Source organism: Panthera pardus, unplaced genomic scaffold, assembly GCF_024362965.1.
Source record: "Panthera pardus isolate Hobbes unplaced genomic scaffold, ASM2436296v1 HiC_scaffold_27, whole genome shotgun sequence".
NCBI classification, from domain to species: domain Eukaryota; kingdom Metazoa; phylum Chordata; class Mammalia; order Carnivora; family Felidae; genus Panthera; species Panthera pardus.
The window spans coordinates 76,002,020-76,065,019 of record NW_026526843.1 but is presented as its reverse complement, the minus strand read 5'-3'; the positions used below and the strand labels follow the sequence as shown (position 1 = coordinate 76,065,019).

Genomic DNA, 63,000 nt, shown 5'->3' with positions numbered 1-63,000 from the left:
GCTTTATATAATGAGTTTCAATCATTTAAGACTCCATTTAATATACGATGGAACATATTATTATTTTTTTTTTTAATTTATTTTTGGGACAGAGAGAGACAGAGCATGAACGGGGGAGGGGCAGAGAGAGAGGGAGACACAGAATCGGAAACAGGCTCCAGGCTCTGAGCTGTCAGCACAGAGCCTGACGCGGGGCTCGAACCCACGGACTGTGAGATCGTGACCTGGCTGACGTCGGACGCTTAACCGACTGCGCCACCCAGGTGCCCCACGATGGAACATATTATTTACGTTAACTGGAGGAAGGTGTCCATGAAGTCCCATTTTGCCAAGACAATTTGTAAGTAACAAAGACTCAATTTAATATTATTACTCACTGAGGCAGGGTATCCATGACAACTATGGGATATTTTAGAGCAATGAGTACTATGGCAATGGGGAATTTACACAAGTCTATAGCTACTGTGGTTAAAATGTGGCATACCTGTATGTCCTCTGTTATATGTTCAGGAATTTCCCAAAGATTACAGGGACTATTTTGTTTATCTTTAGCTGGATCTTGAGGTGTAACTGTCATCCGAGCCTCAGTATTAATCAGTAATCAGCCATCAGTATTAATTTATATCATAAAGATTTGCCATTTGATGCATTTTCAACAATATTTATGGTTAATTTAGAACCTATATTGTTCAAAGTGTATTTGTAGATTAGAAACTATATTGTACAGTATTTGAATTGGTGAAAAAGGCAACATCTCTTTATCTTTTCTCAGCTTTATTGAGGTATAATTGGTATATAAAAAAACATGCATATTTAATGTATACAATTTCATTAGTGTGGACATCTGCATATATTGGTGATGCCATCACCACAATCAAGGCAATAAGTATTCTATCATTTCCAAAAGTTTCCTTGTGTCGCTTTGCTTCCACCCCCCACACCCTGTAAGGAAACTTAACATGAGGTCTACTCTCTTAAGGAATTTTAAGTGTTTAATACCATATTATTATCTATAGGTGCTGTGTTGAACAGATCTCTACAGCTTATTCATCTTGTTCAACTAGCTATTCACATTGAATAACAACTCCCCATTTTCCCATCACCCATTCTCTGACAACCACCTATCTATTTTCTGCTTCCGTAAGTTTAACTTAAGGAAGGTACCGCATTTAAGTCAAATCATGTAGTGTTTGCCCTTCTGTGACTGAATTGCTTTACTTTGCATAATGTCTTCCAGGTCCATCTGCGCTGTTGCAAATGGTAGGATTTCCTTTTTCTTTACACCTGATTATATGTATACATAAATCTACATAATCTTCATCCATTAATATGTCATAGACATTTGGGTTGTTCCCATTGCATCACTAATCATTGGGGAAATGCAAATCAAATCCACAATGATATATCATCTCAGACCTGTTAAGATTGCTGTCATCAAAAGACAAGAGGTAAGTATTGGCAAGGTTGTGGAGAAAAGGGAACATCTGCTCACTGTTTGTGTGAAGGTAAATTGGTACAGCCACTATGGAAAACAGTATGGAGGTTCCTTAAAAAAATAAAATAAAATAAAAATAGAAAAAAACATATGATGAATCATTCCCAATTCTGAATATTCATCCAAAAGAATTAAAATCAGAACCTTCAATAGATCTGTGAGTCATCATATTTATTGCATTAGTTATAATATTTATTTTACTTTTCAGCATATAAAGTCTTCCAGTGAATTTAAGGTTTCATTTATTAAGGTTTCATTTATTTTTGCTCTAGTCTTATTATTTCCCTTCTTCTGCTGACTTTATTCTTTGTTTTTTTGTTGTGTTTCTACCCCTTTAAATGTAGGATTAGGGTTTTTTTTATTTGGGAGGGTTTTTTTTTTTTTTGCTTCCTTTGATAATCTGTATTGCCACATTCTTCCCTCTTATTTTTTCTTTTCTTCAAGTATTTATAAAAATTAAATTCCAGTTAGTTAACATACAGTGTATTATCAGTTTCAAGTGTAAAATTTAGTTATTATCACTTTCATACAGCACAGAATCCATTTACCCCTCTTTTTTCTTTTCCCCCTGTATCCATGTGTTTTGTTTCTTAAATTCTTTCTTTGACTTATCTATTTCACTTACCATTATACTCTGTAGCTCCATATGTGTCATTGCAACTGATAAGATTTCATTTTTTTATGGCTGAGTAATATTTTATTGGATGTATGTATCACATCTTTATTCATTCATCAGTCGACAGACACTTGGGCTGTTTCCATAATTTAGCTATTGGAGATAAGCTGCTATAAACATTAGGGTTCATGTATCCCTTTGAATCAGTATTTTTGTATTATTTGTGTAAATACCTAGTATTGCAATTTCAGGATAGGAGAGTAAGTTTAACTTTTTGAGAAACCTCAATACTTTTGTCCAGAGTGGCTCTACCAGTTTGCACTCCTGCCAACATTGCAAGAGGGCTACCTTTTCTCTACATCCTCGCCAATACCTGTTGTTACCTTTGTTGTTGATTTTAGCCATCTGGAAGATGTGAGGTGACATCTCTTTGTAGTTTTGGTTTGCATTTCCCTGATGACCAGTGATGCTGAACATCTTTTCACATGTTTGTTACCCATCTGGATATCTTCTTTTGAAAAGTGTCTATTCATGTCTTCTGCCCTTCTTTAAATTGGATTGTCCAGTTTTGGGGTGTCGAGTTTTATAAGTTCTTTTTATGTTATGGATACTAGCTTCTTGTTAGATATGTCCTTTGAAAATATTTTCTCCATTCAATATGTTGCCTTCTGTTTTGCTGATTGTTACTTGGTCATGCAGAAGCTTTTTATTTTGTTGAAGTCCCAATAGGTTACTTTTGCTTTCGTTTACTTTGTCTCAGGGGACATGTCTAGAAAGAAGTTGCTACTGCCGATATCAAACAGGTTACTGTCTGTGTTCTCCTTTAGGAGTTTGATTGTTTCCTGTCTCACATTTAGGTCTTTCATCCATTTAAAATTATTTTTATGGTTTAAGAAAGTGGTCAACTTACCTTCTTTTTCACTTTGCTGTCCAGTTCTAGAAATTTAAAATAAAGTCTTGGAAAATATTCAGCCCTAAGAACTCTGAAAACTCCAACATATTCTTAGCAATGTGAACATAATGGGCAGAGAGCAAATTGGCAACATAAGAAGTTCCTGAATTTCTGTCCTGTGCAGACTCACTAAATATACAGCTACACAAAATAAATTAATTCTTAGGCAAATCTAGAATGTAGCTAACTGATTCCTACACACTGGGCAACTGAGAAAACATTTATATAAAATAAGTGTGAATGGATGAGAAACAATCTTTCAGTAAACTACACCCCAGAAAAAACACCTTAAAACTGGGAGACAAACTTAACTCCATTTCTTCCTGATGAATAAAGGGTTTTGACCATACATTTAGCAATCCAAATTTTATGGCTGTCATCTAAAGAATATGCTTTCAAGTCATCTAAAATCTGATGTCCAAGTCATCTAAAGTCTGAAATCCAATGGGGCTCAGAATCTTTGGTCCCCTAGGACAACACTAAATAAAGATGCAGTTTTTAAATGGTATGAACAGTTCCCATTGTTATTCCCTGAGGATCAGTGTAGATGAAGCAGAGATAAATACCCACTATCCAGTTTTTTTTTTCCTGGATGGAGTTATTCTACATATTTTCATAGCACTGAGTCAAAATTTGGATTCTAATAAGACTGCATCTGGGAGCTGGCTGTGAGTATTCTGGAAGCCTGAAAAAAAATTGTGAGCACATGCTCTGCCATCTTCTTCTGGCTTGTTTCACCAATAAATCCAAGTTTCCATATTTTTCTTGATAGAAGTTTGCACACATATTTAATGCCCCATTTTTTATGGTTTCCACCCAGGTGACTGACTTCCAAGACAGTTGTCTCTAAAAGGTAATTAGGATTAGCATTTGTGAGTTCCCCAGGACCACATTAAACTCAGAGACCATTATAAAGAAAAGTGTAAACAAATCCACAGCTTTCCCCCTGGGCTCAGACCAGAGAAAATAGTGAAAAACACAAGATTCCAAGTTTATCCTTGGAAGAAATTTGACTGCATAATTTCATAGGGTCAGGCTTTTAATTAGCCTGTATTTTGAAGTTTATGGGACACATGATTATAATTATCTGAGAGTGAAAATGGACATGTGGGACTTCTGCATCTTCTCTTCTCAGCTTGCTTAGCAATAAAATCAGGTATCCAGTTTCTCCATGAGAGATGTTTCTCCACACTCCAGAGCCTCACCTTCCATGGCCACCACATGAAGGACTGGCTCCTAAATCACAAAGCTCTGTGAGGTAATGGGACTTGGCATTCACAAGTCCGTTATGAACACAGATAGGAAAGAGGCAATTCAATAGAAGTATACAAACACTCACAGAAATTATTCCATCATTGAATATTCTTTCCTCAGCAGAGAGTGAGTATTCAAAACACCAAGTTCACAGGTTCACTTTGACAGGCACCTTGATATGTTAGACATATCTAACATTCTTTCTAGCTGCTATCTGAAGGTTTGTCTTCTAACTGGCCTGCATCATGGAGCAGAAGAGGCATGCAATTACTAGTATTTCAGGAGCCTAAATGGGCATGTGGAAATTTTTAATACTTTTGGGCGTCAAAGGGTCTTGCTGGCACATTGTCATATCTTCAGAGACACTAAAAGCAAAGACAGTGGTTTGGACAGCATAAAAGTCTGAGAAGCAATCAAAACTCAGTCTAAGCTGATTGGCAAATTTCATTTCCTATATGAGGCCAGTATGTCAAGACTGGGAAAGATAGCTTTTTTATTTAATGTGCAGAAACCGACACAGAAGGTCAGGGAAATGAAGAAAGAGATGAATGCATTCCAAACAAAAGAACAAGATAAATTACCAGGAATCAACCCTAAAGAAATAGTAGTATGATTTTCCCAACAATAATTCAAAGTGATTATCATAAATGTGCTCCCAGAAAACAAAAGAACAATACATGGAAAAAGTGATAATTTTGACAAAAAGATAAAAAATATTAAAAAGTACCAAACAGAATTCATAGAGTTGAAAATACAATAACTGAACTGTTAAAAAAAATCAATAGGTTGGTGTGTTCAACAGCAGGCTTGATCAAGTGGAAGAAAAGATGAGAACTAAAATATTGATCAGTCAAAATCACCCAATCAGAAAAATAAATGAAAAAGAGTGAAGAGAACTTCTGGGACTTAAGGGCCACCATCACATTTACCAATATACACAGTAAGGGAGACTGTGAAGAAGAGGGAGAAAGGGGGCAGTAAGGTTATTCAAAGAAATGATATCTGAAGAATGTCTAAACCTGGGGAAAAAACAGACATCCAGATCTAGGATGTGCAAAAATCAGCAAATCAGATGACTTCAAAGAGATCCATGTCAACACATTATAATCAAATTGCCAGAAGGTACAAAGGAAGAATCTTGAAAGCAGCAAGAGAAAGGGGACTTGTTACATACATTGGAGCTGACATTAATTACCAGATTTTTCACCAGAAAACTTGCAGCCCAAGAGTAAGTTGGATAATATATTTAAAGTACTGAAAGAAGAAAAATTCCAAGGATATTTTACCTGGAAAAGTGTCCTTAGGAATTAAAGGAGAGGGGCACCTGTGTAGCTCAGACTGTTTAGTGTCTGACTCTTTAATTTTGGCTCAGGCCATGATCCTGTGGCTCATGAGATTGAGCCCCACATCGGGCTCTGCACTGACGCTGCCGAACCTTCTTAGGGCTCTCTATCTCCCTTTCTGCCTCTCCCTCTCTCACAATAAGATAAATTTAAAAACTTTAAAAATATTTTTAAAATAGATATGTTTGTTTTTCAATTTTTTTATTGTTTATTTGAGAGAGGGAGAGAGAGAAAGACTGAGAGCAAGCAGGGAAGGGGCAGAGAGAGAGGGAGACGTAGAATCAGAAGCAGGCTCCAAGCTCTGAGCACTCGGGACAGAGCCCAATGCAGGGATTGAACTCACAGACCGTGGAATCATGACCTGAGCTGTAGTCAGCTGCCCAACCAACTGAGCTATCCAGGCGCCCCAAGAGATATAAGTTTTTACATACAAAACTGAATGAGTTTCTCACCACTAGATAGGCCTTAAAAGAAATGTTAAAGAGTCATTCAAGCTGAAATTAAATGATGATAATGACATTAAAATAAAAATAAATAAATTAGGGGCGCCTGGGTGGCTCAGTCCGTTGAGCGTCCGACTTCAGCTCAGGTCACGATCTCACGGTTCGTGAGTTCGAACCCCACGTCGGGCTCTGGGCTGATGGCTCAGAGCCTGGAGCCTGCTCCCGATTCTGTGTCTCCCTCTCTCTCTGCCCCTCCCCCATTCATCCTCTGTCTCTCTCTGTCTCAAAAATAAATAAACATTAAAAAAAAAATTTAAAAAAAATAAATAAATTATAAAATGCACTAATAAAGGTAAATATATTGTCAACCTCAGAATACGCAAATATTGTTATGGTGGTGTGCAAATTACTGATAATTCTAGCATACAGGTTAAAAAGGCAAATGTGTTAAAACAACCATAGCTACAATACTTTTTTAATGGAAACACAATATAAAAAGATATTAATTGTGACATCAAAAACAAAATGTGGGGCTGGAAGGGGTGAAAATATAGCGGTTTTGTATGTAATTGAAGTTAAGGTGGTATAAGCATATAGATTGTGACCACTATAAGATGAATTATGTCAGCCTCATGGTAGGTACAAAACAAAAGCTTATATAGACAAAAGATAAAGAAAAACAAATCAAAGCAGAAAATTGTCAAAACAGAAGAGAGTAAAACAGGAAGAAAAAAACCAAAAACCTACAAAGCACATAGAAATAAAAAAAGAACAAAAATGGCAAAATAAAGCAGTTACCCATCAATAATCAAATTAACTATAAATGTAAATAAACTAAATTATGCAATCAAAACCACCAATAATCAAATTAGCTATAAGTGTAAATGAATTAAATTATCTAATCAGAAAACAGTGTGGCTGAATAAATAAAAAAAATATATAAAACTCAAATGTATGCCATCTATAAGAATCTCACATAAGCTTTAAGGGAAATTATACACTGAAGGTATAAGGATAGAAAACAAATATTCCACACACAGTGAAAACAAAAGACAACAGAGGTGGTGATACTTATGGCAGAAAAAAATAGGCTTTACATTAAAATAAGTAACAAGAGGGGCTACTGGGTAGAGCCCAACTCTTCATTTCAGCTCAGGTCATGATCCCAGAGTTGTGGGATCAAACCCTGAATCAGGCACCACACTGAGCATGGGACCTGGTTGTGATTCTCTCTCTCTCCCTCTACCCCTCTCCCCTGCTTATGCTCTCTCTCTGTCTAAGGTAAAAAAAAATACAATACAATAAATAACAAGAGACAAAGAAGGTTATTATATAATGATAATGTGGACAATATATAAGAGAATTTAGCAATTGTGAATATTCATGTGCACCAAATTGGAGGACCTAAAATTATAAAGCAAATATCAACACATATAAACAGATATAAAGAGAGAAGTAGACACCAATACAACAATACTAGGAACTTTCAATAATCCATTTTCAATAACTGATAGCTCATCTAGGGAAAAAAATCAATAAGGACATGTTGTACATGAATTATACATTATATGTAACAGACCTAACATTCATATATGGAAAATTCCATCCAAAAACATAATACACACTATTCTTGAGTGCACATGGAACCTTCTCTAGGAGGGATAAAATGACACGCCAAAAGATACCTTAACAAATTGGGGTTTTTTAGAGCAATTTTCTTCTTTATTTTCAATATTAGTAAGTTTTTATTTAAACTCCAGTTTGTTAACACACAGTGTAATATTAGCTTCAAGTGTACAATTTAGTGAGTCAACACTTACATACAACACCCTGCGCTCAATACAAGTGCTCTCCTTAATCCCCATCACCTATTTAACTCCTCTCCCCACCTGCATTCATTCTGGTAACCATCAGTTTGTTCTCTACAGTTAGGAGGCTATTTCTTGGTTTGACTCTCTTTTTCCCTGTGCTAATTTGTTTTTCTTCTTTTTCTTTTACATTTATTTATTTAAATTCAAGTTAGTTAACATACAATATAATATTGGTTAATGGAGTAGAACACATTGATTCATCACTTACATATAATATCCAGTGCTCATCCCAACAAGTGCCCTCCTTAATGCCCATCACCCATTTGGCTCATCCCCCAGCCCACTTTCTCTCCAGCAACTCTCAGTTTGTTCTCTGTATTTTAAAGTCTCTTATGGTTTGCCTCCCTCTCTCATTTTTCCTTCCCTTTGCCAATGTTCATCTGCTGTGTTTCTTAAATTCCACGTAAGAGTGAAATCATACATTTGTTCCAAAATCAACAAAAATAAAAGCTATTTTTGAAAAAAATCGACAAAATTTTAGCGAGACTAAAAAAAAGAGACCAAATCAAATAAAATCAGCAGGCATTACAACTCATATCACAAAGATACAAAGGATCATAAGAAACTACTATGAAGATCAACAATTTGAATGACTTGGAGGAAATTGTTAAATTTCTAAAAACATACAACCTACCAGGAATAAATCATAAAAAATAGAATACCTGAACAGACCAATAATGTCTAAGTAGATTGAATCAATAATCAAAAACCTACAAACAAAGCAAAATCCAGGACAAAAAAGCTTCTGAATGAATTCTACTATACATTCAAAGTAGTAATACTAATCCTTCCCAAATTTTTTTTAAATTTTTTTTTAACGTTTATTTATTTTTGAGACAGAGTGAGACAGAGCATGAACGGGGGAGGGGCAGAGAGAGAGGGAGACACAGAATCAGAAGCAGGCTCCAGGCTCTGAGCCATCAGCCCAGAGCCCGACGCGGGGCTCGAACTCACGGACCGTGAGATCGTGACCTGGGCCGAAGTCGGACGTCTAACCGACTGAGCCACCCAGGCGCCCCAATCCTTCCCAAATTTTTGCACAAACAAGAGAAAAAAGTTTCAAATGCATTTAATGAGGTCAACATTACAGTGATACCAAAGCTAGACAGGGAAACAATAAGAAAATAAACTTAAAAGGTCAATATCCTGATGAACACAGATCCAAATATCCTTATCAAAATAGCAGTAAACTGATTTCAATAAAAACACATTAATAGGATCATACATTATGATCAAGTGAGATTTTTTTCTTGCAATACAATGATAATTCAGCATATACAAATCAACATGTTTGTCTACCATATTAACAGAATGAAGAATATAAATCACATGACCATCTCAGTAGATAAGAAAATTCATTCTACATCTTTTCATGATAAAAACTCAACAAAGTACCTATAAAAAGAATGAACCTCAATGTCTTCCTCCTTCATAACTGAGGGATGACTGAACAGCTTCTACACAACAAAAGATAGAAAGACTACAACAGAACAGCAATGGAACAGAGACATGGTATCATGGGGGAAATGCCATTCTTGACACTATATTCTACAGTAGGGAGGGTTAGTACTGACAGACCATGAGCAAATTCATCTGACTGGGGCATAGAAAAATAGCTGTTTAGTAGGTAACTAGAACATAAAATAACAAGCCCTATAGCACTGTCTGTGCTAGGGGAGCTGTTGAAACTTTCTCTAGGGTGGAGTGGCTGGTAAGCACCACTATTAATTTTTCCTCTTCACCCTAGTAGCACAGATTGGATCAGAGTCCAGATTCCATAACTGATCAGCTAACTCAGTGAGTCCCAGGTCCATCACCCATTACAACACCAGACACCAGGAGGCATTGAAAAAAATCTAAGAACTAAAAGAGCAACTAGAATATAAAATATCCAACCTTAGAACAATGCCAAATGGCTGGGAAGCTCCTAGAACAATCTCCAGGTTGTAGGCACTGGAAAGTACCACAGTTTATGTTCCCCCTCCATTTTGATAGTGTAGACTAGAGCAGGGTACTGGCACCATAACCAGCCTGACATATCAGTAAGTCCCTAGCCCACATAAGTCATGGGTTACTGGAGCATACTCTGCATGGAGCAATTCGGGTTCCCTGGCCAGCACCTGTCTCAGTTCTAGCAGCTTTGCTAAATTATCCCCTGTGTGAATTAAGTGCCCTGAGACTCCCAAGCTTACACCCATTTCACTCCAGCCACAGTGTCCTCTGCACAAAGAGCTCCAGGAAGCCACACCTACACACATTTCAGCTATAGCTGTCCTTCCAAGGTGTCCTTTGTGTGGAGAGACTGGGGACTTCTCTGGCCCAGGCTACTTTAGCCTGGCCATTCCACCAGGGAGAACACAGCATGAAATGCCCAAGAACCCCAGTCCAAGTCATGGTCATAAAGTTTCTAACCAGACTGGAGAGATGAGTGGATGAATTCCAAAATTAAACGAAGATGTAGGAAAATATTTTTTGTAAAGAGTTGGATAATAAAATAGGTGAAAAACACACTGGGGGAATTAATACCATATTAAATTGTGCAAAAGAATGGATCAGTAATCTGCACAAAAAAAAGGGTAATGGAAGGATGCCAGCTGAACAGTAAAAAGGAAAAAAAAAATAAAAAGAGAATAGGTCAAAGGATCTCTTTTATAACATCAAACAAACAAATTCACATTATAGGGGCAGCAGAAGAAGAGAGAGAAAGGGGTAGAAAACTTATTTGAAGAAATAAACTTCCCCTAACTTTTGGAAGGAAACAGAAATCCAGGTTCAGGAAACACACAGAGTTCCAAACAAGATGAACCCAAAGAGGCCCACACCACATCACATGTTAACTAAAATCTCAAAGGTTAAAAATAAAGACAGAATTTGAAACAAAAAGACAAAATCAACTAGTGACACACAAGGTTAACCCCATAAGGTTATCAGTTAATTTTTATAGCAGAAACTTTGCAGGTCAGAAAGAAGTGGCTTGATATATTCAAAGAACTGAAAGGATAAACCTACACACAAGAACACTTTATCCAGTAAGGTTACTATTCAGAATGAAAGAGGGATAAAGGGTTTCCTAGACACAAAAATGTTAAAGGAGCTAAAGAGTTCCTATTAGAAATGGTAAAGGGTAAAGAAATAGTAAAGTTTAAGTGTGTGGGGAGGGGGAGGGGGAAGGCCATGATTGTAAGTAAGGAATTTATGTATTTATTTATTTTAATTATTTTAATTTTTTTAATGTTTATTTATTTTTGATAAAGGGAGAGAGAGAGAGAGTGTGAGCCGGGGAGGGGCAGGGAGAGACACACACAGAATCCAAAGCAGGCTCCAGGCTCTGAGCTGTCAGAACCAGATGCAGGGCTTGAACCTGCAAACTGTGAGATCGTGACCTAAGCTGAAGTCAGACGCTTAACTGACTGAGTCACCCAGGTGCCCCTTAAAAATTTTTAAACATTTATTTTGAGAGACAAAGAGAGACAAAGAATGAGTGGGGGAGGAGCAGAAAGAGGGGGAGACACAGAATCCAAAACATGCTCTAGGCTCTGAACTATTAGCACAGAGCCCAACGCAGGGCTTGAACTCACAAACTGTGAGATCATGACCTGAGCTGAAGTCAGATGCTCAATTGAGTCACCCAGGCATCCCATAAGTAAGGAAATTATGAAATGAAAACATTTCATGAGTGAAAGCAAACATACTGTCAAGTTAATAAAGCAATTACATGTAAAGCTAGTATTCAGGTTAAAAGATGCACAGAGTAAAATCAATAATATTGAAAAAATTGTTAAGGTGACAAGATGTAAAATATGACAACATATACATAAAACATGGACTTAGGAGAAAACTGAAGTATCTGTAGAATGTATTTGAACTTGAATGAGCATCAACTTAATACAAACATACAAACTGCTGTATATAGCATTATATATAAACTTCATGGTAATCACAAACCAAAAACCTGTAATAGATACACAAAAATATTTTTTAAGCCAAGCTTATCATTTCTTGACCTTTTGGCCAAGTGTAAAAAATGTAAGTTTAACACTACAGAAAGTCATCAACCACAAGGAAAGAGAGCAAGAGTAGGAAAAAAATGAACAGAGAACTACAAAAACAACTGAAAAACAATTAACAAACTGGCAATAAGTTCACAACTATCAATAATTACATTAAGTGTAAATGGTACAAAATCTCCAATAAAAAGACACAGGGTAACTAAAGGGATAAAAAAACCAACACCCATCTATATGCTGCCTACAAAAGATTCATTTCAGACCTCAGGACACATATGGACTGAAAATAAAAGGATGGAAAAGGTTAATCCATATAAATGGAAGTGAAAATAAAGCCTAGGTAGCAATACTTATATCAGAAGAAGTAGACTTTAAGACAACGACTATAGCAAAGTACAAGAAGGACATTACATAATGATAAAGGGATCAATTCAACAAGAGGATATGGCAATTGTAAATATCTATGAACCCAACATAGGAACACATACACACAAAAAGCAAATATTTATTGACACAAAAGGAGAAATTGACAGTAATGCAATAGTGGAGGACTTTAACACCATGCTTGCATCAATAGATAGATCATATGGACAGAAAATAAGTAAAGAAACCATGGCTTTGAATGACACCAAGCAGAAAGACCTACCAGATATATACAGAACATTTACTTCAAGAACAGAACACACATTGTTTTCAAGTGCACATGGAAAACTATCCAGAATAAGTCATATGTTAAGCCTTAAAATAAATATTAATAAACATAAGATTGAAATCATACCATGCATCTCTTCTAACCAAAATGATATGACACTAGAAATTAATTATGGAGAAGAAACTGAAAACAAAGACAAGTAGAGATAAAACGACATGTTCCTAAACAACCAATAGGTAAATTAAAAAATCAATGAGAAAACTTAAAAAATATGGACGCAAAAAGAAATGAAAGCACATAAATCCAAAATAAATTGGACACAGCAAAAGCAATCAAAAAAGGGAATTTTAGGGGGTGACTTGGTGGCTCAATCAGTTAAGCATCTGGCTCTTGACTTTGGCTCAGGCCATGATCTCACGGTTTTTTGGACTGGAGCCTGCTTTGGATTCTCTCTCTCTGCACCCCCATCTCCTCCCCGGCTCATGTACTCTGTCTCTTTCTGTCTCAAAATAAATAAATAAACTTTTTTTTAAAGCATGAAGTTTAGAGCAAAACAGGACAATCAAGAAACAAGAAAAATCTCGAATAAACAACTTAACTTTACACCAAAAGGAAATAGAAAAAGAACAACAAAGCCCAAAGCTCCAAGAAGAAAATAATAAAGATTAGACTAGACATAAATGAAATAGACTAAAAAAAGGAAAAGATTAATAAAATCAACAACTAGAACTTTGAAGAGATTAAAAGAAAATCAACCTTTAGCCATACTGATCAAGAAAAAAAAGAGAGAATACACAAGTAAATAAAATCAGAAAGGAAACAGAAGAAATAACAAACACCATGGAAATACAAGGGATTATAAGAGAATATATAAAAAATTATATGCAAACACATTGAACAAACAAACAAAATAATAAATTTCCAGAAACATTACATCTTCCAAGACTGAATTAGGAAGGAATAAAAAATTTGAATACAAAGTTTGCTAATAACAAAATTGAATTGATAATCAAATAACTTCCAAGAAATAAAAGTCCAGGGTCAGAGTTATTTTCAGGTGAATTCTACCAAACATTTAGACACAAGTTAATACCTATTCTTCTCAAACTATTCAAAACAATAGAGTATGAAGGAAAACTTTCAAATTCATTCTATAAAGCCAGCATTACTCTGATATCAAAATCAGAAAAGTCACTTCAACAAAAACCCACAAAACTAATATTTCTAATAAATATATGTATATATACAAAAATCTTCAACAAAATATTAGCAAACTGAATTCAAAAATACATTTAAAAGATTACCCACAACAATGAAGTGGATTTATTCCATGGTTGTGATGGTAGTTCAGTATTCACAAATCAATGTAGTACATCATATTAACAAGAGGAAGAAGAAAAACCATAGGATCATGCCAATAGATGCAGAAAAATGATTTGACAAAAAAAATCTGTCCATAATAAATCTTGTCAACAAAATGAGTTTAGAGAGAACAAACATCAGCACAATAATAGTCATATATGAAAAACACAACTCACATCATACTCAATGGTAACAACTTTAAGATTTTCCTCAAATTTCAGGAATAAGACAAGCATGTCCACTCACAACTTTTATTTATTTTTTTATTTTTAAGAGTTTTTTATGTTTATTGACTATTTTTGAGAGAGAGAGAGAGAGAGAGAGAGAAGAGACACAGGGAGGGGCAGAGAGAGAGGGAAAGACAGAATCTAAAAGCAGGCTCCAGGCTCTGAGCGGTCAGCACAGAGCTGATGCGGGACTTGAAGTCATGACTGTGAGATCATGAACTGAGCTGAAGTTGGAAACTCAACCAACTGAGCAACCTAGGCTCTCCTCACTACTTTTATTCGACACAGTTTTGGAAGTCCTAGCTGCAGCAATCACACAAGGGGGAAAAAATCCATCCAAATTTGTAAGAAGAAGAAAAAAATTACTATTTGCACATGACATACACTATGTATAGAAAACCCTAAAAACCTTTTTAAAACCTGGGAGTTGGAGAACCCTACACTCACCTAATTCCATGAATACAAGTAGGTTACTAAGAAATCATTCTAAATTGTCCAGAAATTGACCTGAAGACTGTGAGTTGACTTTCCTAACACACATTAAAAAGCACAGAAACTTAAACGAAATGAGAAGACAGAAAAATTTATCCCAAATGAAAAAAACAGGACAAGGCCATGAACAAAGATCTAAGCAATATTGATATAAATATCATGCCTGATTGAGTATATAAATCAGTGATTACAAGGATATTCACTGGGCTTGAGAAAAGAGTGGAAGACATGAGTGAGACTCTTAAAACAGAGATAACAACATAGCAGAAATAAAGAGCACAATAAATGAAATGAGAAATACCCTTGATGGCATGAACAGGCTGGAAGAAAGAGAAGAATGAATTAGTGACCTAGAAAACAGGGTAATGGAAAGTAATCAAGCTGAACAAAAGAGAGAGAAAAGAATAACACAAAATGAGAATAGACCTAGGGAGATCAGTGACTCCATCAAATATAATAACATTCATATTATAGAAGGAAGAGGGGGAGGGTAGGAGGAGGAGAATAGGAGGGGAGAAAAGGGGACAGAAAACTTATTTGAAGAAATAATAGCTGAAAACTTCCTAATCTGGGGAAGGAAATGAATATCCAGATCCAAGAAGCACAGAGAAATCCCCATCAAAAACAAAAACAAAAACAGAAACAAAAAACAAAACAAACAAAAGCAGATCCACAAGACATATTTTAAATAAATTTGCAAAACAGGGGTGCCTGGATGGCTCAGTCATTTAAGCATCTGATCCTTGATTTGAGCTCAGGTCATGATCTCACAGTTTATAGGATTGAGCCCCACGTTTGTGCTGTCAGCACAGAGCCTGCTTGGGATTCTCTCTCTCTCTCTCTCTCTCTCTCTCTCTCTCTCCCTGTCTCTCTGTCCCTTCCCTGATCTTTCTCTCCTTCTCTCTCTCTCTCAAATATAACTAAATAAACTTTAAAACAATAAAGAAATGTAAAATTATAGTGGGAAAGAAAAAGAATTGAAAGCAGAATGACAGAATTAGCCTGTGATGCCATCTGGTCCTGGACTTTAGTTTTTTGGGAGTTTTTGATTACTGATTCAATTTATTTGCTCGTTATTGGTCTATTCATGTTTTCTGTTTCTTCCTATTTAGTTTTGGTAATTTATATTTCAAAGAACTTATCAATTTCTTCCAGATTCTCCAATCTGTCGGAATAGAGTTTTTCATAATATTCTCCTATAATTGTTTGTGTTTCTATGGTGTTGGTTGTTATTTCTCCTCTATCATTTGTGATTTTATTAATTTGGTCCTTTCTCTTTTCTTTTTGATAAGTATGGCTAGAGGTTTATCAATTTAATAATTTTTTTTCAAAGAACCAGCTCCTGGTTTCTTTGCTGTGTTCTATTGTGTGTGTGTGTTTCTTTAGTTTTTATATCATTTATTTTTGCTTTAATCTTTATAATTTCAATCTTTCTGCTGGTTTGGGGTTTTGTTCGCTGTTCTCTTTCTAGCTCCTCTAGGTATAAGGTTAAGTTGTTTATTTGAGATTTTTCTTGCGTTTTGAGGTAGACCTGTATTGCTATAAACTTCCCTCTTAAAACTGATTTGCCAAAACCCAAATATTTTGGAACAGTTTATTTTCATTTTCATTTGTTTCCATATACTTTTTATTTATTCCTTGATTTCCTGGATATTTCATTCATTGTTTAGTATTATACTATTTAACTTCTATGTGTTTGTGGTCATTCCAGATTTTTTTTGTGTGTGTGTGGTTGACTTCTAGTTTCATACCATTGTGTTAAAAAAGGTGCATGGTATGATTCGGATCTTCTTGAATGTGTTGAGACTTGTTTTGTGGGCTAATATGTGGTCTAATCTTGAGAATGTTCCATGTGCACTTGAAAAGAGTGTGTATTCTGCTGTTTTAGGATGGAGTGTTCTGAATATACCTGTTAAACCCATCTGGTCCATTGTATCATTCAAAGTAATTGTTTCCTTGTTTATTTTCTGTTTAGATGTTCTGTCTCTTGCTGTAAGTTGGGTGTTAAAATTCCCTACTATTATTGTATTAGTATCAATTAGTTCCTTAATGGTTTTTATTAAGAGTTTCATGTATTTGGATCCTCACATGTTGGGTGCATATATAATAAAATTGCTATATCTTCTTATATTTTCCCTTTATGATTATTAGTGCCCTTGTTGCCTCCTGTTAGTCTGTTTTAAAGTCTAGTTTGTCCAATATAAGTATTGCTACTCCAGCTTTTTTTTTTTGACGTTCATGTTTCTCTATCTTCTTTTTCAATCTGCAGGTGTTCTTTGGTCTAAAATGAGTCTCTAGTAAGCAGCATATAGATGGGCTTTTTTTTTAATCCATTCTGACACTCCATGTCTTTTGATTGGAGTATTTAGTCCATTTACATTCAAAGTAATTATTGATAGAGATGTATTTGGTGACATTTGATTACTTGTTTTCTTGGTGTTTCTGTAGCTTTTTCTCTGTTCCTTTCTTATCTTTATTGCTTTTGGTCTTTCTTTCACACCCAAAGCATCCCCTTTAATATTTCTTGCATGGTTCGATTAGTGGTCACAAACTCCCTTAGTTTTTGTATATCTAGGAAAACCTTTTTCTCTCCTTCTATTCTGAATGATAGCCTTGCTGGCAACCAAGTATTTTTGGATACAGATTTTTCCCATTCAGCACGTTGTGTATATATTTCCATTCCCTTTTGGCTTGCCAATTTCTGTTGAGAAATCTCCAGCTAGCCTTATGGTTTTTTCTTGTACGTTAAGGACTTCTTTTGTCTTGTTGGTTTTAAGATTTTTTTCTTTATCCCTGTATTTTTCAAATTTAATTACAATATGTCTTGGTTTTGGCCTGTTTTTGTTGATTTTGGTTGAAGTTCTCTGTGCTTCCTGGATCTGGATATCTGTTTCCTTCACTTGACTAGGGAAGTTGTCAGCTACAATTTCCTCAAATACATGTTCTGTCCCCTTTTCTCTTTCTTCACATTCTAGGACTCCTATGATACAAATGATATTATGCTTAAGGAGTCACTGATTTCCCTAAGTCTATTCTCATGTTGCATAATTCTTTCTCTCTTTTGTTAAGCTTACTTTCTTTCCATTACTTTGTCTTCTAGGTCACTAATTTATTAGTCTACTTCTTCCAGCCTGATATTCATTCATGAAGCTTGTTTCTAATCTTGTTTATTGTCTTTTCATGTCTGATTATTGATGCTTTTTTTAACTTTTTTATCTCTGTGGTAAGGGACCCACTGACGTCTTCCATTCTGTCTCTATCCCAGTGAGTATCTTTTTGACTGTTGATTTAAATTCTCCATCAGATATGTTACTTATATCTGTTTCAATTAGACTTCTGTCTGTGACCTTATCTTATTCTTTCATTTGGGATAAATTCCTCCATCCTGGCATTTTGTCTAAGTCTTTTCCTTATTCTCTGGGTTAGAAAAGCCAGTTATGTCTCCTGTTCCTGAAAGTAATGACCTCATGAAGAGGCGGAGTGCCACTCTTATTCAACATACCAAACACAGCAATTAGGCAAGAAAAAAATAGGAAAAAAGAAGTAAAAACCTGTCTCTTTTTGTAGATGACATAATCTTATATATAGAAAACCCTAAAGATTCCACCACAATACTATTAAAAGTAATAAACAAAAATCAGTAAAATTGTAGGGTACAAAACCAACATACAAAAATTTGTTGCAATTCTATACCCCAACAGCAAACATTCTGAAAGAGAAAAAAAGGAAAATAATCTCATTTACAATAGCATTATAATACTTAGGAATAAATTTAATCAAGGATGTGAATGATCTGTACACTAAAATTTGCATGAAATTGATGAAAAGAATTGAAGAACACATAAAAAAGGCAAAGATATCCCATGTTCATGGATTGGAAGAATTAATATTGTTAAAATATCCATACTACCCAAAGCCATCTATGGAGTAGTCAATGCAATCCCTATGAAAACCCCAATGGTTATTTTTACAGAAATAGGAAGAAGAATCACAAAATTTATATGGAAATACAAAAGATCCCAAGTAGCCAATGTAATCCTGAGAAGGAAGAACAAAATTGGGGGAAAGCACAAGTCCTGATCTCAAATTATTACAAAGCTATAGTAACCAATATAGTATAGTACTGGCATAAAAACCAACACATAGGCAAATGGAACAGAATGGAGGTTCCAGAAATAAGCCCACACATATATGGTAAGCTACTATTTGACAAGGGAGTCAAGAATACTCAATGAAGAAAGGCTTGTTTCTTCCATGAATAGCATTGGGAAAACCAAATATTCACATGCAAAAGAACAAAATTGGACTTCTATGTTTCACCACTCACAAAAATTAAAAATGGATTGAGGACTTAAATGTAAGACTTGAAATTGTAAAAGTACTATAATAAAACATAGGGACAATCTCCTTGACTTTGGTGTTGGCAACAATTTTGGGAATATGACAGCTAAAGCACAAGCAACAAAAGTACAAATTAAAAAGTAGGGCTACCTCAATCTGAAAATCTTATACACTGCAAAAAGAATAATTAAATTAAATTAAACTAAATTGCAACATATGGAATGATAGGAAATATTTGTAAACCATCTATCTTATAATGGATTAACATCTCAATATCAAAAGAAAAACAAAAAAAAATATGATGAAAAAATGGGCAGAGGATCTGAACGGACAATTTTTCCAAGGAAGATATGCAATAGCCAACAGTTAAATGAAATGATGCTCTACATCATTAATCATCAGAAAATGAAAATCAAAACCATAATTAGCTATTACCTCACACCCATTAGAATGGCTATCATCAAAAAGACAAGAAAACAAAAGGTGGCAAGGCTGTGAAGTAAAGGGAATCCTTGTGCATTGTTGGTGGGAATATAAATTTGGCACAACCACTATGAAAAACAATATGGAGCCTCCTCAAAAAATTAAAAATAGAAATACAATATGATCCAGCAATTTCTTTTCTGGGTATATATTTGGAGAAAGTCAAAGCACTCCTTTGAAGAGATATCTATACTCTCATGTTCATTGCACTATTCACAGTAGCCAAAACATGGAAACAAACTGTGTCCATCAACAGATGAATGCTATATATATCGCATTTTCTTTATCCATTCATTATATATTGAATATTATTGAATATTATTCAACCATTAAAAAAAGTAAATCTTGGGGCACCTGGGTGGCTCAGTTGGTTGAGCATCCGACTTCAGCTCGGGTCATGAACTTGTGGTTCATTGGTTTGAGCCCCACGTTGGGCTCTGTGCTGACAGCTTGGAGCCTGAACCCTGCTTTGGATTCTGTGTCTCCCTGTCTCTCTGTTCCTCCCCTGATTGCACAATGTCTCTCTCTCTCTCTCAAAAATAAATAAAAAATTAAAAAATTAAAAAGGAAATTCTGCTTTTTGTGACAATAGACTTGCAAATATTATGCTAAGTGAAATAAATCAGAGAAATACACATATTTATATTCCCAATCATATATTAAATCTAAAAAAGAAAAGCTGAACTCACAGAAATAGAGACCAGAATGGTGGTTTCCAGTGCTTAGGGTTTGGAGAAAATGGGGAGATGTTGGTCAAAGAGTACAAACTTACAGCTATAAGATTAATTAGTTTTGGGGTCATTATAATTAGCAATATTGTATTATATCCTTAAAAGTTGTTAAGACAGTAGATCTTAAACATTATTACCACAAAAAATGGAAACTACATTAGGGGATGAAGATGTTCACTAACCTTATTGTGGTAATCATTTCACAATATATACATTCATCAAAATATTACATTGTATACCTTAAACTTACATATATTATATGTCAACAATATCTCAAAGTTGACAGAAAATAATAAACTTATATTTGAGTTTTTAAAACCCTGGGCTGGTTTTAACAGTTAAGTGTGTAATTATCTCTTTCATCAATTCTTCTCTCAAGTTGGTCACCACTTGCGTGGGTAGGGTAGGGTTCCTTTACAGCATGAATGCTTCATGGGATTAGGAAGATGTTGGCACCTGCGATCTTATAGAGTCAGTCAATGCTATTTTTTGGAACCCAAACCACAGTTAATGTGGTAAAAGGGTGATGACTTTCTACAACTGCAAGATCCTTATATGAGATTGGATCCCTGTTACTGGGAGTGATCACCGGTGACAGAAAGTAAGGCAGCCTCAGAAGGGAAAGTCTGCCTGGGGTTGTAATCTAACCCTAGTAAGTATTGCAATTTCACCACTAGTTTACCAAAGATAATCCAAATTGAGATCCCCATTGGATGGAGCTTGCTCCCCTCCAGATACATTCTATTTGTCCAGGCAGTTCCTTTTTCATTTGCTTTCTGGCCTGTGTCCTTAAGCAGAGATTATGTCCCAGGGCAAAGAGAGAACTTATCTCCCCCTTCAAAAGAGGATTCAGCCCCTCCCTCTTGTTTCTCCCTTTTTGTCTTTTCTGTCTTTATAAATTCCTGTGTGGTTACTGGCAAAGGTGAGGGTAAATTATCCTCAGCCTTATTGCAGTGACACTGTGTTGGCTTTTCTTCTAGAGAGCACCTATCCCCTTCTCCATCTTGTCTCCCCCAGTAATTTGGCCCTGACATCCTTTCCAGAAGTTCCTGCAAGCAAGGCTAGCACAAGTCTCATGATTTGGAGCACCTGTTCATCAGGATAGGCACCTCCTTCAGAATCTTGGGAGTGGCAAAGCTATAAACATCCTTGCTTCTTGTCACTTTAAGTAGCATTTTAGATGACTGAGCCCATTCTTATGCCAGAGGTATGCACTTACCCTCTTTTTCTATTCAGGTGTAGAAGTCTTACAAAATTCAGTACCAGCCTATTGGGGCATCCAGGTGGGTGGTTAGACCTCCTTACCTAGGCAGCGTAATGCCTCTGACCTCAAGAGTCCATACTAATGGTGTGGGTTCACTCAAATGTCTAGAGCTTGGCCAGTTACAGAGGCACAAGGGCAGACCATAAAAAGTATATTATGTAGTATAACCAAGATCAAAGGCATGTCAAATCGACACAGAGACAGACATTCCAAATTTTGTGTCCTAACACTTAAGGCTTTCCAGGATTGATTTGCCAATTAACTGTCCTACTGACTGGGTGGACTGCATGCCAATTTCTCCTTCATGACCAAACTCCCATCCTCTTCATCATTTATGATGAATTCTAGATTCTAGTCTAATCAAGAAAAAAGACAAGACTGTAAGTTAGCATTAGCACGCACCATGTTTTTTTTGGGAGAGGTTTTGACAGGTTGCCTGAAAGTGGAAGTGTCTCACAACAGGAGACCTTTCAAAGTCAGCTACAGGAGGGCACTACGCAGAAGAAGAAGGGGCTAGGCAACTCTTGGGGGAGAGGGAAACAGGAAAGGGGCTTTCTTGTTTAGGTGATATAGCTCAGTGGCTAGAGGAGTCTCTGGGTCAGAGAGCTCTGAAGGCAAACAATGGTGTTTTATAGACCCTGGGTTTGTCTTAACTATGGCTAGCATATGTTGGATGCAGTTTTGTGGGGATACAAAGCAAGCAAGATCTAAATACTAAATATGTAAATATATTTACATATGTATAATATATAATTATGTATATATTGTATATTTACATATACAAATATGTAAATGTGGAAATATATTTACTTAAGAGCTTGAAATAATAAATAAGAAATACTTATTTCATCTATATTTAAAGCAAATGCATGTGCAAAAATTTGAGCTTGATGATAATCTATCCTGCTGTGAAAAAGTAAACAACTTCAGGGCCAATATGCAGGCCATCTTTAACTCACTTATATAGTAATATGTCAGTCAGCCACTCTGACTAATCTGACTGTCAGGCTGAGATCAAGTCTATGCAATTTGTAATTTTAATAGAACTCTAAGTAACAAAGTGTAATCAATTTGCAGTGTAAACTTCAGTCATGCCCCACACTCCAGGGTCCCAGCTGAGCAAATTCCATCAACTATTATGGTTTATCAAATGTTGGTTATGAGAAGCACTGCAGGTATATGATAAGCACACAGTGAGTTTACATTATTACAGTGTAGGAAACTCTAATATTTTAAGGGGATTTTAGCAAACTTCATAAGAGACAAATACTATCTTTGTGTTCCTGAACAGCAGACAAATATGCCCTCTGTCCCAGAAGGAAATACTATCTTTATTTTCTTCCAAGGCTGTTTGTTATACAAATAGCATTGGAGAATCATTTGAAACAAAAGCTGTTAATGCCTCTGATCAGAATTCAGGTAGAAATATGAAACCTATAAAGAATTGTCTCTCAACAATGACAAGGTATTTCTAATATTTATGTCAAAATTCGTAGGACTTAGAATATCCAAAAGTATTTTGAGAAAGAATAACAGTGCTGTAGGACTTACCACTGCCAGCATCCAAGATTTATTATAAAGCTATAGTATCCAAAAAAGTGTGGCATTGGCACAAAGGCACATAGATCAATTTAGCAGAAGAGAGAATCCAGAAATAGACCTATATGGATATAGTATTTGCTTGTCAACAATGGTGCAAAATTAATTCAGTGGTGAAAAGATAGTGTTATCAGAGACTGGTGCTGGAACAATAAGCCATAAGTTAAAAGAAATTATAATTAATCTTTACCTTACAACATATACGAAAATTAAGTAGAAACTGACATTAGACTTAAATATAAGAGCTAAAATTGTAACATTTTTAGAAATAAAAATAGGACAAAATCTAAGTGAACTTGGATTTGACAAAACTATCTTAAATAGGTTGCACAAATATGAAGTATAATAGACAAAATCAATAAACTGGACTTCATCCAAATTAAAATAATTTGTTTTAATAAGAATACTTTTAGGGAAATGGAAAGTAAGACACAGAATGTGAGAAAATATCTGTGAAACATATAACCATCAAAGGTTTTAGAATTCAAATATATAAAGAGCTCTTAAAAATCATTAACAGCTAGCAAACAAAATAGTTATAATAGGAAACTATTTGAACAGACTTTTCACCAAATAAGATAAGTGGAAAGCACATGAAAAGATGCCCAGCCTTATAATTAGGGAAATACTAGTTAAAACTAAAATTATATACCACAACACACCTATTACAATAGTTAAAATTAAAATGACTGACCATACCAAGGCTCTATGAATATATGTGGTTAAGGATATTTGGAAACAGTTTGGCACTTTCTTAAAATGTTAAACATACAGTTACCATACTGATGATCTTAGAGATCAGAGTAAGAAGAGAAAAGAAAGCATATGTCCACACAAAGACTTGTACATGAATGTTAATAGCAGATTTATTTGTAATAGGCAAAAACTGGAAAAACTTAAATAATCATATGATGAAATACAGTACAATAAGAAAGTAAATATATTATAACATCAAATAACAGCAGGGATAAATTTCAAAGTAATTATGTGAGTTAAAAGAACATTGTTTATGATTCCATTTATACAAAATTCAACAAAATGCAAACTAATCTATAGTGAAAGAGAGCAGGCTGGTAGTTCTCCAGCAGCAGGGGTGAGAATGAGTGGGAAAGCAATACACAAAGGAACAAAGAAACTTTTGGAGGTAATGGATGTGGTCACTATTCTGATGTGGTATGAGCTTCATAAGTATACACATATGGATTTTTTAAATTAAGTACTAGAAACACATGTCTACAGCCAAAGAATGCTCAAACAATAAGGCCTGCAAAGTCTTTGACAATTTTCTTTTTTTTTTTTTTTTAATTTTTTTTTTCAACGTTTATTTATTTTTGGGACAGAGAGAGACAGAGCATGAACGGGGGAGGGACAGAGAGAGAGGGAGACACAGAATCGGAAACAGGCTCCAGGCTCCGAGCCATCAGCCCAGAGCCTGACGCGGGGCTCGAACTCAGGGACCGTGAGATCGTGACCTGGCTGAAGTCGGACGCTTAACCGACTGCGCCACCCAGGCGCCCCTTTGACAATTTTCAGTCAGTTAGCTTTTCTTTAAACTAAATAATGAATCAAAAACTTCAACACTGTTTTTCTATTTGTTTATTTTAATATGCCGTTGTTTTGTGTGTGTGTGTGTTCTGGGTCCTATTTTCCAACTACTTCTTCATATGCTATAAATGTACTTTTTTCATTGCTATTAGTAATATGCATCTCAAGCAAGGTCCTGCTTTTCAGTTTGATAGACCAGATGCCTGTCTGATTCTGATGTAAACCACTTGTGAGCCCAATTTTGTGTCACAAGTCTAATATTTAAGGAAGGCTTTGGACTAGTTACCTGCTGTTGGGAAAATGAAAAATCAATGAGCAGTTATTGCAAATACCACTTGATGAGTCAAGTACTCAAATATGCTAACTGGGTTAGACTGTTCTATCACCAAAAAATTCCAACCAATACCTGTCCACAGTCATCTTTTACCTAATACTTCTTTATCTTTCAAGATCACACTCCAAGGTCGCAGACCTTTGGGGAAGTGCTTTTTCTTGGAAAGATAAGTCATATGCAACACAGGCTTAGGCAAAACACAACAGGTGGCTGGGAATTAAAAAGCTTTCCTCAGTGGGGGCCTGGAGACTTTGGGAGATGCTGAGGGAAAAAAATGACCATATGAGTCCACTGGGCTTGGAAACAGGAACCTTACATTTGCATATGTGGGACAAATGATGTGAAAACTAGTAACTTTCCTTCTGGGCAGGCTGCAGGAAAAAGTCTTTCTCTCCTGACTAAAGCAGCCACTTGCCTTGTGAACCTCTTTTCATTGCAGGCCCTGCGTTCTGTGCTGAGTCCACAGTTAAAATTACAGAGAGTTCAGAGCCAAAGCCCAGACCCAGATGAGTGCCATGGGGACCACACTCCTACAGGGCACAGGAAGTAGGTGAGGACAATGGTGAAATGGACAAAAGTTGAAAATAAATGTGGATAGATGGTGATTTCTATTTTCACCAGATCACACAGATAAAAGGCAAATGAAATGTAGCATATATCTTTCTGAAAAGTTAAGCTGTCTTCAGGACATGAAAACTCAAATAGAACTGGAGGACAGAGGGACAGGTCCTGCAAAGTTCCATGCTGAGCTATTAAGTGGGACAGTCTTCCTAGCCACATGCTCTGTTGGCATACAGTGCACTCTTCCAGAGGAGGGCTCAGTCCATAGTCTCTGGTTCATTTTCTGGTCCCAGAGAGATGCTGTTCAGAGCACTCTCTCTAGGGAGAGGATTGACCTGACCAGTTCCTCTCTTGAGATTAAATTCCTCTGAGATAGTCAGAAGGTGCCAAACTTGTGGAAGCTGTTTCCCAGGGAAACAGGGCCTGGGTGAAGTCTGAGAGTGGCTATGATATCGCTGAGTGCGTTTTGGCATATTTGTAGAAAATAGAAACAGGGAAAGAAAAACCTCACACCCATAAAATTTTTGAGGGAAAATTGGAGCTTAATGTGATGGAGCCCAGGCATCCTCAGAAATTGTATTATATTCCGATTGAAAAGAGGTTCACAAGGCAGGGCATGGGGCAGGTTTCTGTGGTGCAGTCAAGTTTGCCCAAGTGCATATGGTCCGCACACATAAACACAGATTTTACCCCAGCGCCATTCCCTCTTCCCTCATTTGGACCAGGGAGAACTACTTGAATTTTCAGAACTCCTAAACCTTGGCTCTCACTCTGTATTTTCTGCCAGAGTATGGCAGATTGAGATAAGGGACACAGCAAGTAAGACTGCACGTTTGTGCTGTTTACACTTCCTCCTTTGTCCACTTTTGCACTTTTTCTGGGGTTCAGGAGTGAGAGGGCAGGGTTCACTCTGGTTGTCACTGGGAAGATGCAACCCTTGATAGGTCCCTCCCAGCTCATGACTCATGGGGAACCCCCAAATTCTGCTTCTTCCTGCAGAGAGAGACACCGTAGCTACAGAGCCCACCTTCAGAAGCTATATACTGGAGCTGTTTGTTTCCACAACAACTGGTTCTCCATGATTTCTAGCAAGGCAGAGTGCCTGCTTTGATGCCAAGTGGTTACAGCTACCCAAGTGGCAGGCCTAGAGAGCTGTTCCTTCTGTTAGTAAACAAGTTTCAGATTTAACATTTGTATCTCACCATTGCCAGAGTGGCAATTAAGAGAGCTGGACTGGGGGGCACTTGGTGGCTCAGTCGGCTAAGCATCAGACTCTTGATCTCGGCTCAGGTCATAATTTCATGGTTGCTGAGTTGAGCCCTGCATCAGGCTCTGTGCTGACAGTGTGGAGCCTGCTCAGGATTCTCTCTCTCTGCCCCTCCCCCACTTATTCACGTGCTCTCGCTCTCTCTCTCTCTCTCTCCCTCTCTGAAAATGAGTAAATAAACTTTAAAGAGAGAGAGTGAGAGAGAGAGAGAGCTGGACGGAGCAGCAGGTCCAACCAGCATTTACAATTTTTTTTAATGTTTATTTATTTTTGAGACAGAGAGAGACAGAGCATGAATGGGGGAGGGTCAGAGAGAGAGGGAGACACAGAATCCAAAGCAGGCTCCAGGCTCTGAGCTGTCAGCACAGAGCCCGACGCGGGGCTCGAACTCACAGACCGTGAGATCATGACCTGAGCCGAAGTCGGACGCTCAACCGATTGAGCCACCCAGGCGCCCCCCAACCAGCATTTAAAGATCAATTTCCCTGTGCATACATAGGTCCTTGTGTACCAGGTCTCAGGGTGCCTGGGATAAGAAGCCAGTCCAGTCTTATGTGTAATAGAAGTCTGTGGGTTAATTTGTTTTGTGTGGTTTCTGAGCACAAGAGGTGAATATGCTTTATACATAGTACTAGGAACAGAGTACAAAAATACAAGGATGAGCAACTTTCTAAGTGTTTTTTTTCCTCCTGATTTAATGGCATCTTATCTATTGAATAAGGACACATTGAAAGAGAAAAATTGTTAATTAAAATATCTCCACTTCTCGGGGCACCTGGGTGGCTCAGTCGGTTAGGCTTCTGACTTCAGCTCAGGTCATGATCTCATGGTCTGTGAGTTCGAGCCCTGCATTGGGCTCTGTGCTGACAGCTCAGAGCCTGGAGCCTGACTGGGATTTTGTGCCTCCCTCTCTCTGCCCCCTCCCCTGCTTGTTCTCTCTCTCTCTCTCTCTCTCTCTCTCTCTCTCTCTCTCTTTCTCTCTCTCTCTCTCTCTCTCAAAACTAAATAAACATTAAAAATTTTTTTAAGTATCTCTACTTCTCAATGTAAGTTACAAGTTTAATCTCTAAAGGATGGATTGCTTGCCCCTTAAGAATGGCAAAAATATATGCCATTTTCTCCTATCAATAATTGTCCATTTTGGAATCTAAAACCAATTGAGATAAGTTCAATTAAAGCACTCAAATTGTCAACCATGGTAAATATGTACACTTTGTAAGACTATCACAGGAATCTTCTGCACTGCTCCTTCATGGTCAGGGCTCTGTTGGGCATGATTTTAAATGAAATCCACGCATCTTCTCTCCCTGTTTAGTTTAGGTGCAGCTACCAGGAATGCAAGCAGCATTTAAGGTATAAAGTACTCTATCCTTGAGGAGACCACTTATGGTGGAAGAGGCAATCTCACCATATGCCAAGGTTCTCCTTGCAGGTGGAGCAGACAAACCCTGGGTAGGACTAGAATTCAGGGCTCACAAGCTCTCTGCCCTAACCCCATGACAACCCTTTGTGCCAGGGCCTGGGTTTTGCATCAAAATTCAATTCAGGCCAGGGATCCCTGGGTCCATCAAGAATCCTAAGCTATCTACTAAAGCTCCTGAAATGGTCAGTCCTGCTGCTTTAATCATTCATTTACCAGAGAAATAACAGAATGATACTATTCCTTGGGTGAGCTAACAAAATCCCTGGCAGGTAGGGTGCCTACTATTCATGCACACTAAGAATAGAAGTGAATCCCCTAAACTGATAAAAGACATGAAGCCAATTATTAATGTATTGCCTCCTACTCTAAATTCACCTTTCAACACATGCTCTATGATAATAGATGAATTTTTTAAGTATCTCTCCTTCAAAGTAGTAGGCACAATGTTATACTTTCTCAGTAGAAGACACTAGAGGGACATTGAAAGAGGAAGTGTCTCTCCTGTGATCTCTGGTTCTCAAGAGTGTGGATATGAAGATATCCTTACTGCTCTGCTCCAGGCATGAGCCAAGAACAACTGTCTTCACCAAATGTGCAATCCCAATGTGGCATGGTGATCAGCTTTCTGTGGCCTTCTTCATAGGTACATCCTGTGATCCAAACCACCTGCCCACTGATTCCCTCTGCTTTCTCTCTCATGCCCGACCCCTTCATCCCTAACAACTACTCTTCTCTAGTTCCCCCAGTGCTGCATCCTCCCAACATCAAGGCCCTTCGGATCCTATACGCAGGACACTTTTAGCTCCAGGCCTCCAACCCTACCAGCACTCCATTCCTACAATACCCACATACTGGCCACTAGCTGTGGCTCATCCACACTGATGTGCTCCACAAAGTAGCTTCCTGTTTACCCTGCAACTGTATACCAGCTCTGACTTTGTAGACCAGCTCTGGCATCCCACAAAACAGCAAACTTCTCTGCCATTTAGTAGGTTCACCCACACCTTCTCCAATGAGGTGTGAATTCCAGCTTTGGAGAGGGCCCCCCCCCCCTAAATTTGTCTTTCTTTGGGCATTCTCTCTCATCCCCAGAATGTCATAGGAAATAATATATTCTATATATGATGCATTTTTCATAGTTTAATAATTCTTTATGTTAAATAAACTTTATGTTTTTGTTAAACTTCCCTTATCCTTTGTGCACTTTCTATCCCTGCTTGGATTCAGATTGCTACAGAACACATCTACATAAAATATCATTCTTAGAATTACTAAGACCTTTCTCTTTGAGAGCTGCATCAAGTAAAGATATCCACTATCACTGAGAGAGAGCAGTATGGGATAAACAAGGAACAAAATGCTTGGAAAGGAAGAAGTATGACCAGCATTATTTGCAGATGTTATGATTCTGTACCTTAAATCCTACAAGTATTTACAGAAAAGTTGTTAGAATCAATAAAAGATTTTAGACATTTATAGTATAAAAAATCAACATTCAAAAGCCATTTGCATTCTATTTACCAGCAACAAATTTAGAAAATGAAAATTTCAAAGACAGTATTTGCAAAATATGAAGTACTTAGGGTAAAATGTCTTTTTCTGGAAAAATAATACAAATAGTTTTAAAGAAGTTTTTTTTTTTAATTAAAAGGAAAGATAGACCATATCCACGAATCAAGCATTCAATGTTAAAAATAAGTCAAATCTGAAAGTTCAACACAATCTGGGGCACCTGGGTGGCTCAGTTGGTTAAGCATCTGACCCTTGATTTTAGCTCAGGTAGTGATTCTCCAGGTCATGGGATTGAGCCCCTCATCAGGCTCCATGCTGAGCATGAAGCCTGCTTGGGATTCTCTCTCCCTCTCTCTCTCTGCCCCTCCCCTGCTTTCTCTCTCTCTCTCTCTCTCTCTAAAAATAAATAAATAAACATTGAAAAAAATAAAGAAGGGGTGCCTGGGTAGCTCAGTTGGTTGATAGTCTGACTCCAGCTCAGGTCATAATTTCATGTTTTGTGAGTTTGAGCCCCAAGTCTGAGCTGACAGCTTGGAGCCTGGAGCCTGCTTCAGATTCTCTCTCTCTCTCTCTCTCTCTCTCTCTCTCTCTCTCTCTGCTCCTCCCTTGCTTGTGCTCTCTCTTTTTCTCAAAAATAAATAAACATTTAAAATAAATAAATAAATATTCAACATAATCTTAATTTGAACCCCAAAGAGTTTGGTATACATTTTTTCAGATGAATTGATCACTTACTCAGAATAAAAACAGCCAAATATAACCAAGACACTTTTGAAGAACAAGGAAGAATTGGCTGGCCTTATCCAAATATCAAGATTGGCTTTAGATTTATAGTAATTAATACTGATATGTGGTATTTCAAATAGACAGATTAATAGGGCCACAGTACTTACTAGAGGGCATAGAAACCAGCCCATACATAGGTAGATACTTGACACATGAGTCACTGCAATTCATTTGGAAAGGAGCTGACTTTTCAGTAAGTGCTTACTTAGACAAATGGATATTCAAATTAAAACAAAAACAAAAATAAAAAGCAGAACCCTACTCAACACCATACACAAACATCACTTGCAGGTAGACTAAGACATACTGTGAAAGGCAAAACCATAAATATTTTAGAAGACAGTATAGAAAAATATTTTCACATCCCCAGTGCAGGGATAGATTTCTTAAAACAGAAAAATCACAAACCATAAGGAAAAGAATAATAAATTTTGACTGTATTATAACTAAGATCTTCTCACAAAGCAAAACATATACAAGTGAAAATAAAAGCAACAGAGCAAGGGAATTTTTTGGCGACACACATAACCACCAATGGACTGGTATTAAAAATACATAAAGAACTCATTAAATCAATAAGTACAAGACTGAAAATAGAATAGAAAAATTCGGAAATCCAAGATGTAGGTGAACAAGTGTAGCAGCAGGAACTGTCTATGCTACTGGTGAGATTGTACATTGGCACAACTACTACATAAAACAATTTGGCATCACCTAGAAAAGCTGAGAATATTCACACCCTATATCCCAGTGATTCTATTTTTTGAGGTATATCCAAGAAATTTTACATATGTGTCCCATGAGACATGTCCAAGAATATTCACTGCAGCATTTTTCATAATAGGAGTCCAGGAATTTTCTCTCACTAAATTAATAAATCCAACTGATGAGGGAGCATGGGGCAAGCTGAAGGCAAAGTACAGGCTAATAGCCCCCAGCCAGGTGGAATATGTGTGATATTCCTTGGATATTCCTGGCTACCCAAGAACAAAGGAAAGTGGTTTAAGTGATTGCCATGGTGATGTGGGAAACTAAGGCAAATGAAAAATTAAATTCCTTTACTGCCTATAGCCCATTGACCAGTCCTTGAAACCCTCAGAGTGACATCCCTCTAGGAGCGCAGTTACCTTGATGATGACACTTTGATAAGGGAAAAATAGAATCTTGACTTAACATTATCCTGACCACCTCCCGGCCGAGGAATCTGTAAGTCTACTTTAACATAAAAAAATTCCTTTGGAAACTTCCTTTCTATCAACTGCCCCAAGATATAGGCTGGCAATCATACTACAAGCTTATGGCCCCATGATTTACATCTGAAGTGTCTCTTGACTGAGGTTTTACTAAACACCAATAAACAGCTTTTTCCTCAAGGTCCTGGAAACCTTCTCCCAGCCTGAAGATAAATTATCAGTTACCTGTCACCACCCCAGTGCAGCTCTTCCTGCCCATTAGTCCTATCCCTGTACTTTAATAAAGTCACTTTTTTGCACCAAAGACATCTTCAAGAATTCTTTATTGGCCATCAGCCCGGAGCACCCCACCAGCACCAGAAAACTTCATCACAACCAGCCAGCCACCCAATAAACAAATTTTAACACATGAAAAGTACTTAGTACCATGCTTAGCACTGGGAGGGGCTGGGAGTGTTTATTTTGGTATATACAGTGATGTACGAATTTAAATGGCAGTAAGTAGATTCCTAGGTATTCCAGCACCATTTACCGAATGAACTGTCATTTCCTCATTATCTGGGAAGACCCTGATTGCCTACAAATATTGAATGTAGAACTTATTTATGCACACCAGGCCCTGCCTCTGGACTTTCTGTTCTGTTCCAGAGACCCAGTACCAGAATATTTAAATCACTGTGTCGTTAAACACGTTTTAATATCTGATAGGGCCAGTTTCTGCGCACTGCACATTTTTTTTTCCTTTCAGGAACATGTTCAGGCCCGCGGCAGGGGGCGGGGTCGCTCCTCCTCCTCTGCTCTGGTTCCCGCGGAGCCTCTCGGACGCTGAGATGGAAAGCCCAAGGCTGCTCCCAGCTACCGGGACGCGACAGAGCGAGGGTGCTGGCATCCCCGCGGGCGGCAGCCGGGTCCACAGAGGCCCTGACCCGTGGGCTGGCCAGGTCCCCGCGCGCCGACTCCTGCTGCTCCGGGGCCTCCAAGATGGCGGGCCCGAGAGGGGGTGCGAGGAGGCCCGCGCGGCCTCACGGGGCTCAGGCCCCAGCCCGTTGGCGCCCAGGCCAGATTACGCTGGCGGCGGTGGCGGCAGCGGCGACGGCGATGACCTTTTCCTGGTGCTGCTGGACCCAGTGGGTGGTGATGTGGAGACCTCGGAAGCCCGCCAGGCCTCAGGGCCTGTAGGAAGGGAGGAGGCCCAGTCTGGCCCACAGCTCCAGAAGGGTGAGAGTGGCGGGAACCCACTTGGGCGACCGGCGCTAGGCCCCCACTGCCAGTCTGCGGTTCCCGCCCCACCCCCGGCCCAAGCCCCAACCCCGGTCCCCGCCGCAGGCCTGGGACCAGCCATGGCCTTCGCGAGCACTGTCACCATCCACAACCAAAACCTGCTTTTGCGCTTTGAGAATGGTGTCCTCACCCTTGCCACGCCCCCGCCGCCAGCCTGGGAGCCTGGGGTCGCGCCTGCCCCTCAGCCCGGGGGTCTGATGACTCCTCAAGCGGGGATCCCACACGCAGCGCAGCCCAGCGACTGCCCCGAGGTGCCGCCCGACCTCCTGCTGGCCGAACCGGCTGAACCGGTGTCTGCCCCGGCGCCTGAGGAGGAGGCAGAGAGCCAGCTCGCAGCCCAGAGCCCCCGCAGGCCGCTGGGCCCAGGCCCTGGGGTGGTGCTGTACCTGTGTCCCGAGGCCCAGTGCGGACAAACCTTTGCCAAGAAGCACCAGCTGAAGGTGCACCTGCTGACTCACAGCAGCAGCCAGGGCCAGCGGCCCTTCAAGTGCCCCCTGGGCGGCTGCGGCTGGACTTTCACCACCTCCTACAAGCTCAAGAGGCACCTGCAGTCTCACGACAAACTTCGGCCCTTTGGCTGCCCTGCGGAGGGCTGTGGCAAGAGCTTCACCACGGTGTATAACCTTAAGGCACACATGAAGGGCCATGAGCAGGAGAACTCATTCAAGTGCGAGGTGTGCGAGGAGAGCTTCCCTACACAGGCCAAACTCAGCGCCCACCAACGCAGCCATTTCGAGCCCGAGAGGCCCTATCAGTGCGCGTTTTCCGGCTGCAAGAAGACGTTTATCACAGTGAGTGCCCTGTTTTCCCATAACCGTGCCCACTTCAGGGAACAGGAACTCTTCTCCTGCTCTTTTCCTGGATGCAGCAAACAGTACGATAAGGCTTGTCGCCTGAAAATTCACCTGCGGAGCCACACAGGTGAGAGACCTTTCCTTTGTGACTTTGACGGCTGTGGCTGGAACTTCACCAGCATGTCCAAACTCTTAAGGCACAAAAGGAAGCACGATGATGACCGGAGGTTCATGTGTCCTGTGGAAGGCTGTGGGAAATCTTTCACGAGGGCCGAGCACCTGAAAGGCCACAGCATAACCCATCTGGGCACAAAGCCTTTTGTGTGCCCTGTGGAAGGCTGCTGTGCCAGGTTCTCTGCTCGCAGTAGTCTCTACATTCACTCCAAGAAACACTTGCAGGATGTGGACACTTGGAAAAGCCGTTGCCCAGTCTCTACTTGTAATAAACTTTTCACATCCAAGCACAGCATGAAGACCCACATGGCCAAAAGGCACAACCTCAGCCAGGATCTCTTAGCTCAGCTGGAAGCTGCAAATTCTCTTACACCCAGCAGTGAACTTACCAGCCAGGGACAGAGTGATCTCAATGATGCAGAGCTAGTGTCTCTCTTCTCTGATGTGCCTGGCAGTAGTTCTGCTGCAGTGTTGGACACAGCACTGGTGAACTCTGGAATCTTGACTATTGATGTGGCTTCTGTGAGTTCAACTCTGGCAGGGAACCTCCCTGCTAATAATAATAATTCCTTAGGGCAGGCTGTGGACCCTCGGACCTTGATGGCCACCAGTGACCTTCCCCAAAGTCTGGATACCTCTCTCTTTTTTGGAACAACAGCCTCTGGTTTTCAGCAGAGTCCCTTAGATATGGATGATGCCTCAAGTCTAAGTGTGGGGCCATTGGCATCTCTGGGCCCTTTGGCTATGAAAAACTCAAGTCAAGAACCCCAAGCTTTGACGCCCAGCAGCAAGCTAACAGTGGACACAGATGCTCTGACTCCTTCCAGCACCCTTTGTGAAAACAGTGTCTCAGAACTACTGATGCCAACCAAAGCAGAATGGAATGTACATCCTGACTCTGACTTCTTTGGACAGGAGGAAGAAACCCAGTTTGGATTTTCCAATCCAGCAGAAAACCATGGTTCTCAGAAAGAAACAGATTTTATTACAGTGACTGGCAGCTCATTTTTGGTATGAACTATCAATTCCTTGCCACATGGCTTACTTTTGTTAATTACACTCAATTTTAAGGATATTCTGGACTAAATGTTTAAATGCAGCCCTTTCTAACAGGTTTGGAAAGGAACAAATCCCGAGGCTATAAGTTGGGAAATTTAAATTCTGATCTTGACTCTGGAACTGACAAGTTGTGTGACCCTGAGCAAGTCACTTAACCAATCTGAGCCTTAACTTGCCTATTTATAAAATGAGGTGGTTTGAATAGATTATTTCTAAGATTTTTCAACTGTGTATTTTCATGATTTTGTGCTCTTTCTATTGCATGTGCTTCTAATGTAATGAAAATGCATTGAGAGTTAATGATCAAAGAATGTGAACTGGCATTCAACTTTAAAATTTCAATGGAAATTTTACAGAATGTCAGAATATTTCTAAAATCTAGTGATAGAGCTTAAAAAAAGAACCCTAAAAATATGGGTTGGTTCTTTTTACCTCCTCACCCTTCTAGTTTCTTTTTCTCTCTCTTTCTTTTTCTTTCTTTCTTTCTTTCTTTCTCTCTCTCTCTCTCTTTTTTTTTTTTTTATGGAAGGTTATGTTGTGGCAGAGCTTTGATGAGACTCAGACCCAGAAAATTTGACTTTGTGGTGTTGAGTAAGTGGCCTTAAGTAAGTCATTTAGCATCACTAAACCTCAGTTCCCTGCTGTAAAATGGTCATTGTAATGTATACCTACCTGATATGCATTTTAGACTTATTTTTCTATCCCAGGAGTTAGTTTTTGGGGGGAAATGTTCTGTTTTGGCATGCTTTGGTGAATCTTTATCACTTTTCCTGCCCCTCTAGTTCCTTCCTAAAAGAGAAATTAGCATAATCCAATGACATGTGTGCAGGCAGTAAAGGTTTATGAACAATAAGAAGCAGGAAATGGAATATCTTTCTTCCACAGATTCAGAAGGATTTTTCTCTATACAATTCTTATGTAATGTTGCCTCCAGGTCCGTTTGTCTGAATTACAGTATCTTTGCTCTGCATTCAAAGCCAGCCCATGGAGTAAATATATAGAGCCTGTGAATTCCAAGAAAATCTGGGAACAGATCAGAATGACATTTTCTCCCTCTGTGTCCCAGAGAGCAGTTTGCTTGCCTTCTTCCTGAGTTGGAATGAGAGGTTCATTTGCATTTTGAGTAAATATAATCAGTCTTACATGAGTATAGCATTTTAAAGTTTATGCAGCACTTTCACAACTTATATTTGAGCCTCACAATATTGTGAGATAGTTGGGACAAAGTTTTAACTATAATTCGTATTAAAATTTACCTAACTCACATTAAAAGTGAATTTATATACATATATATATATGTGTATATATATATGTATATATATGTGTATATATATATATATCAACTCCCATGTTATTCTTCTGAGTTTCATTTGTTTATAACTACTTTTTCTGTTCTACCTTAATTGATGTCTGTTCCTTTCTGCCAGCTCTACTCTCTCTCCAACCTCTTCTCTAACAAGTGCATATAGTTCCTTGTCATGATCTCCTCTTTTAAAATTTTAATTAGATGGGTCATTTTCATGGTCACCATATCTCAGCCATTCCCCTCATGGCCCGTTTTTCAGTCACAATATTTACTGCAGGTCTGAATGTCTACTAAGAAATTATAGTGTGTTTCTATATAAATCAAATGATAAGAGGATATTTTTATGTAAGGTTTTTGTGAGACATGTTCTTTTACTTTTCTGTGTTTTTTCACCATGTTGTTCTGCTAGCAAACACTATTAGTTGCCCTGAAACATTCTAACCCAGTACTGCTTGCATGTAGATGTTTGTGGATGACAAGTATAGCACTTTGGCAGTGCACTTTATAATTTGCCACTTTGAAATGCAACTGTATTATCTTTCTGTTTTTGAAATTGGTTGTGCCCATTCAGTGAAAAAGCAAGAAGTATATACATAAATTTGTAATTCAAAGAAGTGGTCAGAGTATGATTGTTTATAACCATTTAACAGTTCTCCCTCAGCACTTTGGAAGGGTTTTAAGCCCATTTTGGCAATGCATTGTCATTAGTTAAGTCCTCTTAAACAGATTTTTCTTCTTTTCCTACAGATAGGAATGTAGAGGCCTGATGTAAACATGCAAGGTGTAGGCATCTGTTAAGATATGTAAACAAAAGAATGTTTTAAAATTATTTCACTTTGTTTCTTTAATCCCTCAATACTCTGTCCCTTTATTAAAAACTATTCTGTGGAATTTTTAAGGACAAATTTTATGTTTCTTGAAGATAAATAATCTTATAATTGTTTGTAGGGTCACACAGTTCCCTTCAATCTGTTTGTTCAAAAGATTACTCTTTTCAATATCATTTTCCCAGCATCATGGTGAAAACGGCATGACATTACAGTTAGAAGTACAACTACCAACACAATGGCTATTTCTGTTAGTGTTGGCATAAAGATGCCATTTAAAAAAAATAATGGGACATAATTCAATGTTCTCTCATTTTCTTTACTTGACTCTTCAGTACTTGGTTTATGAAAATTTTGCCAATTGAAAAAACAGTAATAAAATGCTTTTCAGAAAGGTTTACATTTAGGGGACTCTCCAATTGAAAAAAATAGTAACAAAATGCTTTTCAGAAAAGTTTACATCTAGGGGACTCTGTTGAACGTGTTCATCATGAGTTAAAATATGTTAATCTTGACATTTTTACCAATATTTCATTATGGTATTACATAATTGAAAGTCTTTACTAGAAGTGAAACTCCACAGAATATGAGGATCACTTTTCTTTTTGGATTAAGTCTTCATATTCACATCCAGGAAAAATAAGAGAAGAATTTGGTATAATGGTATTATTTATGACTATTCCTTGATTCCAGATAAAATATTGATTAACTCCCTTTTTGGGAATACTCATAATCCCTTAGTAATTATTGATACCAAATAGATCCACTTGATGCTCACTCAAAGTAAGTGATAATTAAAATATAAGGCTGAGCTGAAATTTGTGTGTATATATAGCTTTTGAACAAAGGATTTTCTTAGCAATTTTTTAAAAAAATAAAATGTGTGGGGGACTTATAGAACAGATTAAGCTCTGTGTCAAAACACAACTACATCTAAAAAGCAAAGCACATGCTACAAATGAATTTTTATATTTGTCAAATCTCTATTGACAGGGCCTTTGGTAACAGTTTTTCAACTGGGGATCTCATTGTATATTTCAAGTTTACTTACTGACTACATACAACATACAAGGTAGAGTACTAGGAATATTGATAAGAGGAGTAAAATGTAAGCCACATCTTAATTTTGGAGAGGGCGTAAGAACTCACATAATAAACATGTCACAACTAAACAATACCAGGAAACATCCTTTCAGACACCAAATTAATGGCTTGGAGGAAAAGAAGGGGCAGTAGCTATGCTTTAATGGATGGTTAGATTTAGTTATGTTGAGAAGAGAGTAGATGAATTCTAGCCAGGGAGAAAAACCCAGGAAAGAATGTGAAATGAAATAGGCTACACAACACTGGGAAAGACCATCTAGTTGACATGCAGGGCTTATGTTTGGTAAGTTCTGGGTAGTAGGGTTAGACTACCAGTATGGAGCCTAACTCTAAGAGCTGTGAAATCAGTCATAGCAGATAGGACTTTATTCTGGACATGGTTTAGAGCCAGTGAAGATATTTAAGAAGGGAAGTCAAATGATAAACATATAGAAAGTTTAATATAGTAGAAATATACAATGTGGATTTGATGGGGGGATATAAGATCATGTAAGAGTTTATTGTAAAATAATTTCAGGGTGCTGTGATAAGGACTTGGAAGTGGAATCATGGCAGGAAGTGAGAGATATTGGAGATATTTCCAAGTTGAGGTAACAGATATAACTTGGTGACTCACTGAATATATGAGACATCAATCAGAAAAAGAAAGCAAGAGCAGAAGTGACTCTAAGGATTTCTTGGAGGCTGTAAAAATTACATTTTATTAGTCATGAACGAGAAGGGTTGAAATCTTTCAGGAGTACATATGAAAAGATGATTAGGGCATGTTTAATTCATGAAGAAGTGAGAGATCATAGTTACTTACTATACTGTAAACTGTACATATTGTGGATTATGCACAGTATTAGGCAGTGGGGGTCATTTCATTTTCCTTGGCTCCTTCAAATATTCTCAGATTCACATTTAATGTTTATATTTTTGTTTGCCATTGAGTATTTACAGGCCTCTTCAACTTTGCATCAAAATGAGCCTCTTCAATTCTGCATCAAAATGAGCATACTGTCTTCACTACTTTGGATATTTAACACATATTTTATGTGGTATTTAGTAATATAATAAATAATTTCTCCATAATTTAGGAGATGCTGTTTAGTCATCGATTTTGATAACTCCTCAATAGAAACCTTGTTAGATTAAGTTTTACCTGTATTGTTCTCAGATTGCAAGAGACAGGGCTAGGATTATCTAAAACTAACATTGACTGATATGGTGTGAGAACTCAGTCACAAGAATCATATTCTCTGTTATCCATATACCCTAACATAGGTTGTCCTTTTTATTGTTACCCTTACCACTAATGGTGATAACTCAGAAGGAATGGGGTCCAAGGAAAAAGTGAGAGTAAATAAGTAGCACAAATAACTACTCAGTGATTACATTTTTTGATGGTGAATTTTCTATCATACATTTTCAACAGAACACTTCATTTCATTCTAGTTTTCTATTGATATTTATGGACCTGGAAGACACATTTCTGTCACTTGGCCCATGAAAAATAATCCAGTATTTTAAACTAAACAGACAATGACTCTTTTTTTTCTTTTTACATAACATCACTTTTTAAAATATTTTATTTCTATGATTAAAAGTAAGCCTCCACAAGTCTCCTACCACCAGACACATTGATCACATTTTGTTGTATTTCTTTGATCCATGTTTATTGTTTTCAACATAAATATTAATAAAGGTAAATAAGAAAAGGAGAGAATAAATAAGACATTTAAAAAATAATTGTGGGGCACCTGTGTGGCTCAGTTGGTTAAATGTCTGACTATTGATTTTGGCTCAGGTTGTGATCTCACAGCTCTTGGGAACAAGCCTGCATCGGACTCTGCGCTGATGGCATGGAGCCTACTTGGGATTCTCTTTTCCCCTCTCTCTGCTCCTCCCCTGCTCGCATGCATGTATACACTCTCTCTTTAAAAAAAAAATTAGTTGAGGGGCGCCTGGGTTAGTTGGTTAACTGGCAAATTTAGGCTCAGGTCATGATCTCCTGGTTCATGGGTTCAAGCCTCGGATACGGCTCTGTGCTGACAGCACAGAGCCTGGAGCTTGTTATGGGTTCTGTGTCTCCCTCTCTTCCTACCTCTCCTCTGCTTATGCTGTCTCTCTAAATAAACATTAAAAAATTTTAAAAAGAAAAAAAAATTAGTTGAAATAATCCTTACTACAGAGAGTAGTCGATGATTCTTAAGAACACTAATAAGGTGTGAATCTCTTAGTAATATCTCTATTTGTTACCAGCTTATTAAGCATCTGACAATTATTGAGTGCTTATTTTGTGTGAAACACTATGAATTATAACACAAAAGTATACTTAATTCATTCAAACAAGTATTTTTGAGCACATATTTGACAAATTCTGTCCTTGTGCTCACACACATTATGTTATAGACAAAAAAATTAAAAAGAATCGAGCTCTAAATGGTTACATTTTGGAATAATACGGATTTAAATAGAATAGCAGTTGTCATTCCCAGAGTATGGGTTATAGTGATGACCAAAAACTCAAAGCACCGATTATCAAAAGCTATTTCAAGAAATTCTAAGAATCTAAAATTTAATCTGGGATGCAGCAATTAGAGTAAACTATCCTAAATTAAAATTTACACAGAATTTTGAATGGTAGCTTAAATAAAAATCCTTTGGGAAATAAATTTTTAATTTTGCTTTATTTTTAGTTATTCTAGATTAGAATCCTGGATGTGGGAAGTGTTCACACACACATAAACACACACTCATACACACATACACACATACATTCATACATACATATATATCTGAAAGTGATATTTTGAAACTATATAAGATGTATATTTTCAAATGAGAAAACTAGCATGTAAATAGTATTAAGCTAAATAAAATTTCCTCATATTAGACACAAAAGAAAACAATATTCTGAAGCAAAAAATCCACAGGCTTTAATTAGAAATTAATTGTTTCTTTGGGATAAAATAAAAAATTTATTAATATTTATCAGGACCTATTTCCCTTTCCCATTTATGCTGCAGTAAGTCTGAGATTCCATTATGCTGGATGTGGAAGAAAGTAGCTGGTCACATGTCTGTTTATGAGGAAATCAACCTAAATAGTGAGCTGAAATGGAAGTTCCACAGGCAATGACTCAGTGAATAGAGCAGCAGTTTATTCTAGGCTAGTTCCAATTTTAGAATATGTGCTGCTGGATGGAATGAGTATTTTTTTTTCCTCTCAATGAATGTTGGCATTCTAGTTAATGCCAAACTTAGCACTTGGTGTTTCTAAGAAATTCAACATTTTTCTTCATAATGCTACCTTATGTTTCTGTGCTTCTTAGAGCCAATTATTACTTTATTGTTAATTATCAAAAGTATCAATAAGAATTGTATCAGATGCCCTGATATACTAAGAGATAAAAGAGATAAGTCATATATTTTATTGTCTCACTTCTCAAAGTGTTCTTGATTAGGTAAAACTTGTTTTTCTCTATTTGTTATTTAAGGACTTTCCTGCTTGGGTATGTTACTGTTGTTTATGTACTTAGAAAGCAATAGGACTTGGAAACATTGTTAAAATAAGTGATTATAATTATAACGAGAAATTTAGCTCTGTTGAAAATGCAGAAATCTAGGCTAGCTCTACTATTTTCCTGGATAACAGAGTTTATGGGAAGGAATGCAGGAAATTCATCAGGGAAAAAAAGAAATTCATTTTGTTACTAAATCAGATTTTGTACTTAACAATTTTGCTGATTAATCTAGTATATTTTAGAGCATATTATAGTCCATTTAGAAGACTATCTACAACGCTGAGTCTTTAGATGAGACCCTAAAAATTTGGTTGACTTTTATTAAATTCAAATTTGATAATAGGCATTGGATAGTCCTTTTCACTGCTTAGATCTACTGAGTATTGTAAAAACTCATTGCATAGGATTTTTTTTTTTTGCATAGTGATTCTGATTGCCCTTCAAGATCTTAGATCTCTTTTGGGGCAAAAATACTTCAAAGATAAAATGGTACCTGGATTTACAAAAATCATTGAAGATTCATCCCAAAATGGGAATGAGAAAATAAAATTGAAACAACAACAGAGAAAGAGGTTAATTTTGTTCTATAGCCAAGTGTTTTGGCTTTTCCAAGTGTCTTTGATTGACAGTATCTGGATAAAAGCACAATGGCAATTTTAGAATATGCCCAGTATTTTACAATATAAGTTAGTCATATGAAAATTTCAAATAGATGTTATTGCAACATTGGTCATCTGTCTAATACCATCTGGCTTTCAGAAGTTTCATGAAGATAGTAAAAGTGAAAAGTTTTCCAAATTTAGGTCCTGCCTCTGAAATGTCCAAATGTGCTCAAACTAGGTTCCATTGATTATTTCATATGACAGATAATTTTGGTAGTTGGTGCTTTTAACTATTTCTACTTCAAATATTCTTTGAAGTGTATTATTAGTTTTTAGGGAGTTCAGTTTTATGGAGTTTTTTTGAAAATTATATATTGAATACTAACTTTTTATCAGATATGTCATTTGCAAATATCTTCTCCCATGCCATAGGTTGCATTTTAGTTTAGGCGATTGTTGCCTTCCCTTTACAGAAGGGATATGATACAGAAGATCATACAGAAGTATGATACTTTTGATACTTCCACCTTTGTTGTCTTGACAAAGTCCCAGTAGTTTATATTTACGTTTGCTTCCCTTGCCTCAGGAGACATAAAAAGAAGTTGCTATGGCCTATATAAAGCAAGTTATTGCCTGGGTTCTCTTCTAGAATTTTTATGATTTAAGGTTTCACATTTTAGGTTTTAATCCATTTTCAATTTTTTTGTGTGTATTGTGTAAGAAAGTGGTCCAATTTCATTCTTTTGTATGTTGCTGTCATTTTCCCAACAACATTTGTTGAAGAGACCTTTTCTAATTGGATATTCTTATCTGATTTATTGAAGATTAATTGACCATATAGGTATGGGTTTATTTCTGGATTTTCTGCTCTTTTTCTTTGATCTATGTGTCTGTTTTTGTGCTAGTACCATATTGTTTTGATCACGAAGCTTTGTAATATAACTTGAAGTTCAGAATTGTGATGCCTGTAGCTTTACTTTTCTTTTTAAAGGTTGCTTTGGCTACTCAGGGTCTTTTGTAATTCCATACAAATTTAAAATTATTTGTTCTAGGTCTCTGAAAAATGCTGTTGGTATTTTGATAGGAATTGCATTAAAAGTTTATATTGCTTTGGGTAGTATAGACATTTTAACAATATTTGTTCTTCCAATCCATGAGCATGGGATGTCTTTCCATTCCTGTGTTTCATCTTCAATTTCTTTCATCAGTGTTTTACAATTTTCAAAGTACAGGATTTTCACGTCTTTGGTTAGGTTATTCCTAAGTGTCTTATTATTTTTGTGCAATTCTAAATGGGATTGATTCCTTAATTTCTCTATCTGATGCTTCATTAGTGGCGTATAGAAATGAAACAGATTTCTGTATGTTGATTTTGTACCCAGCAAGTTTACTGAATTCAGTTTATCAGTTCTAGCACTTTTTTGATGGTGTCTTTCATGTGTTCCATTTAGAGTGTCATGTCATTTGCAAATACTGAAAATTTGACTTATTCCTTACCAACTTTGCCTTTTATTTCTTTTTGTTGTCTGATTGCTGAGGCTAGGACTTACTGTATTATGTTAAATAAAAGTGGTGAGAGTAGACATCCCTGTCTTGTTCCTTACTGTAGGGGACAGAGTGTCAGTTTTTCCCCATTGAGAATGATATTAGCTGTGGGTTTTCCATATATGGCTTTTATCATGGTGAGATCTGTTCCTTCTAACCCTACTCTGCTGAGGGTTTTTAACATGAATGGAGGTTGTACTTTGTCAAATAGGTTTTCTGCATCTATTGAAATGATCATATGGTTCTTATCCTTTCCTTTATTAATGTGGTATAGAATGTTGATTGATTTGAAGATACTGAACCATGCTTCTAGGCCAGGAATAAATCCTACTTGATTGTGATGAATGATTTTTTTTAATGTGTTGTTGGCTTAGGTTTGCTAGTATGTTATTGAGAATGTTTGCATCTATGTTCTTAAGGGATGCAGAGAGAACCTATAGTTCTCTTTTTTAGTGGTGTGTTTATCTGGTTTTGGTATCAGGGTAATGCTGGCCTCATAGAATGAATTTGTAAATTTTTCTTCCTTTTCAATTTTTTGGAATAGTTTGACATGAAAGGGTATTAACTCTTTCTTAAATGTTTAGTAGAATTCACCTCTGAACCATCTTGCCCTGGTTTTTTGTTTCTTGGGAGCTTTTTTGACTATTGATTCAATTTATTTCCTGGCTATCAGTCTGTTCAAGGTTTCTATTTTTTCATGTTTCAGTTTTGATGGTTTATATATTTCTAGGAATTTATCCATTTCTTCCAGGTTGTCTAATTTGTTGGCGTGTATTTTGTCATAATATTATCTTATAATTATTTTATTTCTGTAGTGTCAGTTATTATTTATCCTCTCTCATTTGTGATTTTATTTATTTGGGTCTTTTTTTTTAAATTTTTTTTAATGTTTATTTACTATTGAGAGACAGAGGGACACAGGGTGTGAGCAGGGGAGGAGCAGAGAGAGAGAGAGACACAGGATCTGAAGCAGGCTCCAGGCTCTGAGCTGTCAGCCCAGAGCCCGACGTGGGGCTCGAACTCACAAACTGTGAGTTCATGACCTGAGCTGAAGTCAGTCGCCTGACCACCTGAGCCACCCAAGCGCCCCTGGTCTTTTTTCTTTTTGCTAAGTCTGGCTAGGGTTTTATCATTTATCTTTTTTTAGTTTTTCAAAGAAAGAGCTCCTGGTATCATTGATCTTTTCTATTGTCTATACAGAATGCTATATCATTAGAGCAGAAATATGCTCTGATATTTATTATTTACTTCCCTCTGCTTGCTTTAGGTTTTGTTAATTGTTCTTTTTCCAGCTCCTTTAGGTGTAAGGTTAGATTGTTTATTTGACATTTTATTGCTTTTGATGTAGGCATGTTTTGTTATATATTTCCCTCTTAGGACATTTTTTTCTGCATCTCAAAGATTTTGGACCATTTTGCTTTCACTTTTATTTGCTTCTATGTATTTTTTAAATTTCTACTTTGATTTCATGGTTGACCCATTCACTGTTTAGGAGGATGTTCTTTAACCTCCATGTACTTGTCTTTCCAGATTTTTATCTTGCGGTTCACTTCTAGTTTCATAGAATTATAGTCAGAGAAAAGCATGGTATGATTTTGATTTTCTTGAATTTGTTGAAGCTTGTTTTGTGGGCTACTATATGATCTTATTCTGGAGAATGTTCCATGTGCACTTGAAAAGAGTGTGCATTCTGTTGCTTTAAGATAGACTGTTCTGAATATGTCTACTAGATCCATCTGGTCCAGTGTCATTCAAAGCCATTTTGCCTTGTCTATTTTCTGTTTAAATGATCTGTCCATTGATGTAAGGGATGTTAAAGTCCTGTTATTATATAATTATTGATTAGATCCTTTATGTTTGTTATTAATTGTTTTATGTATTCAATGCTCCTATGTAGGGTGAATATTTATGTTATATATTCTTGGTGGATTGTCCCGATTATTATTATATAGTGTCCATTTTTGTCTTTTGTTACAGTGTTTGTTTTAAGGTGTACTTTGTTTGACCAAGAAGATAGTGGTGGAATAGAAGAACCATAGGCTCACCTGCTCCCACAAACACAATTATATAACTATCAAATCATCCTAAATACCCCATAAATCGACCTGAACAGTGACAGAACAAGCTTCACAACTAGAGTGAGAGAAGAGGCCACATTGAAGAAAGTAGGAAGTGCGGAGACATGGTTTAGTTGAGAAACCTATCATGGGTGCTGCAAAGGAGAGAGAATCATGTTTACAAAGAAGGGTGAGAGAATGAGGAACACACATGGCAATACACAAGGAGAATGTTTTCCCATAGTCATTGGCTAGGAAAATGAGGGGGGCTGAATTGTGTGAGTTCTTGTAAGCAGCAAGGCCTAAAGCCTGGAAACAGTCCTACAGAATGTGAAAAGGTATTTGCAAATGACATATCCAATAAAGGGCTAGTATCCAAAATATGTAAAGAACTTAAAAAACTAAACACCCCAAAACAAATAACCCAATTAATAATAGGCAAAAGGCATGAAGAGACATTTCTACAAAGAAGATATACAGATGGCAAACAGACACAAGATGCTCAACACCCCTTATCATCAGGAAAAAGTAAACCCAAACTATAACGAGATATCACCTCATACCTGTCAGAATGACTAAAATCAACAACATAAGTAACAACAGATGTTGGGGAAAATGTGGAGAATGGGGAACCCTCTTGCAATGTTGGTGGGAATGCAAAATGTTACAGCACTCTGGTAAATAATATGGAGGTTCCTCAAAAAGTTAAAGATAGAACTACCCTACAGTCTAGTAACTTAACTACATGGAATTTATCCAAAGAATACAAACATACTAATTCAAAGGTATACATGCACTCCAAAGCTTATAGCAGCATTATGTACAATAGGCCAAATTATGGAAAGAGCCCAAATGAAGAACAAAGAATATGTGATTATATATATTTATATTTTAGTTATTATAATTATTATTCTATATATTAGTTATATATAATATATAGAATTATATTGTTATATAATTAGTTATATAATAATATAATTAATAATTTTAATATATATATATATATATATATATATATATATATATATATAACTTGCCATTTCCAAGGACATGGATGGAACTAGAGAGTATTATGCTAAGCAAAATAAGTCAGCCAGAGAAAGACAAATACCATACAATTTCACTCATATGTGTTTAAGAAACAATACAAATGAGCAAGGGGACCAAAAAAAGAGAGAGGGAAAACAAGAAATAGACTCTTAACTTTAGAGAACAAACTGATGGTTACCAAAGGGAAGTGGGTGGGGGGATGGGTTAAATAAGTGATGGGGATTAAGGAGTACACTTGTTGTGATGAACAGTGTTGTATGGAAGTGTTTCATCACTATATTATATACCTGAAACTAATATTACACTGTATGTTAACTAACTGGAATTTAGATATAAACTTACAAAAAAATAAAGTCTACTCTCTCTGATATCAGTATTGCTACTTTGGCTTTTTTTTTGATATCCATTTGCATGAAAGATGTAACTTGTCCCCTCACTTTCAATCTGCAGGTGTCTTTAGGTCAGAAATGAATCTTTTGTAGGCAGCATATAGATGGGTCTTGTTTTTTTATCCATTCCGTCACCTTATGTCCTTTTTTAAAAAAGTATTGTTTTGTTATTTTTTAAGTTTATTTATTTATTTTGAGAGAGAGAGAGAGAGAGAGAGAGAGAGCAGGGGAGGGGCAGAGAGAGAGGGAGAGAGAGAGAATTCCAAGCATGCTCCGTACTGCCAACACAAGGCAGATGTAGGGTTGAATCCACGAACTGCGAGATTGTGATCTGAGCCGAAACCAAGAGCTGGACTCTTAACCAACTGAGCCACCCGGATGCCCCACCCTATGTCCTTTGATTGAAGGACTTAGTTTATTTACATTTGAAATAGTTAATTTTTTAAAGGTTATTTATTTATCTTGAGAGAGAGAGAGAGAGAGAGAGAGAGAGAGAGGGGGAAGGACAGAGAGAGAGGAGAGAGAGAGAATCCCAAGTAGGCTCTGCGCTGTCAGCACAGAGCCCAACATGGGGCCGAACTGATGAACAGTGACATCATGACCTGAGATGAAATCAAGAGTCTGATGCTTAACCAACTGAGTCACCAAGGTGATTCTGAAAGTAACTATTTAATTTCATTTCAGTTTTTTTTAATGTGGTTGTTTCTGAAGATTTTTTCTGTTCTCTTTGTTCTTTCATGGTTTGCTGATTTTCATTAGTGATACATTTGGATTTCATTCTCTTTTTCTTTGCAAGTTTACTAGTAGCTTTTAGTATACGGTTATCATTAGGTTTGTATATAACCTCTTCTGCATATGGCAGTATACATTAAGTTGATGGTCTTTTAAGTTTGCTGGTTAATGTGATTTATATAAATCCCTGTCAAAAATACTGATAATGTTGTTTTAATAAAAATAGCTATGTGATCTGACTTATCAAATTTACATATGACAGGAGAATGCAATTTTATTTTACTTGAGTGTGTTCTTCCTAAGCTTATATGGATTTACTGATTAGATAAACTGGCACCATATCAGATGTTTAAGATTACTTATGTAACTGTGCATTTATACAAAATTTACTCAGTATTCTGACAGATTTTATTCAACAGTAATTATGATTTATAATGTGTCAGCTTATATATATGTAATTTAAATTGTAGATAGCCAACATACATTACAATATTGGTTTCAAGAGTAGAATTCAGTGGTTCTTCACTTACATACAACAATACAACACCCAGTGTTCATCACAAGTGCCCTCCTCAATACCTATTAGCCATCTAGCCCAAATCTCATCCACTTCCTTCCATCAACTCATTTTATTCTCTATTATTAAGAGTTGCTTGTGGTTTGTCTCCCTCTGCTCATTTTCCCCCATCCCATATATTCCTCTGTTTTGTTTCTTAAATTCCACACATGAATGAAATCATATGGTATCTGTCTTTCATTGTTTGACTTATGTGGCTTAGCATAATACCTTCTAGCTCCATCCATGTTCATGAAAATGTCAAGATTTCATTCTTTTTGAAGGCTGACTAACACTCCATTGTATATGTATGCCATATCTTCTTTATACATTCATCAGTAATTGGATATTTGGGCTCTCTCCATAGTTTGACCATTGTTGATGCTAGTGCTATAAACATTAGGGTGTGTGTATCCCTTCAAATCTGTATTTTTGTGTCCATTGAGTAAATACCTAATAGTTCAATTGTTGGATTGTAGGGTACCTCTAATTTTAGTTTTTGAGAAATCTCCATACTGTTCTCCAGAGTGGCTGCACCAGTTTGCATTCCCACAAACAGTGCAAGAGTGTTCCCCTTTCTCTACATCCATGTCAACACCTGTTATTTCTCGTGTTGTTAATTTTAGTCATTCTTACAGGTGTGAGGTGGTATCTCATCATGATTTTGATTTGTAATTCCCTGGTGATGAGTGCTTTTGAGCATCTGTTCATGTGTCTGTTAGCCATCTGGATGTCTTCTTTGAAAAATTGTGTATTAATGTCTTCTTCCCATTTCTTAAATGGGTTATTTGTTTTTTGGGTGTTGAGTTTAATAAGTCATTTATAGATTTTGGATACTAACCCTTTATCAGATATGTCCTTTGCAAATATCTTCTCCCATTCCATAGTCTACCTTTTAGTTTTGTTGATTGTTTCCTTCACTGTGCAGAAGCTTTTGTCTTGATAAGGTCCCAATAGTTCATGTTTGCTTTTGTTTCCCTTGCCTTCAGCAATGGGTGTAGTAATAGGTTGCTTCAGCTGAGGTCAAAGAGGTTGCTGCCTGTATTCTCCTATGTGATGTTGATGGTTTCCTGTCTCACATTTAGGTCTTTCCTCCATTTTGAATTTACTTTTGTGTATGATGTAAGAAAGGGGTTCACTTTAATTTTTCTGCGTGTTGCCATCCAGTTTTCCAAGCACAAATTGTTGAAGAGACTGCTTTTTCACATTGGATATTCTTTCCAACTTTGTCAAAGATGAGTTGAGCATAGAGTTGGTGGTTCATTTCTGTGTTTTATATTCTGTTCCATTGATCTCTGTGTCTGTTTTTGTGCCAGGACCATACTGTATTTATGATCACAGTTTTGTAATTTAGCTTGAAATATGGAACCATGATACCTCAAGTCTTGTTTTTCTTTCTCAGGGTTACTTTTCTTATTTGGGGTCTTTTTTTTTGGTTCCAAATAAATGTTAGGATTGATTGTTCTAGCTCTGCAAAAAATGCTGGTGGTATTTTGATAAAGATTCCAATAAATATGTAGATTCCTTTGGGTAATAGAGACATTTTAAAACCGTTTGTTCTTCCAATCTATGAGCATGGAATGCTTCTCTATTTCTTTGTGTCCTTTTTAATTTCTTTCATAAGTATTCTATAGTTTTCAGAGTACAGATCTTTTACCTCTTTAGTTAGTTTTGTTCCTAGATATCTTTTTTGTTTTGGTGCAATTGCAAATGGGAATGATTCCTTGATTTCTTTTTCTGCCACTTAGTTATTGGTGTATAGAAATGCAACAGATTTCTGTACATTGATTTTATATCCTGTAACTTTGCTAAATCAACGTATTAGTTGTAGCAATTTTTAGTAGTCTTTTGTGTTTTCTACATAGAGTATCATACTGTCTGCAAATAGTGAAAGTTTGACTTCGTCCTTGCTGATTTGGATGCCTTTTATTTCTTTTTGTTGTCTGACTACTGAGGCTAAGGATTCTAGTATTACGTTAAATAGTAATGGTGAGAGTGGGCATCCTTGTCTTCTTCCTGACCATAGGAGAAATGCTCAGCTTTTCCCCATTGAGGATGATATTAGCTGTGTGTCTTTTGTACATGGCCTTTATGATGTTGAGGTATGTTCCATCAGTCCGTAAATTATTTGGTGTTTTGTCATCAAAAATGGATGCTGTATTTTGTCAAATGCTTTTTCTGCATCTGTTGACAGGATCATTTGGTTCTTACCCTTTTTTTAATTAATGTGATTCATCACATTAATTTATTTTCAATAATTATTTGATTGATTGATTGATTTGCAAATATTGAACCTACTCTGCAACCAGGAATAAATCCCACTTGATCATGGTGAATAATTCTTTTAATGCACCATTGAATTTGATTTGCTAGTATTTTATTGAAAATTTTTGCATCCATATTCATCAAGTATATTGGCCTGTAGTCCTCCTTTTTAGTGGTATCTTTGGGTTTGGAATCAAGGTAATAGTGGCTTCATGGAATGAGTTTGGATGTTTACCTTCCATTTATATTTTTTTGGAACAGTTTAAGAATGTGTATTAACTCTCCTTTAAATGTCTGGTAGAATTACCCCTGGGAAGCCATCTGGCCCAGGACTCTTACTCATTGGGAGATTTTTGATTACTGATTCAATTTCTTTGCTGGTTATGAGTCTGTTCATATTTTATAGTTCTTTCTGTTTCAGTTTTGGTAGTCTGTACGTTCCTAGGAATTTGTCTACTTTTTCCAGATTGCCCAGTTTTTTGGAAGATAATTTTTCTTAGTATTCTCTTATAATTGTGTTTCTGTGGTGTTGGATGTGATCTTTCCTCTTTCATTCATAATTTTATCTATTTGTGTCCTTTCTCTTTACTGTTTTTATAAGTCTGACTAGGGTTTTATCAATTTTATTATTTCTTTCAAAGGACCTCCTCTTCATTTTGTTGATCTGTTCTGCTCTGTTTTGTTGTTGTTTCTGTATTGTTCATTTCTCCTCTAATCTTTATTATTTCCCTTCTTCTGCTGACTATAGGCTTTATTTGCTATTCCTTTTCTAGCATCTTAGGTGTAAGTTTAAGTTGTAAATTTGGGACTTTTCTTGGTTCTTGATATAGGGATGGATTGCAATATACTTCCCTCTTAAGACTGTCTTTGCTACATCCCAAAGGCTTTGGACTGTCGTGTTTTCATTTTCATTTGCTTCCATGTATTTTTTAATTTCTTCCTTAATTTCCGTGGTTAACCCATTCATTCTTTAGTAGAATGTTCTTTAAACTCCATGTATTTGACAGCTTTCTAAAATTTTTCTTGTGGTTAACTTCAAGTTTCATAGCATTGTGGTCTAAAAATATGCATGGCACGATCTCATTTATTTTTGTACTTGTTGAGGCCTGATCTGTGACCCAGTATGTAATCTATTCTGGAGAATGTTCCATGTGCATTCAAGAAGAATGTGTATTCTGCTGCTTTGAGATGAAACATTCTGCATATGTCTATTAAGTCTATCTAGTCCAGTGTGTCATTCAAAGCCATTAGGCCCTTGTTTATTTTCTGCTTAGATTACCTGCCCATTGATGTAAGTGGGGTGTTAAAGTCCTCTACTATTATTGTATTATTATGAATGAGTTTCTTTATGTTTGTTATTAATTAATTTATATATTTGGCTGCTTTCAAATTGAAAGCATATATATTTACAATTGTTAGATCTTCTTTCTAGATAGACCCCTTAATTATGATATGATGCACTTCCTCATCTCTTGTTACAATATTTGCTTTAAAATCTAGTTTGTCTGATGTAAGAATGGCTATTCTGGCTTTCTTTTGACATATAATAGCATGATAGAGTCTTCTCCATCCCTTGACTTTCAATCTGTAGCTCTCTTTAGGTCTAAAATGAGTCTCTTGTAGGCATCATATACATGGGTCTCAGATTTTTATCCATTATGACACTTTATGTCTTTTGATTGGAGCATTTAGTCCATTTGCATTCAGAGTGATAACTGAAAGATATAAATTCAGTGCCATTGTGTTACCTCTAGAGTTGCTGTTTGTCATGATATTCTCTGGTCCTTTCTAATCTTTCTTGCTTTGGTCTTTTTTTTTTTTTCTCCACTCAAAAAGTCCCCCTTAAAATTTCTTGCAGGGCTGATTTATTGTTCAGCAACTCCTAATTTTTTGTTTGTCTGGGAATCTCTATCTCTTCTTCTCCTCTGAATGACAGCCTTGCTGAATAAAGAATTTGTGGCTGTGTATTTTCCCATCTAGCACTTTGAATATTTCCTGCCACTCCTTTCTGGCCAGCCATGTTTGGGTAGACAGATCTGCTGCCAACTTGATCTGTCTTCCCATGTAGGTTAAGGACTTTTTTTCCCTTGCTGCTTTTAGGATTCTTTCCTTGTCTGTGTATTTTGTGACTATAGACAAGGCCTATAGTATGCCTTGGCGATGATTGGCTTTTGTTGAATTTAATGGAAGTTCTCTGTGGTTCTTGGATTTGATGTCTGTGTCCTTCCCCAGATTAGGGAAGTTTTCAGCTATAATTTGTTCAAATAAACTTTCTGCCTCCTTTCTCTTTCTTAATTTTCTGGGGCTCCTGTGATATATTCGTATCATTTGTAATGTGTTTTAATAAGTCACTGAGTTCCCTAAGTGTGCTTCATGGTCCATGACCTTTCTTTCCCTTTTCTTTTCAGCTTTATTTTTTTCTGCAGTTTTGTCTTCTATATCCCTAATTTGCTCCTCTGCTTCGTCCATCCTCATTTTTGTGGCTTCCATTTAGGATTGCATCTGAGTTATCACATTTTTAACTTTGGCCTGACTAGATTTTAACTCATTTATCTCTGCAGTAAGAGATCCTCTAGTGTCTTCTCTGTCTTGGTTTTTAAGCTCAGCTAATGTCCTTATGATTGCTGTTTTAAATTCTAGTTTATTTTTTATAAGTGTTTATATTTTGGTTACTAACCCTTTATCATATATATCATTTGCAAATATATTCTCCCATGCCAAATGTTCCCTTTTAGTTTTGTTGATTGTTTCATTTGCTGTGCAGAAAGTTTTTGTCTTTTTTTAAATTTGACAATATTTAATTTATTTATATATTTATTTATTTATTTATTTATTATTTATTTAAATTCAAGTTAGTTAACATGCAATGTAGTATTGATTAAGAGACTAGAACTCAGTGATTCATCACTTACATATAACATCCAGTTCTCATCCCAACAAGTGCCCTCCTTAATGCCCATCACCCATTTAGCCCATCACCCCCACCTCCCCTCCAGTAACCTTCAGTTTCTTCTCTGTATTTAAGGGACTCTTATGGTTTGCCTCCTTCTCTGTTTTTAATCTTATTTTTCTTTCCCTTCTGCTATGTTCATCTGTAGTGTTTCTTAAATTCCACAGGAGTGAAATTTTGTATTTGTTTTTCTCTGGCTCACTTATTTCTCTTAGCATAATACACTTTAGTTACACAACTGATGAGTGGATAAAGTATATATATATATATATATATATATATATATATATACACACACACACATACATACACACATACATACATACAGTGGAATACTACTTGGTGGTGATCAAAAAGAATGAAATCTTGTCATTTGCAGAAGTTTTAATCTTAATGAAGTCCCAATAGTTTAGTTTTGCTTTTGTTTCCCTTGCCCGAAGAGACATATCTAGTAAGGAGTTGCTATAGCTGATGTCAAAAAGGTTACTGCCTGTGTTTTCCTCTTAGGATTTTAATAGTTTCCTATCTCACATTTAGATCTTTCATCCATTTTGGATTTGTGGTGTAAGAAAGTTGTCCAGGTTCATTCTTTTACATGTTACTATCTAGTTTTCCCAATGTCATTTGTTGAAGAAACTATCTTTTTTCCATTGGGTATTCTTTCCTGCTTTGTCGAAGATTAGTTAACCATAGACTTGTGGGTTCATTTGTGGATTTCCTGTTCTGTTGCATTGATATATGTGTCTGTTTTTGTGCCAATACCATACTTTCGGGATGATTACAGCTTTGTAATGTAGCTTGAAGTATGTAATTGCGATTCTCCAGCTTTGGTTTTCCTTTTGAAGATTCCCTGGTCTATTCAGTGCCTTTTGTGGTTCCATACAAATTTTAGAATTGTTTGTTCTATCTCTGTGAAAAAATGGTGGTACTTTGATAAGGATTGCATTAAATCTGTAGACTGGGAACTTTAGACATTTTAACAATATTTGTTCATCCAATCCATGAGCATGGAATGATTTTCCATTTCTTTGTATCATCTTTAGTTTCTTTCAACAGTGATTTTCAGATTACAAACCTTTTACCATTTTGGTTATGTTTATTCCTAGGTATCTTATGGGTTTTGGCCCAGTTGTAAATGGGATCAATTACTTGATTTTTTTTCTGCTGCTTCATAATTGGTGTATAAAAATGCAACAGGTTTCTGTACATTGATTTTGTATCCTACCAATTTACTGAATTTATGTATCTGTTCTACCAAGATTTTGGTGGAGTCTTTTGGGTTTTCTACATAGAGTACCATGTCATCTGTAAATAGTAAAAGTTTGAGTTCTTTATTGCTGATTTCGATGCTTTTAATTTCTTTTTATTGTCTGATTGCTGAGGCTGGGTCTTATGTTACTATGTTAAACAATTGTGGTGAGAATGAACATCCCTGTCTTATTCCTGACTCTAGAGAAAAAGCTCTCAGATTTTGCCCACTGAGGATGATATTAACTGTGTGTTCTTTGTATATGGCCTTTATAATGTTGAAGTATGTTCCCTCTATCCCTACTGTGTTGAGAGTTTTTATCATGAATGGATGTCGTACTTTGTCCAATGCTTTTTCTGCATCCTAGATATATGTCCATTTCTTTTTCTGGATCCTATAACATCCTCCATATGCAGATATGATCTGCATCCTATATGTCCAATGCTTTTTCTGGATCCTATATGATCCTCTACTGAGAGGATCATAAAGTTATTATCCATTCTTTTACTAATGTGATGTATCACTTGATTCATTTATGAATACTGAACCACTCTTGTAGTCCAGGAATAATGCTTACTTGATCATGGTGTATGATTCTTTTAATGTACTGTTGGATTTGATTTGCTAGTATTTTGTTGAGAATTTTGCATCCATGTTCATCAGGGATACTGCCCTTTAGTTGTTTTGTTTGTTTGTTTGCTTGTTTGTTTGGTTTAGTGGACTCTTTGTCAGGTTTGAGAATCAGGGTAATGCTCGCCTCATGAAATGAGTTGGAAGTAAAACTTCCTTTTCTATTTTTTTGAGTAATTTGAGAGAAATAGGTATTAACTATTCTTTAAATGTTTGATAGAATTCTCGTTGAAGCCATTAGGCATGAATTTTAGTTTGTTGGAAGATTTTTGATTACTGATTCAATTTTCTGGCTGATTATTGATCTGGTCAAGTATTCTATTCCTGTTTTGGTTTTGGTAGTTCACATGGTTCTAGGAATTTATACTTTTCTTCCATATTGTCTGATTTGGTAGCCTGTAAGTTTTTCATAATATTTCCTTGTAATTGTATTTCTGTGATGCTGGTTGTTATTTCTCCTCTTTCATTTGTGATTTTATTTGGTTCATTTCTTTTCTTTTTATAAGTCTGAGTAGGGGGTTTTCAATTGTAATAATATTTTCAAAAAACCAGCTCCTAATTTCATTAACCTACTGTTTTTTTTCTTTAGTTTCTATATCATTTATTTCTGCTCTCATTTTTTATTTCCCTTTTTCTGATGGCTTTATGCTTCATTTGTAGTTATTTTTCTAGCTCCTTTAAGAGTAAGGTTAAGTTGTTTATTTGAGATGTTTCTTCCTTCTTGAGGTAGGCCTATATTGCACTATACTTCCCTCTTATCACTACTTTTGCTACATCCCAATTGCTTTGGACCATTTTCCCCCCATTTTTATTTGTTTACATGTATATTTGTATTTCTTCTTTAAGTTACTACTTGACTCATTTATTGCTAGTAGAATGTTGTTTGCCTTCCATGTATTTGTGGATGTTCCAAATTTTTTTTCTTGTGTTTTTCTTCAACTTTCATAACACTGTGGTCAGAAAAGATTCATGGTATGATCTCAGTCTTTTTGTACTTCTTCAGTTCTGATTTGTGACCTAGTATGTGAGCTGCTCTGGAAAATATACCATGTGCACTTGAGAAGAATACACATGTATTCTGTTGCCTTGGGATGCAATGTTCTGAATATATCTGTGAAGTTCATCTGGTGAAGTGTGCCATTCAAAGCCATTGTTTCTTTGTTGATTTACTGCTTAGATGATGTGTCCATTTATGTGAAGGGGTGTTAAAGTCCCCTGCTATTACTATATTATTATTAACGACTCCCATTATGTTTGTTATTACTTATTTTATATATTTAGTTTTCTAAGTTAGGGGCATAAATATTTACAATTGTTAGATCTTCCTGTTAGACAGTCCCCTTTATTATAATATAGTGCCCTTTTTCATCTGCTGTTAGTTTTAGGTTTATAATCTAGTTTTTCTTATATAAGTACTAATATTTTGTTCTTTCTTTTAATGTCCATTTACACGGACAGATGGTTCTACATCCCCTCACCTTCAACCAGCAGGTGTGTTTTGTACTAAAATGACACTTTTGTAGGCAATACATAGATAGATCTTGTTTTTTATTTCATCCATTCGTATACCTTATGTATTTTGATGGAATGTTTTGTCCATTTACATTCACAGTAATTAATGATAGATATGTATTTATTTTGATTTTTTTAATATGAAATTTATTGTCAAATTGGTTTCCATACAAAACCCAGAGCTCATCCCAACAGGGGATGACCTCAGTACCCATCACCCACCCTCCCCTCCCTCCCAACCCCATCAATTTTTAGTTTGTTCTCAGTTTTTAAGAGTCTCTTATGTTTTGGCCCCCTCCATCTCTACTATTTTTTTTTCTTCCCTTACCCCATGGACTTCTGTTAAGTTTCTCAGGATCCACATAAGAGTGAACACATATGATATCTGTATTTCTCTGTATGGCTTATTTCACTTAGCATAACCCTCTCCAGTTCCATCCACGTTGCTACAAAAGGCCATATTTCATTCTTTATCATTGCCATGTAGTATTCCATTGTATATATAACCCACAATTTATTTATTCATTCATAAGTTGATGGACATTTAGGCTCTTTCCATAATTTGGCTATTGTTGAAAGTGCTGCTATAAATATTGGGGTACAAGTGCCCCTATGCATCAGTACTCCTGTATCCCTTGGGTAAAATCCTAGCAGTGCTATTGCTGGGTCATAGGGTACATCCATTTTTAATTTCTTGAAGAACCTCCACACTGTTTTCCAGAGCGGCTGCACGAGTTTGCATTCCTACCAACAGTGCAAGAGGGTTCCCGTTTCTCCACATCCTCGCCAGCATCTATAGTCTCCTGATTTGTTCATTTTAGCCACTCTGACTGGTGTGAGGTGATATCTGAGTGTGGTTTTGATTTGTATTTCCCTGATAAGGAGCGACGTTGAGCATCTTCTCATGTGTCTGTTGGCCATCTGGATGTCTTCTTTAGAGAAGTGTCTATTCATGATTTCTAACCATTTCTTCACTGGATTATTTGTTTTTCAGATGTGGAGTTCGGTGAGCTCTTTATAGATTTTGGATACTGGCCCTTTGTCCGATATGTCATTTGCAAATATCTTCTCCCATTCCCTTGGTTGCCTTTTAGTTTTGTTGATTGTTTCCTTTGCTGTGCAGAAGCTTTTGATCTTGATGAGGTCCAAATAGTTCATTTTTGCTTTTAATTCCCTTGCCATTGGGGATGTGTCAAGTAAGAAATTGGTGCGGCTGAAGTCAGAGAGGTGTTTTCCTGCTTTCTCCTCTAGGGTTTTGATGGTTTCCTGTCTCACATTCAGGTCCTTTATCCATTTTGAGTTTGTTTTTGTGAATGGTGTCAGAAAGTGGTCTAGTTTCATTCTTATTCATGTTGCTGTCCAGCTCTTCCAGCACCATTTGTTAACAAGACTGTCGTTTTTCCTTTGGATATTCTTTTCTGCTTTGTCAAAGATATGTTGGCCATACTTTTTGGGTCCAATTCTGGAGTCTATATTCTATTCCATCAGTCTATGTGTCTGTTTTCATGTCAATACCATGCTGTCTTGATTATTACAGCTTTGTAGTAGAGGTTAAAGTCTGGGATTGTGATGCCTCCCGCTTTGGTCTTCTTCTTTAAAATTACTTTGGCTATTCGGGGTCTTTTGTGGTTCCATACAAATTTTAGGATTGCTTGTTCTAGCTTCAAGAAGAATGCTGGTGCAATTTTGATTGGGATTGCATTGAATGTGTAGATAGCTTTGGGTAGTATTGACATTTTAACAATATTTATTCTTCCAATCCATGAGCACAGAATGTCTTTCCATTTCTTTATATCTTCTTCAATTTCCTTCATAAGCTTTCTATAGTTTTCAGCTTACAAATCTTTTACATCTTTGGTTAGGTTTATTCCTAAATATTTTAGGCTTCTTGGTGCAATTGTGAATGGGATCAGTTTCTTTAGTTGTGTTTCTGTTGCTTCATTATTAGTGTATAAGAATGCAAGTGATTTTTGTACCTTGATTTTGTATCCTGTGACTTTTCTGAATTCATGTATCAGTTATAGCAGATTTTGGTGGAATCTATCAGGTTTTCCATGTATAATATCATGTCATCTACAAAAAGTGAAAGCTTGACTTCATCTTTGCCAATTTTGATGCCTTTGGTTTCCTTTTGTTGTCTGATTGCTGATGCTAGAACTTCCAACACTATGTGAAACAACAGCGGTGAGAGTGGACATCCCTGTCATATTCCTGATCTCAGGGAGAAAGCTCTCAGTTTTTCCCCAATGAGGATGATATTAGCTGTGGGCTTTTCATAAATGGCTTTTATGATGTTTAAGTATGTTCCTTCTATACCGACTTTCTTGAGGGTTTTTATTAAGAAACAATGCTGAATTTTGTCAAATGCTTTTTCTGCATCAATTGACAGGATCATATGGTTCTTATCTTTTGTTTTATTAATGTAATGTATCACATTGATTGATTTGTGAATGTGATCCAGCCTTGCATCACAGGACTGAATCCCACTGGATCATGGTGTATAATTTTTTTTATATGCTGTTGAATTCGATTTGTTAGTATCTTATTGAGAAGTTTTGCATCCACATTCATCAGGAATATTGGCCTATAGTTCTCTGTTTTTGCTGGGTCTCTGTCTGGTTTAAGAATCAAAGTAATGCTGTCTTCATAGAATGAGTCTAGAAGTTTTCCTTCCCTTTCTATTTTTTGGAACAGCTTGAAAAGGATAGGTATTTTCTCTGCTTAAGTGTCTGGTAGAATTCCCCTAGGAAGCCATCTGGTCCTGGACTCTTATTTGTTGGGAGATTTTTGATAATGGATTCAATTTATTCACTGGTTATGGGTGTGTTCAAGTTTTCTATTTCTTCCTGTTTAAGTTTTTGAAGTGTTTGGGTGTTTAGGAATTTGTCCATTTCTTCCAGGTTGTCCAGTTTGTTGGCATATAATTTTCCATAGTATTCCTTGATAATTGCTTGTATTTCTGAGGGGATAGTTGTAATAATTCCATTTTCATTCGTGATTTTATCTATTTGGGTCATCTCCTTTTTCTTTTTGAGAAGCCTTGCTGGAGGTTTAACAATTTTGTTTATTTTTTTCAAAAAACCGACTCTTGGTTTCATTGATCTTCTCTACAGTTTTTTAGATTCTATATGGTTTATTTCGGCTCTGATCTTTATTATTTATCTTCATCTGCTGAGTTTGGGGTGTCTTTGCTGTTCTGTTTCTATTTCCTTTAGGTGTGCTGTTAGATTTTGTATTTGGGATTTTTCTTGTTTCTGGAGATAGCCCTGGATTGCAATGTATTTTCCTCTCAGGACTGCCTTCGCTGAGTCCCAAAGCGTTTGGATTGTTGTATTTTCATTTTCGTTTGTTTCCATATATTTTTTAATTTCTTCTCTAATTGCCTGGTTGACCCATTCCTTCTTAGTAGGGTGTTCTTTAACCTCCATGCGTTTGGAGGTTTTCCAGACTTTTTCCTGTGGTTGATTTCAAACTTCGTAGCATTGTGGTCTGAAAGTATGCATGGTATGATCTCAATTCTTGTATACTTATGAAGGGCTGTTTTGTGACCAAGTTTGTGATTTATCTTGGAGAATGTTCCATGTGCACCCGAGAAGAAAGTATACTCTGTTGCTTTAGGATGCAGTGTTCTAAATAGATCTGTCAAGTCCCTCTGATCCAGTGTATCATTCAGGTCCCTTGTTTCTTTATTGATCCTGAGTCTAGATGATCTATCCATTGTTGTAAGTGGAGTATGAAAGTCCCCTGCAATTACCACATTCTTGTCAATAGGGTTGCTTACGTTTGTGATTAATTGTTTTATATATTTGGGGGCTCGCGTTTTCAGTGCATAGAAATTTATAATTGTTAGCTCTTCCTGATGGATAGTCCCTGTAATTATTATATAATGCCCTTCTTCATCTCTTGTTACAGCCTTTAATTTAAAGTCTACTTTGTTTTATATAAGTTTGGCTACTCCAGCTTTCTTTTGATTTCCAGTAGCATGATAGGTAGTTCTCCATGCCCTCACTTTCACTCTGAAGGTGTTCTCAGGTCTAAAATGAGTCTCTTGTAGACAGCAAATAGATGGGTCTTGTTTTTTTTTTCTCTTTATCCATTCTGATACCCTATGCCTTTTGGTTGGAGCATTTAGTCCATTTACATTCAGTGTTATTTTTGAAAGATATGGGTTTAGAGTAATTGTGATGTCTGTGAGTTTCATGCTTGTAGTGATGTCTCTGGTCCTTTGTGGTCTTTGCAACATTCCACTCACAGAATCCCCCTTAGGATCTCTTGTAGGGCTGGTTTAGTGGTGATGAATTCCTTCAGTTTTTGTTTGTTTGGGAGGACCTTTGTCTCTCCTTCTACTCTAAATGACAGACTTGATGGATAAAGGATTCTCAGCTGCATATTTTTTTTTCTGTTCATCACATTGAAGATTTCCTGCCATTCCTTTCTGGACTGCTAAGTTTCAGTAGATAGATCCGTCACTAGTCTTATCAGTCTCCCTTTATATGTTAGAGCATGTTTATCCCTAGCTGCTTTCAGAATTTTCTCTTTTTCCTTGTCTTTTGCCAGTTTCACTATGATATGTCGTGGAGAAGATTGACGTAACTTATGTCTGAAGGGAGTTCTTTTTGCTTTTTGGATTTCAATGCCTGTTTCCCTCCCCAGATCAGGGAAGTTCCCAGCTATGATTTGTTCAAGTACACCTTCAGCCCCTTTCTCTCTCTCTTCATCTTCTGGAATTCCTATTATACAGATACTGTTTCGTTTGATTGCTTCACTTAGCTCTGTAATTCTCCCTTCAGACTCCTGGATTTTTTTATCTCCCTTTTTCTCAGCTTCCTCTTTTCCCATAATTTTATCTTCAAATTCATGTATTCTCTTCTCTTCCTCTTCAATCCATGCTATGGCCACCTCCATTTTATTTTCACCTCATTTGTAGCATTTTTTAGTTGCTCATGACTATTTCTTAGTCCCTTGATCTCTGTAGCAATAGATTATCTTCTATCCTGTATGCCTTTTTCAAGCCCAGTGATTAATTTTATGACTATTATTCTAAATTCTTGGTTTGTTATATTGTTTAAATTGGTTTTGATCAATTTGTTAGGTGTTGCTACTTCCTGGAGCTTCTTTTGAAGAAAGCCCTTCTGTTTTGTCATTTTGGGTAGTCTCTGGGATGGCGCCAAACTGCAGGGTATTTCCCCTATGCTGTCTGGAGTAATTTGTTGTGTTGGGTGGACTGTAGTCAGACCTGATATTTGTCCCCAGCCCACCGCTGGGGCCACTGTCAGACTGGTGTGTACCTTATGTTCCCCTCTTCCAGGGGCAGCACTCACTGTGGAGTGGTGTGGCCCCTATCTGGGCTACTTGCACACTGGCAGGCTTTTGGTGCTTCTTTGATGCGATCTGGCATAATAGCCGGGGTGGGTTCAGAAGGTGCACAGGGTCGGGAGGAGCAGGCTCAACTCGCTTTGCTGTCAGTGGTCCCCTGGGAGAGGGGCCCTTTAGCAACGGGAGGGAGGTAGATCTGTTGGAGAGATGGATCCACATAGGCACAGCGTTGAATCTCCTAAGTTTTAATCTGAAATTTGGACTTTTCATTTTCGCGGTGACCCGGAAGAGCTCATTTGTGTCTTTAGATGTAATGCTTTGTGCTAAATTTTCTTAGTTCT

At 36.8% G+C, this 63,000-nt stretch overlaps 1 protein-coding gene across 1 annotated transcript; it reads left to right on the top strand.

Annotated features, from left to right (window-relative positions):
* Positions 1–32,505: 32,505 nt before the first annotated feature.
* LOC109261016 (zinc finger X-linked protein ZXDB-like) lies at positions 32,506–46,989 on the top strand. The gene is made up of 2 exons (XM_019439528.2): positions 32,506–35,013; positions 45,931–46,989. The coding sequence occupies exons 1-2, from the start codon at positions 32,506–32,508 to the stop codon at positions 45,940–45,942; spliced, it is 2,520 nt and encodes an 839-aa protein (XP_019295073.2). The 3' UTR covers positions 45,943–46,989.
* Positions 46,990–63,000: the final 16,011 nt, after the last annotated feature.

Bases quoted from the DNA above. Each gene is read 5' to 3' on its own strand.
- LOC109261016 (XM_019439528.2), top strand. From the start codon at position 32,506: ATGTTCAGGCCCGCGGCAGGGGGCGGGGTCGCTCCTCCTCCTCTGCTC.